Source organism: Amblyomma mixtum, chromosome 3 (assembly GCF_055824585.1).
Source record: "Amblyomma mixtum isolate Tamu chromosome 3, ASM5582458v1, whole genome shotgun sequence".
Lineage (NCBI taxonomy): Eukaryota > Metazoa > Arthropoda > Arachnida > Ixodida > Ixodidae > Amblyomma > Amblyomma mixtum.
This window is the reverse complement of record NC_143014.1, coordinates 387,026,067-387,098,155: the sequence shown is the minus strand read 5'-3', so window position 1 is coordinate 387,098,155 and position 72,089 is coordinate 387,026,067.

Below are 72,089 nucleotides of genomic sequence, written 5' to 3'. Positions count from 1 at the left end.
AATGTGGGGTGAAAGCATAAGAGACGGTGGGGGGATATAAAACAGCCTGTCTGTAATTGTCGGCATGTGGCGCTGGATGAGGGCGACAAGGTACTGTGGGGTGGTGGCAGTGTCATGCGGCTGAGTTTGTAGAATGTTGTAATTTGATGATATGTATACAGGACCGATGTAGCCTCTTTCGCAGGGTTGGGTGCCGGATCATCCGGGGTCCGGAAGGAGAGTTCTCGGGCCAGCGCATGAACGCACTCATTACCGGGGATCGAGGCATGCCCAGGGACCCACGACAGAGTAACCGTTCGGTCGAGAGAGGTTACTGTGGCAAGAATACGATGTGTTGCCGGCGTCGCCACGCCCTTTAGGTAGTGGCGGTACGCGGCCTGGGAATCTGTGCAAATTTTGGTTACGTTATTGTCAAAGGTGGAGTGGGCCAGAGCAAGTGCGATGGCGGCTCCTTCCGCTTCTGCAGGCGAATTAGTCCGGATAGTGGCGGCGGCCCCCACTGTGCCGTCTTCATAGGCTGCGACTGCCGTGAAATATCCTGGTTTCGAATTTTCTGCCGCGTCGACATAAAGTATATCGGACCGGTTGCTGTATGTTTTCGTGTAATAGCTCGCTCGGGCCTGCCGCCTACCCTGATGGAGACTAGCGCTCATATTGCGCGGTAGGGGCTTCTGATATATGTGATCCTGAGTGCGCAGAGAGATCAAGTAAGGTGTAGGACTTGTTGGGATGGGAATGGGTGGATTGAGACGTAGCTGTCGCAGTAGGCGTTGTCCTATTTCTGTGCGACTCAGGCGGACTAATTGGTTGGTGCGTTGAGCCTCTATTAATTCGGTCACTGTATTGTGGGTACCAGTGGCCAGGAGACGTTCCGTGCTAACCGTCCGTGGAAAACGTAGGGCGCAGGTGGCAGCCGTGCGTATTAGGATGTCTGCCTGTTGTGTTTGCCGATGAGTGAGTATGTGGTATGAGAGGTGGTATATAATGCGGCTAATGATTAGTTTATTTGTCATATTGAGGGTATCCCGTTCAGACAGCCCATGATTGCGTGCTACCACCCGCCTGATAAGTGCAGCGACTTGTTTGGTCTGTTTTTGCAAGAGCTGAAGGGTGGTGGTTGCATCGAGTGTGTTGCTAATGAGAAGGCCGAGAATCTTCACCTGAGGCACAATGGGCACTGGATTGCCGTACAAGTGTAGTTCTATCTGGGGGTCACTGGGGAGGGGATTCAGTTGCAGGAGTTCTAAGGTATAAATCGCATGCTGGCATGAGTCCAGGCTGATGGGAGCGTCCCAGCTTGCCAGTGGTTATTAAAGAGCTCCGTGAGTTCCTGGAGGAAGACTTCGTCCAGATTGAGTAGTGCCTTGTAGGTTATGCCATCCGGCTCCGGCGCCGTAGAGCGGCGAATACTGAAGAGTGCTCGGCGGACATCGTTTAAGGTGATATCGGCATCAAGTTCTGGGTTAGGTGGAGGTAGATTGGGTGGATCTGCCGACTGAAGAGATGTGGGTATATAAGTGTCCCGTAGTTGGCCAATTACGTCGGTGCCCTTTTGGAGCTCTAGTTGTATTAGACGTTGTGTGTTTACTTGTGTCTGAGATTTAGTGGTTCTTGGATCCAAGAGAGCACGTAGGAGGGACCACGTGCGTTTAGTGCTTAATGTACCCTTGAGGTCGTTACAAAATGTTGCCCAGTTTGCGCGGGCTAGCGTGTTCGCATATTCTTCTGCCTCGCGAGTGAGAGCGGCTATGCGGAGTCTCAATTTACGATTGTGTCACTGGTGACGCCAGCGCTTGAGAAGTCCCTGTCGGGCCTCCCATAGATGAGCAAGATGCGGATCAATCTGCGGTCCCTTAGGGGTATTTTTAATGCTTTTGCTGTTCGCCTGGATGGCCTTCACCAGACGGTCAGTACAGTCAGTAACAGTACAGCAGGGGTAACCGGGTTTGAACCCAGTCGCGGCGGCCTGCGATTCGATGAAGGCAAAACACAAAAAGCGCCCGTGTGCTGTGCGGTGTAAATGCTAGTTAAAGATCCTCGGGTGGTCGAAATTAATCCGGAGCCCTCCACAACGGCCCCTCCTACTCTCTTACGCCTTTCACTCCCACCTTCCTCCCTTCCTTCACGGTGCGGTTGGGGCTTCCACCGAGATATGTGAGACAGATACAGCGTCACTTCCTTTCCTCAAAACCACGTATTTAGAGGTGCATATAGAAGGCAAAGTAACCAAATTACAAGTTTCTATTTCACCAGAGAGAGAGAGAAACTTTATTACAACAGGAATTCGGGGCACGCCTCATGGTCCCCGCACGACCCCACTGCTATAGTGCCTAGAACATTCTAGGTACTATACCACTGCACTCAAGCGTTTATGTTCCTAAGGTCCATAACACTGGCAGCCCGGTTGGTGCCGATGGTCTGCACGGCCGGGTCCTCCGAGCGCCGCAGGGTCTCCCATTCCTCCCAGGTCTTGAAGTTCTCTAGGTCCCGCGGGGGAGGGTCCGCCGGACAGAGGGAAAGGGTGTGGAGGGAAGAAGCGAAGGGTTCTGGGCATATGGCGCGTGCTGGAGTGGGGAAGGAGGGATGATAGGGGGCTAAGGTAAGGGGTGAGGGGAGTATGTGTATCTGTAGTCTGCGCCAGAGTGTTTTGTGTGTTTGTTATCTAGGGAGGGGTGGGGCGGGGGGTAGAGCTGGCGTGAGGCTCTGTATGTCTGCGTCAGCTCGCTGAATGAGTGCATGCGCTCCTTCGCGAATCCCCGATCCGAGGCAACCTGAGCCCGGTTTAAAGAACCTCGGGCTAAAAGGTTGGTAGCCTCGTTTCCGGGATTCCCGGAGTGCGCAGGCACCCATATCAACTCCACTTGGCGGGGAGGGGGTGCATCGGGTGAGTCCAGCTTGTCACTAAAGTCACTAAAAATATACCGGTCTTCCGTGCGAGTGATAGCGAGTGCGATGGCGGCTTCCTCTGCAGCCTCTGGGGATGTGTCTGGAGGGAGAGGTAGTGTGAGGAGGGTGGATGAAGAGGAGTCCATCACAGCTGCTGTCGCTTCATCACCCGTGCAGGCAGCGTCCATCCATACGGCGTCGGGCTCGGAGCCGTACGTTCGATGGATTGCCTTCGCACGGGCTCTCCGGCGCTGCTCATGGTGGGACGGGTGCATATTCCTCCGGAGAGGCCTGATGAGGAGCTCCCGGTGAAGGGGCCGTGGGATAGTGAGGAGGGTTGGGTCGTTGGCCGGTATTCTGATTCCGAGGGAATACAGGATATACCGGCATGTGGAAGTTTGTGTGAACCTGATGTATTGGGCCTGTCGGTGGGCTTCCATCATTTCCCCGATCGTGTTGTGGAGGCCCAGGCCTAGTAATCTGTCTGTGGGTGTGTTGAGGGGAAGATGAAGGGCTACCTCGAATCTCTTGCGAATCAAGGCATCCAAAGCGTTTATGTGATCATTGGATAGCTGAAGGCTGAGGACAAAGGCATGAATGAGCCGACATAGGTCGCGCTCTTTCAAGCCTCTATGAAGTCCCGAAACCCTGCGGATGAGGTGCGATATCGCGCCTATAACCTGTTTAAGTTTCTTGAGGGTGGTGGTGTTTTTGCCATCGCTCTGGCTGTGCAGGCCCAATACACGGAGGGTGTCAACCTCAGGTGCCAGATCACCATTCAGTTCAATGGCAATGGGGGAGCGGGGAGAGCGACGGTTCTTAGGCCGGATGAGGAGCAGTTCGGACTTCTCTGGGGAGCAAGACAGTCCGATGGTTCGTGCATAATTTTATGTGAGGGCGGCTGCTTCCTGTAAGGTGTTCTCTATGCCGCCGTCACTGCCGTGGGTGTTCCACGGGGTGATATTGTCGGCATAAAGAGTGTGCTTAAGGTGGGGAATAGTTGCCAATTTTCGGGCGAGGGGGATGAGGGTAATGTTAAACAAAAAGGAGGAAAGGACGGACCCTTGAGGGGTGCCGATACTCTGAAGCGTGTAGGAGGGGAAAGACAGAGGGCTGAAGTGTATCTCAGCCGTGCGGTCAGTGAGGAATGCTTGAATGTAGGCGTACGTGCGCACACCCACATTCAATGGGGATAGAGCAGTCAAAATCGCCTGATGTTCAATGCGATCAAAAGAGTTGGAGAGATCCAAAGCTAAGACAGCCTTGGTGTGACCTGGAAGAAGCGGGTCGAAAATGTCGTGTGTGGGTTGCAGCATGGCGTTCTGTGCGGATAGATGGGGCGAAATCCCACGATGCTATGCGGGTAAAGATTGTTATCCGCCATGTGACTTGTGAGTCTCGCTAACACAACATGCTCGAGGAGCTTCCCTAGGCATGAGGTTAGCGAAATCGGGCGAAGGTTCTGTAGTGTAAGTGGTTTGTTGGGTTTTGGTATGAATATTAACTTCGCGTGGCGCCAGGACTGCGGAAGCTTACCCTCCTTCCATCACTGGTTGAAGTATTTCGTAATGTGGGTGATCGACTGGTCATCCAGATTACGGAGCATGGAGTTTGTGATTTGGTCTGCAGCAGGTGCAGAGTTGGCGCGGAGAGTCAGGAGGGCCGCTCTGACTTCCGTCTCCGTGATGTCGGAGTCGAGTGTGGGATTTGTCTGGCCTGTGTAGGAGGGCAGAGGTGTGGGGGCGCCTGGAGAGGTGTACATGGTTTGAAGTGTGTCTAGGAGGGTGTCGGGATCGTCAATGTGTTCATGTGTGAGTCGTGTCACGTGGTGCTGTGTTGCTGATTTGGTGCGTGTGGGATCAATGAAATGTCGGAGGAGTTGCCATGCGCGTTTGCTGGACAGGCTTCCGGCGATGCCGTCACATATCTGTCCCCAGTTGAACCGGCAGAGCTCCTCAGAGTGCTGTTGGATTTGTGTCTGCAGCGCGGCCAGCCGCTTTTTAAGCGTTCTGTTGTGTTTGTTGCCTTTAGAGCGCTGCAGGATGCTGTGATAAGCCTCCCAGAGGTGGGCTAGGCGTGTGTCGAGGGTAGGGGTTTCGGTTGTAGTTTCAATGTTTCGCGTGTTGTGGTGAACGTCATGCTTGAGTGACTGCACCCATGCGTCGATGTCTGCGATGGGAGTGTCTGGGAGGGCGGAGCTTGCAGCGCGAAAGGCATCCCAGTTGATGAGTTTGTGTGTTGTATTTGCGTGACGGGGTGGTTTGTACGGGACAGTGATTTGTATAATATAATGATCGCTACCCAGTGTATATTGTGTTCTGTTCCAGGTAACGCCGCGGATGCAGCAGCTCAGCGTCAGGTCCGGACCGGTGTCCATGCTGACACTGTTGCCAATCCGCGTAGGCGTCTGAAACGTGTTGTGCACAGTGGACCTCGATGTGTAGCGGTTATGTATCCCCAGTCAGTATGCTGACTGTTGAAGTCCCCAGCGATGAGTAGGGGATGTTTCCCTGCTAGATGGTGTAGCTTTCGCAGAAGTGATTCTAGCGGGGCCATCGGCAGGGACGGAGGGTGGTATATGTTTGATATAAATATAGAAGCAAGTGAATGTGTGTGATGTATAAGTTTTGTGATCACGCAGGGCGTCTCGGACGTGATGTGATGAGTTTTGTAGGTGAGGCTGCAGTGTATGAGTGTGGACGAACTGGGTGTGTTAGTGGTATCTGAGTGTGTAGATGTGTAGCTTGGGAGGGTTGCCCGGTGTGCAGTCTCCTGGAGAAGAAGTATGTGGGGCGTTGGTGTGATGGTGGGAAGGAGAAGTTGCAGAGATGCACGCTTGGCCCGGAAGCCGAGGCAGTTCCAAGTTAAAATTGGGACATGATTAGTGCTCCCCCCCGCCATATTGGATAGTGGGGGGATTGAGGAGGGTAGTAAGACGGGTGTCAATTGGTATGTGTGGCTCAGGAAAGGTGGTTTGTGCTTGCGGAGGTAGCATGGGGGGAGTGGGGGGGGGGGGGGTTGAAGTTGGGTGAAGCGATGGGTAAGGTTATGTTCCAAGAGCTCCATCATCTTGGTAGGCATAGTGTCCATAAGCTGCTCTAGTTTTTCGGTGAGGGTGGCGGCAAGGTGATTGAATCAGGCCTCGAGGCGGGCGTCTCGCTCTTTTAGTTTGTGGTCAAATTTGGACTCGAGTGCTGCTAATTTACCGTCTATTTCTGGGGGAACGGAAGGGGGTGTGGCGTCTGAGGTGCGCTGCTTCTTTGCAGGAGGGGTGCTCGAAGTGTCTGTAGATGATGTGGTCGGGTTAATGACAGGGGGTGCGGGTTGAGGGGGCATGGAGGCGGCGGGGGTAATTAGGAGGGAGGAAAGGCAGCTTACCTCGTCATGCAAGGCCTTGAGTTCCTGGTCTCTCGGATCTGCCTGGGAGGACATGGTGTGGTGGGGATTGACGGATGGCTTTGCCAGAAACGCGGTCTGCCCAGGTGACACGCGAGGAGTTGTTGCTGCCATTCTGTCTGGTTCTAGACGATGACCGGGAAGGCGTCGAGCTGCGTCCGTTGCCTGTGCTGGGTTGATCGCAGCGGGAAAGCCGTGATGCAGACTTGTGCGGAGCCGATGTGGGGTGCGTCTTTACTACACGGCCCCCTAGCGGCCTTCGATTTCACCAGAAACAACTGCAGGTATTCACCCACTCAGGAATGTTTTGCCACAACAGGAAATGAAAATGTGAAGTGCCAACGATTCACGCCACATTTTCACCATCACGGAGGGGTTGAACAAAGTCATTGTTGCTCGCAATGTGAATAGACAACCGCTGCATGACACCTATACCAAACACCTGTTAGACGATAAGACGGCGACAAACACGCACGAAACGAAAGAAAAAATGTACCTCAGGTTTTAGGCAATATATATTTCACGTTTCTATTTAAGGCTACAAGATATTCAGTCCCTATCAATGTGACTGGCATGGCCGATCAACTAACGGAAATGCTCGATTGGAAAGCGTTATAAACGTATCTCGCGGCGTCAAGAAGGTAATTCGCTCTGAAAACAAACCCGTAATTCAGAAGAGCCCTATTGGCCACTTATGCGCCGCTTATAGCGCTTTTAATATTGGTTACAGCAACAGTACATGTTCGATTTTGAACATTCATTCGCTGAGTATCATAAAATAAAAAAACAGGAGTTGCTAACACTGGGCCGCGGTCCACGGCGTCTTGTATTACTCTTCTGGCCAATCGCAATAGTAAACGAAATCAATTTTTTAATGTTTGACTATATCCAACAATCCGTGTATCAAAATTATAGAGCTCATAATTTTTTTCTTGTGATAAGCTTCTTGTTTAGGTAACAAGAATCGTTTAAGCAGCGGACTACTTTTTCATCGTGGAGGAATTCTATACGCCGAGGCTAAATGTGGGCGGAGCTTCTCTGCAGCCTTAAATTGTATCCGACTATAAGTCCACACACGCCGCGAATACCGATCACCATATCGCTGCTTCAGAAAAAAGCCGCGTGATGCCGCCACCATCGGTGGAATGACCGGCCCTTGTTTCTTATAGAAGCAGGTCTCTCTGGAGGATGTAGACAGTGCGGCTAAACGGTGTTCCAGAGCATGTCACCCACAGGGCTGTACGCATCAACGGCAAGGTCTACTCGTTCAACAGTTACCACGCGGCATGGAACTTGCTCCACGTCTTCATCTTCGACCCCGCGTCGCGCCGGTGGGATATGGTGCAGACGCAGGTTCCCGACGGCGGGGCGATTAAAATTTCCCGCCACATAGTTGTAGCGCACGGCCACTGCGCGTATCTGTGGGGCGGCCCGCCCACCTGGCCATTTCCAAGTGTTCTTTATCGCTTCTACCCAAACACAATGACATGCAGCCGTCTGGAGGTGTCTGGTGAGGTGCCCTCATCGATGTATGGCAGCAAAGCTTGTGTAGTGGGTCACCGCAAGTATATATTCTGTGACTGGGATCCATCGCCATATATGAGGGTCCTTGGCTTTGATACCCTGGAGTGGCATCGTGTCCCCACCAGCGGAGAGGCTCCGGATCGACGTGCCTGCCAACCTGCGTCTGCCATCGGGACACGCATGTTTGCGTTTGGAGGCAGCCTAGCAGACCCGTCCCTCATCCTATACTATTTTGAAACGACCACCTCTTCTTGGGTGCGCCCAGATGTTCAAGACGTTCCCCCTGTGTGTCGGCGAAGACATTCAGCCTTCGTGTTCAACGAAGAGCTGTACATTTTCGGAGGGTACAGCGATGTGCTGAAGACCTACTGAAGACCTACATAACCAGAAGAGCATAAAACGCATTCACGATAGAACCCTGGCTTTTAATTCATTTGCACTTCCACGTGCCATCGCTCTTTGGAATGATCTTCCTGACAATATTGCATCCATCGGCAACCAAAAACCATTCCAGGATCAGCTACGTAGATATCTCACATGACATCGCTTTATCTCCTATCTTTGATTTTCTTTGTCGCAGTGTACTTTTGTTCCTTCGTTGCCATTACGTTTTGTTTTGGCCGTATGTCCGGCATTCATGAAACTAATAAGTACCTTGTATCCTATGTATAATTTCGCCTTCAAATTTTGCTTTGTACATTAGTTTCTTTTTACTTAATCTCTTGTATCTCAAGTTGTATTAATTAGTTTCTTTTGCACATTTGTCGTTCTTTGTCCCCCTTACTCAATGGCCTTCTGGGCCCTGTAAGGTATTGTGAATAGATAAATAAATCGATGTGGAGAAGTCCGACCCCGTGACGTCGTGCTGGACCGAAGTGAAGACATGTGGCTCACCACCGTCTCCCAGGTCCTGCCATGGCTGCTCAGTGATGGTTGAAAGAGTGTTTATCTTCGGTGGCTTTGGGCTGGCACCCGACCAGGATGAGGAGCAGGTAGTTGAGGAGCGAAGATCGCTGACCGATCTCCACGTGTTGCACTTGGCACCGACACTGAAGAACCTGTGCTTACTTGCAGTAATTGGGGCGCGACAGGATCTAAGCCCCTTACACCCTTCATTAGAGAAATTCATTCATTCATTCATTCATTCATTCATTCATTTATTTTATTTCTACTTTTGCCATACAAATTACCAAAACACTGACTGAACCCATAGCCAGAGGCTAGTGTGGGGTTCAGAAACAAAATATATGAAGCCAATGACACAGCACTTGTGAAACATGAAAAGCACAAAATCACGGCGAAAGACCCAAATACATCATACAACAAAAAAAAAATAAAATAATGTGCATTTTACAGCAGAATGAAAAAAATCTTTCACGAACAACATGGTACAACAGACAAACCGAAGACAACTGTCACATATGTCAAATAAGGCTCATAAAGTATGTTGGCAATTCTCTATTTGTTTCATGAAACTCTTTTATTTCTGGGGGTAAAGCATTCCAAAGCTTGGCTGCTGAAAACTGCACCAATCTTTCGCTGTACACGTTATAATTCGGTGGTAGATTAAAGTTACTATGTGTAAGGTTTCTTGTGAGTCGAGAAGATGAGCGAAATCATCTACGCTATCACTTCTCACCCATCGTAGTCGATGGTAGATGCGGCATGTCAACCAAATCGAGTGCCTTCGGTGTAGCCAGCTTGGGGGTGCGACGATAATACAACTTCGGCGCCGCTACTTCACATCACAATAAACTCTTCTTTTATACGCAATGAACACCTTCCTTCAGTGCTCGATTTTCGCGCAAGCAAAAAAGTCCCTAGTGTTTTGTTTATTTCATGCCACTCTAAGGCGGCACTTTTTTTTAAATATTACCAACAACAATTTTCCGAACGAAGAACAATTCTCTGAAATCGATTCCATTCCAGCCTGGTGGTTTCATCAAGAGAATCGCATCAACGTTACTTCGGCCTGAAGCTCACGATTAAGTCTAGGTGGCCGCGTAGCCCCTGGTGGTCACTCTTTTCAAAGCAGTAGGCAGACTGCGATGCTGGATGTGGCGGTAGGCGTCGATTTTAGATCTTCTACGGAAGTAACTTGCTTCTTTTGTGATTACTTCAGAAAGCCGAACAGTTATCATTTGCTTCAGTCTGCTAGTTATGGTCCACTTTTCCCGACATACATTTTAATTTCAATCTGGAAGCACCCGACCGGTGTGTATGTCTTGAACATGAGCCGATAGAATTCGACAAAGCTTGCTTAAGCGATTGTATCAGGTGGATATAGTATTCACGGCAGTCGGCTACATGCTGGCCAGTACTTGAAGCTTCTCGACAGCTTATTTGTACGGATGTGAGAGCGCTCCGACGCACCGCGCACATCACATACACTCTCGACGAGCCATCCAGCGGCGGCTGGGGTGAAATGTTCGGGAAATATGTCTGTGGCAACAACTTGGGTAAACAAAGTCACTTTGTGCCATGACGCTCTTCTGCCGCAGATGACCTTGCGCCATAAGAATTCATCACAGACAACAGAACGAGAAGGCGAAAGAATAAAATGTGATATTTGTGAATAAAATATGAAATTTTTTACATCACCATTGATGTTCATTTTTGCTGCATTCATTTGAGAGAAGTCGAATTCTCTTAATACCAGACACCGACGAGAAGGAAAAACTGCGACAGGCACATGGCTACGAGGCTCTCATGTTTGAAGGCGAAAGCCTTTAATGCCTCATCGTTGTCGACAGAAGGTTGTCAGCAGAGGTGTCACGCTTTTCGGTTGGTCGAAATGGTTATGACGTCAGAGCGCGCAGATTCGAAGTAATGAGGTCACCCACGGATGTCTGACGCCCCCTTTTGGAGCGCGCGACAACTAATAAATTAGTTGTCGTCCGCTCTGACAGGGGGCGTGAGGTGTCCGGACTGACCACATTACATACCTCATTACTGCGAACAGAACCATGGATACAACCGAACACATCGAAGCAGAGAGAGAGTCGTGCTAGAGAAGCAATCAAAGTGTGTAATTGTAATGTGTAGTCAAAGTTTCTAGTCAAATAAAGCCCTAGTACACCGCAAATAGTCTTGCAATCAACGCCAAACAGTACACAAGGAAAGCCTTCCGCCTTCCAGCACTTTGGAGAGCCAAAGTACCTCTGAATTTTCTGACCTTATTTATAAGATTTTCGCTTGAGCTCTCTCAAATAGGCTACAGCTTTCAATGCCTACTTTGAATGAACCTCTCCAAACATGTGGCTTAATTAAATGCAGTGCGTACCGTGTTCAAGTATTGCAGTGGGGCTCACGAACAATTACACAGGCGAAAATCGACCTGGCAAAGGCATTTGATCGCGTGTGTTATCCGTTTCTTTTTTTCTCTTGTAAACTACGTCAATCTTGGTTAAATCTTCCGACTGGGATGCGCCTTTGCCACAAAAACTGTTCCTCGTGTTTTATTGAGAATCGCCCTCTTTCACAAACAGTCCGCATGCGGTGCTCTTTGAAACAAGCTTGTCCGCTGTCCCTGCTCCTGTTTGCAGAAGAACTGAGGATTGGGCGCGTTGGTGGTGATCCATCGTAAAAAACCAGCGCTTAAGAACACGGACGGAGGACAAGGTGAAACAGACTGACGGCGCTGAACTTACAAGTGAATTATATTCACACGTAGGCAGCCAACTTATACATTTACACAAACATGCGCAATGGCGTCTTGTCAAACCCAGATACACAGTTGCAAGTCACAAGCGTAAAACTAGAGAAAACAAAGAAACAGCAATCATCCATTCAAGGGACGTGTGCCATTACCTCACCCTCCCTACCAAGAATGAAATGAGCTTGCATCATTCTGGGTAGGGAGGGTGAGGTAATGGCACACATAAGAGAAGTTTATTTGGACCCTCGATCAAAACGGGACATTTGTCCCTCTACAAAAACAGATACATTGCGGACATTGATGTCGCCCTATGCACACACACTCACAAGGAACGTAAGTGTCCAAAAATAAAAAGTGTCCAAGAAAGTTCTAGTGGGTCCATACGCGGAGGAAGCTCGCCGGGTTGAAAACCGCGCAAAAAAAAACCGCGCATGAACAACGCGCACGAACAACGCGCGCCACACGCGCGCGCGCCACACACACGCACCACAATTAATATCGCAGCGGCACGCGCCTTGCACACGTGCAGCAGTAATCGGCCTGCTTTCGGGTCCGGCATGTTGACCACTGAGCCGCTTCTGCCAACATCCAATTAAATGGCGGATGTTAGAAATGTAGCGAGCATGTTATCCGCCGCTGATACTAGTCATGCGCGAAGTCTAGCATTTTACACGTATGCTTCGCGGACTTGAGGCTTTACGTCAAGGCGTTACATAAGAGGAAAAAGAGAAAACGCACACGTAAATACAGTGGTTTCAAACAAAAATAATATATAGTGTGGAAATATTGCATATTCGTAACACTATAATCAGCTGTTAGAGCACTTGTAAACGAATTAATATATGCGACTGAAACTAGCGCGTAATGGTAGTGGTTCCAGTCCTGAATTGAACGAGGGCGGAATGAGCGAAAACAAGCATTCGTGTATCATTAAAAAAGTGCAACTTTTTCACAGCGGCGCAAGTGGCGCGATGTGTTAATGGGCCGCTGAAACAAAATATCGTAAATTTTTTTCTGGCAGTATATTTTACGGAGAAAACATAGCCGCAGAATTTGATTGCGTAACTATAATAGAGGAAGGTACAAATTAGTTTTCATATTAGGGGTGCTGGTGGTACGATGACAGCAGTTGAGAATGTAACGAGCAGACCGATTCTTATTATGTTCGTAGCTAACTAGAAAATCAAGACCAGGGTGCCGTTCTGAGGCCGCATTCTCAGGTTTAGAAGGAACTAGTGACTTGTAACGTTGTAGGTAAAGGAATATAGAGACAAGAAATTTTGTTCTAAGTAACCTAGAGAACACTGAGCATTACTCGTCATACAGTTAATATGGCGATCCGAAGAAAGGTTAGAAAACACAAAGAAGCCTAAGCAGTTATACGATGCTAATATAGTGGCCGTGTAATGTGTGATGTCAGTGCACTTTAAAGAACGCCAGGTGGACGTAATTTCTGGAGCCCTTCTCTCCGGCGTCCCTCATAGCCTGAGCCGCTTTGGAGCGTTTAACTCCCCCAATCCAAATCTTTCACTCCCACCTTCCTTCCTTCCCTCACGGCGCAGTTGGGGTGTCCACCTAGAAGAAAATTTCCTTTCCTTCAAAGCAACTTATTTAGAGGTATATATGGAAGGCACAGTGACTAAAATCACATGTTTCCAGTTCATCAGCAACAGCTGTAGGAATTGCCCACTTTAGGCAATTCTTGCTAGAAGATGAAATGCAAAGGTGAAATCCCGACCATCCACCCCACATATTCATCATCGTGGCCAGGTTGGTGGTTTGTTGGTTTATTGGGGTTTAACATCCCAAAGCAACTCAGACTATGAGGGACGCCGTAGTGAAGGGCTCCAGAAATTTCGACCACCTGGGGTCTTTAACGTGCACTGACATCGCACAGTACACGGGCCTCCAGAATTTCGCTTCCATCGAAATTCGGCCCCCGCGGGCCAGGATCGAACCCACGCCTTTCGGGTCAGCAGCCCGAAAGACGCGGGTTCGATCCCGGCCGCGCCTTCCGGGCCGCTGACCCGAAAGACGCGGGTTCAACAGAGGGGTTGTTGCTCACGATGTGAATGCATGACAGCGATACTATGCACCTGCTAGACGATAAGGCGGCAACCAAACACGTGCGAAACGAAAGAAGAAAGTTCCGCAGGATTTAAGCAATATATATTTCACGCTTCTTTTCAGGGCCGCCAGATATTCGGTCCCTATCAATGCGACTAGGATGACCAATCAACTAAACGAAATTATCTATTGGAAAGCGTTAACCACATATCTCGCGGCGTCAAGAAGATAATTCGCTCTGACACAAACCCGTAATGACAGAACAGCCTCTTGACCACTTACGCGCACTTTATAACGGCTTTTTGCGCTTTTAATCTTGGTGACAGCAACAGTACATGTTTTTTTTTCGAACATTCATTCGTGTGAGTGTCATAAAATGACACAAGTATTCGAAAATCTAACGGAAATAGTTAACCCGTCGACGCACTATGTCCGCTCCCGCCGCGAATCATGGTCCCCATAACGCTGCTTCAGAAAAAAGCCGCATGACTCCGCCACCATCGCTGGAATGACCGGGCTTTGTTTCTCACAGAAGCAGGTGTGTCTGCAGGATGTGGACAGTGCGGCTAAACGGTGTTCCAGAGCATGTCACCCGCAGGGCTGTACGCATCAACGGCAAGGTCTACTCGTTCGACAATAACCACGCGGCATGGAACTTGCTCCACGTCTTCATCTTCGACCCCGCATCGCACCGGTGGGATATGATGCAGACGCAACTTCCCTACGACGGGCTGTTTTACATTTCCTTGCAGACAGTTGTAGCGTACGGCCACTGCGCGTATCTGTGGGGCGTCCCGCTCACCTGGCCAGCCCCGAGTGTCCTTTACCGCTTCGACACAAGCACCATGGAATGCAGCCGTGTGGCGGTGTCCGGTGAGGTGCCGTCATCGATTTACGGCAGCACAGCTTGTGTTGTGGGTCACCGCAAGTATATCTTAAGTGACTGGGATCCTTCGCCATATATGCGGGCCCTCGACTTGGATACCCTGGAGTGGCACCGTGTCCCCACCAGCGGAGAGGCTCCGGTTCGACGTGCCTTCCACACTGCGTCTGCCATTGGGACCCGCATGTATGTCTTCGGCAGCAGCCAAAGAGACTCTTCCCTCATCCTATACTATCTTGAAACGACCACCTCTTCATGGGTGCGCCCACAGGTACAAGGCGTTCCCCCTTTGTATCGGCGAGGATATTCAGCCTTCGTGTTCAACAAAGAGCTGTACATTTTCGGAGGGTATAGCGATTTGCTCCAGACATACTTGGCAGATATGCGCAAGTACGACCCCGCGACGTCGCGTTGGACCATAGTGAAGCCATGTGGCTCACCACCATCTCCCAGGCTCTTGCATGGCTGCTCAGTGATGGGTGAAAGAGTGTTTATCTTCGGTGGTTTTGGGCCGGCACCCAACCAAGATGAGGGGCAGGTTGCTGAGGAGCGAAGGGCGCTGACCGATCTCCACGTGTTGCACTTGGCACCGACACTGAAGAACCTGTGCTTACTTGCAGTAATTGGTGCACGGCTGGATCTAAGCCCCTTACCACCATTGATTAGAGAAATGGTCTACGCTATAACTTCTCAGCCATCGTAGTCGATGGCAGATGCCTCATCTCAAGCAAACCGAGTGCCTTCGGCGAACCCGGCTGGGTGGTACGGTGATGATGCAACTTCGGCGCAGCTGCTTTACACAGAAATAAGCACTTCTTTTATACGCGAAGAACGCCTTTCTTCAGTGCTCTATTTTCGCGCAAGCATGAAAGTCGCTAGTGTTTTGTTTATATTCATGTCGCTCTGGGCCGCCACGTTTTCGTAAATAATAAAGCGAAGAAATTTTCTGAACGAAGAGTTATTCACTCATATCGATTTACTTCCAGCCCGGTGGTTTCTTCAAGCAAGTCCCATTAACGCCACTTCGGCTTGAAGCTCGTGATAAATACTAGGATATCGCGTAGCCACTGCTGGTGATCCCTTTCAAAGCATATCTTAGATTGAGATATGTGGCGGTAGGCGTCGATTCCAGCACTTTTCCGTAAACAACTTGCTTCTTTTGCGACGACTTTAGGAAGCCAAACAGTTATCACTTATTTCCGCATGTCTGCTTTCACTTTGACGCTGCTTAACAGGTTCACTGATTTTATAGCCTGCTAGTTATGGTTCTCTTTTTTCCTATATACATACTAATTTCAATCTGGAAGCATCCGATCGGTATCTATGTCGTCAACTTGAGCCGCTAGAATTGTTCAAAGCGTATGTAACAGGTCGTATCAGGTGGTGATCATTTTGAAGGCAGTCGACAGCATGCTAGACTGTAGCTGAAGCTTCCTTACAGCTTATTTACACTGATGCGAGAGCGCTCCAGTGCACTGCGCACGCCAGATACATTCTCGACAAGCCATCCCACGATGGCTGGTGCGAAATGTTGGGAAAATGTCTGTGACACCAGCTTGAATAGACAAAGCAACTTTTTGCCACGGCGCTCTTTAGCGACAGATGACCTCATCACAATCGACAGCAAAATTCATCACAATCGACAGCAAAGGCGAAGATGAGAGAATAAAATGTGATAGGCTATGCGGATGGCCGAATGGGAAACAATAAACAAGCGGAGTGAAGGGGGCGATGGAGGACTAAAACATTATATGACATGTGAAAATGGAAGCAAGGAAGATGGGAAGGTAAGAACATAAAGCGTTTGTATGGGCGGTTTGTAGGAGAAACAGAATAAAAAAAAATAAAACACGCCAGAAAAGAAACACGCCCGCAGGCAAAGCAACAGATCCATTACAAGAAACCCGCGGAAATAGCCAAAATTTGTTACGCCACCGCACCGAGGGTAACTTTGTGTTCCAAGTTGTAAATATTGATAGGATATTACTCGCGATGAGCTAAACACCTCTCAAGACATATGGAGGCTAACAGTAATAGTTGAAAAAGTCGTTGACCTCTATGTTTTGAAAGAATGTCGTGCGCCAAAAAAAGACGAAACAGGAAGGAAACATAGAACAGGAAAGAGGCGCAACTTCCAACTTTAATAACAGGAAAAGGTAACCAGGCGCTCTTTTATAGCCGCTGAGCTGCATGAGGGTGCGTGAGCATAGCCAATAAACTAAAAACAAATGCGGTGATGGACGAGTGATAACAGCACAAGTCATACGGAGGTCGCTATTACAAAACGCAGGGTTGATAACACTTGCGAGTGTGATCGACAGCACAGATTGAAAGATTATGAATAAGGATAAGAACCAATGCTAAGATATTAACAATCATAAAACCGATGGAAGGAAGCAAGCGGACTTTCCAAAGGGCATCTAAACGAAACCGTCCACAAAAGCTAGTTCGTTTCTGGTGAGGAGAACAGAGGGCGTGCTAACGCAGTTGTCTTTTCTTCGATGAATATAAAAAGCCTCAATTATTTCTCTTTCTATTTTTTCTTTTGCCCTGGCTAGAAACCTGGTTTCGTTAAATTTCGGACAACAATCTTTACACCTGCCACAATGTATAGCTAGGTTGCTTCCCGTCTTGCTTTTTAGGATCACATTGTGCTGTCGAGCACGCTCATTGAAACACTGTCCCGTTTGCCCCACATACACTCTGCCACACGTCAAAAGGATCTCGTATACCACATTAGTGGTTCATTTTGTGAACACTGTTTGATGTTTGACAGTACAGGGCTTTTTTACCCGCTTTCCTGATACCATCGGAGATAAACTTGCTAGTTTGCAGGGGGCTGAAAAAATCAGGTGCACAGCGTGCCTGGAAGCCAATTTTCTCAAATTGTGCGAAAACCCATGCAGGTAAGGTATGACCTGCCCAGGTTTGTTTCCAATGTCACGCTTGTAGCCCGGTTTCTTCATTTTTTGAAGGAGGCTTTCAGACACGTTGTTGACCAGTTGCGATGGGTAACCTGCTGACATAACTCTTCCGATCTGAAACTGGAAGCTTTCACTTATCTTGTGTGGACAAGATTTTTCTAGGCCCGACCTAATGCAAAGAGAAACTATTCCTCGTTTTACTAATTTGGAGTGGGCGCTATCGTAGGCTAACACAGACTTCTTTGAGCGAGGCGTTCAATCTCTGTGTTGAACGCCTGGCCACCCCAAACATACATTCGTGTTCCGACTGCGGACGCCGTGTGAAAGCAGCGGCTAGCCGAGGCCTCTGCACTGGTCGGAGCGCTATGCCACGTCAGGTTCTCAAGGTCAAGATAATATACACGGTGTGAGGATTCCGGGTCCAAGAAATCAAAGATGTACATCCGTTGACACAGCACACAAGCAGAGAAGATGCTCAGTGTTGGAATTTGGCGGCACATTTCCGGGCGGCTCCATGTCATAGCGAGGGTATAGAACCGGTATAAGCCGCCAATCCGTGACCTTAGGACCGAGGAGCTCCTTCACATGTAGACGCAGTGGCCGTAGGCGGCAATGCTGCGGTCGATGCAGCTAATGGGCCCGCCTTGGGAGTGCAACTCGGTCAGCAGCACACCCCACATGCACGTTGATGGGTGAAAAATACAAACACCGAATCGGCTGCCTAAGATTCCATCGCTGTCATCGCGGCAGTTGTAGAAGGGGACGAACGAGTAGACCTTCCCTTTGGTGGACACAGCCATGTCGTTTTACGAGTTCTGGAACCCGGCAGCCGCACAGTCCACATCGTGCAGTGGTAACCAATCTTCTCAGAAATGAAAGCGGGCGTCAGTTTTTCCTCCCTGCCGTCGGGCAAGCACTGGGTAAGAGGAGGTTTGTTAAGCGGTGTTCTTTTTTTTTCCGCAAGCCTGTGTTTATTTCTGTCGTGTCCGGTCGCTGTGTTGAATGCAGCGAAAGACGCACACGGTACTTTAAGACTTCGTTTATTTAAAGCCGATGAGGGTGCGACCAGCGTCGACCGAGGCAGGAGCCGAACTGGCCGCCCGAAGAAAGGAGGGAGTGGAGAAGCGTCCACGGCAGGGAGTGGCTTCCCAGAACAGGAGGAGGGTGCGGGGGCGCACCGTGGGGGGGCATCCGGCGACAGCGTGCGACGAGGGGCAAGCGGTCGTTAGGAGGGGATGCGAGTGGTCGTTAGGAGGAGGATTGAGTGGTCGTTAGGAGGAGGATGCGAACTGTCGTTAGGAGGGGAATGCGAGTGGTCGTTAGGAGGGGGCGCACACACACAAAAGCAATAAGGGGACACAACACTTCCTTCCCCCTTAGAAAGTTGCCTGGTATCGTGCAGGGGGTCGGCGCTCACGCGTGGAGGCGCGCTGGCTTTGTGCGCTCGGGGGAGAAACACTTGTAGGCTGGCTGTTGTTCGCTGTGTCTCCTGGGTCTGTCCTGGGCGAAGTCTCTTCTTCCGGGAAGAGGTGCCAGGCTATGTGGGAAAATGGTGCACGTGTTCTCTCCGCTGGCGGACAGCTCTCAGACGGCGTCGTAAATCTACGCAGCTGGTTGAGATGTCGGCGTGCTACTGTGCCATGTATGTTGACGAGCCAAGAGCGCAGGCCTATGCGTCTGACAATTGTAGCTTCCTCCCAGCGTGGCTTTTTCAGAAACTGTCGGGCGAGGACGCGCTGCCCCTCATTAAGCGTGCCGCAGCGCGGAATTGCTTTTTCTTCCCGGAACATCTCTGCCTTTGGCTCGGGGAGGATGGCTGTGAGCTGGGTTCGCATTTCACGCTCGAACATCATTTTCGAGGGGGTCTCGCCTGTTGTGCTCTGAAACGTCGTGTGCTGCTTGAAGAGAAAGCGCGCAAGGCGGCGCTGCAGCGAGCCTGTCTGATCTCTTTCAAGGGCGCGTTTTAGCTCGGCTACGTAGCGCTCGGCTTGTCCGTTTGTCGCTGGGTGGTAGGGGGCCGATGTAACTGATGAGATCCCGTTGTCTGATGAGATCCCGTTGTCGCGATAAAACTTGAGGATCTCCGCAGACACAAACGGTGTTCCGTTGTCCGACACTACCTTGCGCGGCAGGCCGAACGTTGCAAATAGTGATCGGAGGTTGTCAATGACTGCTGCCGAAGTCGTCTGTCCCATTTGCCTTATCTCAAGCCACTTTGTGTAGGCATCTACGACCACAAGGAAAGTGCAGCCCTCAATTGGTCCTGCAAAATCAATGTGCAGTGTGTGCCATGGTGTGTCTGGCTTTTCCCATTCTGGGACAGGAGCTTTCGGCGGGGCGCTCCGGCTGCTCTGGCAAGGCTTGCATTCTCGCACCACTGTTTCGATGTCGTTGTCAATGCCAGGCCACCACATGTAGCTTCTGGCACACTTTTTCATTGCAACGATGCCCCGATGTCCGGCGTGGATGAGAGACATAGCTTGTGCGCGTAGTTCTCTCGGCATCACAACTCGGGACCCAAATATGATGCAGCCGCGATGGGTGCTCAACTCTGTAGCTCGCCTGCGGTAAGCGTCGAAGTTGTCCCCTTTGAGTTTATGCACGTTGCCTTGTTGAACAGCTGTGTAAACTAGCCGGAGAGCTGCGCACTTCTGCGTAGATGCTGCAACTGTGCCTGCTGTAAGCGGAGGTTCTGGCAGTGCTTCGAACATCAGAACGTCTCCTGGTGGAAATAGTTCGTCAACAGTTGCGTCTAGTGGCAGACGGCTTAGCGCATCGGCGTTTTGATGTTTGCCGCATATCATCACGCCTAGTGGAGAAAACCAGTTTCTCCCTAGAAGGCTTGATCCTGTGCCCTTCACAACAAGCAGAGGTAGCGTATGGGTCTGGCCGTTGTAGTTAACCTGCACGTTGGCAGAGCCCAATAGTGGCAGATTCTGTCCTGACCACGTTCGCAGGTGCGTGTCGTCTTGTTGCAGGGCGGGTGCGTCAGATGGCCATGAAGTTCGGAACGTGTCCTCACTGATCAGAGTACAGGCTGCGCCGGAGTCCACCTCGAACTTAATCAGCTGGTGATGTACGCTTACTTCTGTAAAAATCTTCGGTCGCGTGCCGAGATTCATGGTGTTCAGGTCGTACAACACAGATGGTGTTGCTGATGTTGTTCCATGGAGATCAGATAGCGGCGTATTCTCTGAGGCGTTGACGCTGTGATTAGGCTGGGAAGGTGACTTTATCTTGGCAAGTCTCCGTTTCGTAATGCATGCTCTTTCGATATGCCCTCGCTTGTGGCAAAAATTACACGTGGCTGACTGGAATCGACATCCCTGGGGGTTGTGTTGGTCGTCACACCGCCAGCAGCGTTGTGCCTTTTTGACCGATTTTACAACAACAGAAGGCTTGCGCACCTGGTTGCTTGTCTGGTGTACCGGCTCGGTGTTCCGGCGAATCCCTCTCTGCTGGTGACCGGCGCTCTCCGCTCGAACGGCGATGTCGTAAGCTTTGCTGAATGTGAGGTCCTTCTCAGCGAACAGGCGCTGCTGCAGTGACTCGTCACTCAGTCCGCACACAAATCTGTCGCGTAACATCACGTCCAAGGGAAGCATGGTGGTGTTAGCAGAAGAAGCTGCGTCTCCCTCCTGCCCGGTAGCTGTTGTCGACAGCGTTCCAAAATTGCAGTCGGCAGCGAGCTTCTTGAGCGCGGCTACGTAGGCGCTCACAGTTTCTCCTCCCAGTTGATCTCGTCGTTGGAAGCGAGCCCGGCTGTAGACCTCGGATGGCCTTGGGTCGTAGTGCTTTTGCAGCGCTTTTACGATGTCGTCGTAAGACACTGCCGCTGGTGTGCTTGGCTGAATAAGGGCGCAGACAGTATCGTAGGTCTGCTCCCCGCACAGCGTCAGCAGGTTGGCCCTCTTCAAGGCTGGGTCTGTGATGTTGTTAGCTTCAAAGTAGAACTGAAGGCGTCCAACCCACGATGACCACGATGAGCCGTTGAATTCTGGTATCTGATTGGGAAACCCTCGCGTAGCCATGGCTTGTCAATAGCGTTGCGTAGCGCGGGTCGAATCCACTTTCTCGTCGCCACTGTCGTGTCCGGTCGCTGTGTTGAATGCAGCGAAAGACGCACACGGTACTTTAAGACTTCGTTTATTTAAAGCCGATGAGGGTGCGACCAGCGTCGACCGAGGCAGGAGCCGAACTGGCCGCCCGAAGAAAGGAGGGAGTGGAGAAGCGTCCACGGCAGGGAGTGGCTTCCCAGAACAGGAGGAGGGTGCGGGGGCGCACCGTGGGGGGGCATCCGGCGACAGCGTGCGACGAGGGGCAAGCGGTCGTTAGGAGGGGATGCGAGTGGTCGTTAGGAGGAGGATTGAGTGGTCGTTAGGAGGAGGATGCGAACTGTCGTTAGGAGGGGAATGCGAGTGGTCGTTAGGAGGGGGCGCACACACACAAAAGCAATAAGGGGACACAACAATTTCAGTGAGAAAGCTTCTAACGCACCCTTTGCTGTTATGACGATATAGCATCTGTTCCTGGGCTTACGCGACGAAGAGAGAGGGAAAGCGAGTAAGAAGGGTTGCGGGGAAAGGGGGACATGAGGAGGGCAGGAAGGACAGAATGCAATCGGTGGCGCAGGCGGTTTTGATACCACGACACATTTTTCTTCGCTACAGACTAGTGCATCGTTCGATGTGATATCCTGAAGCGCTAGGAATATTTAGCCTCTTGACTCTAAACGCCTTGTGGAATTGCTTCATAAGCCACGGAACTGTAGGCCCTGCGTACACACAAGATTTACGGTGTTCGTAAGATTGCGAATGCAAGCGCAAAGTCTGCGAAGACCTATATAGACGTGCAGCTGATATCACAATAAAATGCGAACATCCCTTTTAGACAGCCGTAGATTCAGCCAGGAGGCAGGTAAGTGCTTGGGACGCTATACGTCAGGGGAGGCCAAAGCCCGCGAACATGCGGTCGTTCGAAACGGAGATAAACGCGCTAGGAAAGGCGACATCAAACGCGCTACACGACAAGATCGCTCGCGTCCCGAGGTACAAAAATGCTTGCGCCCCAGACATCTGGGCAGAATGACGTAGACGCGAGTCCACAGCTCTGCGGGCAAGCCAATTTGACGCTGCCATTCCCGTTACTGGTGGTAACTGCTTCGTTAGTTTTAATGCTGGATGGCGATTCCGACGTGATTAAAGATTCTTACTTGACAAGAAAAAAATGGGAAGGTTCAGTTCCCTGTGAGAGTACGACGTGATAGCGTTAAAGGGTCCGTACGGTCGCTAGGGTGTCCCCTGGCGCGCCGTTTTGCAGACATCGACAAACTAGTTGAAATCAAAACTGTTTTATTGCACATCATCTTCAACATTATTTAGTGACGATAAATAGTGACCCTCATTACATGTGTGGTCCTCTAATGTAATTTGCCTGCTGGGGGGTTGGCGGTACTCGTACAAGGCCTCTATATATCCCACTCAACGCACGTTCCTCAGTGGCGGTTTCAATTTCGACTTACCACAGTTTCTTTTTAATATCAGCAAAGTTGCTTTCCTACGCCACTACCTTCTCGACCAATCAGGATTTTCCATTGTGTCAACGATTCTGACGATGGGTTTACTGCCGGACAGGACATTTTAATGCGGTCGCGTAAAAGAAAATAAAATTGGCGGGGACACTTAAACTCCGCATTAAGAGTACGACGTGATAGCATAATGGGTTAATTCCCGTATATGCAGGCCATTCACTATTTTACACTGATAGATTCTTTGGGTGTCCTCACACCCCTCCTCTCGCACTGGTGCAGGGGTTAAGCGATGGGCCTTGTGGGACCCAGGTTGCTCTTCCAGAGCTACCAATCATTTATTTAACTGCCGTAGTGTGCAGTTTGCTCACTATCCGGTGGGTAGGTTGTGATGACGTAGCAAGGACACTTGACCAAGGCGGCCCATCCGCCTCCTAGGTTTCTCTCTGGGAACCACCTGCCAGAGCCATGCCCGTGATTTCTCGCTCACAACGCCGACGAGGACACCGGGGCCTTTAACAGTGTCGCGTTAAACCAGCGCCATCAAGCCGATAGAACGCAGTGAGACACTGGGTTAACGTTCTTCTTTCTGCTTCTCAATAACTACAGAAATTATTCCCGGTAGTTCAAAAAAGAGAGGCGAGCGGTGTTTGCAAATGAAGCGTCTATTCCAGTGTCAATTGACACAGTGCCGGAAGGGTAAAACCAACGTAATTTATCGGACACCGTTCCCACGCATCAGTTCAATAGATTAATATTGCCACGACGACGTTTCAAACCTGCGGCGGAGCAAACAGGTCAGCTTCGCTGGCGACTGCACGAGGGTGTGATGCTATCAACGCAACCGATGACGTTTCGATTTAAACTGCAACAAACTTTCGCGCTGTGCGTTGCAAATCGCCTCTTCTACAACTTCCACCCGCCGCGCTCCGCTCGTAACACGTTTCACACAACCGGTAGTTACCGCCGCGGTGGCTCAGAGGAGAGCGTGCTCGGCTACTCAGCAGCAGTAACCGGGTTCGAACCCAGCCGCGGCAGCCTGCGCTTCGATAAAGGGAAAACACAAAATTAACCCGTGTACTGTGCGATGTAAATACACGTTAAGGATCCCCGGGTTGTAAAAATTAATCGGGAGCCCTCCACTACAGCCCCTCTTTCTCTCTTTCACCTTTCACTCCCACCTTCCTTCTTTCCCTGACGGTGCGGTTGGGGCTTCCACCGAGATATGTGAGACAGATACGGCGCCACTTCCTTTCCTCAAAACCACGTATTTAGAAGTGTATATACAAGGCACAGTGTCCAAATCACAAGTTAATATTTCACCAGAAATATTCAGGCCCCTTATATTAAGGCAGGTAGTCAGGCCCCTTAGGCATTTCTTACCAGAACAGGGAATGAAAATGCGAAATGCCAACGATTTACACATTTCCACCATATCGGCAAGGTTGAACAAAGTGGTTGTTGCTCGCGATATGAATAGACCAGAGCTGCATGACACCTATACCAAGCACCTGCTAGACGATAACGCGGCAACAAAACATGCGCGAAACGAAAGAAAAAAGTGCCGCAGGATTTAAGCAATATATTTTTCACGTTTTCTTTAAGGCCGCCAGATATTCAATCCCTAGCAATGCGACTGGCATCACCGATCAACCAAACAAAATTTTCGATTGGAAAGCGTTAACCACATATCTCGTCGCGTCAAAAAAGTAACTCGCTCTCAAACAAACCCGTAATGGCACAAGAGCCCTCCTGACCACTTATGCGCACTTTGTAACGGCTTTTGGTAACAGTAAGAGTACGTCTTTTTTCGAACAGTCATTCGTGTGAGTGTCATAAAATGACAAACATATTCCAAAATCTAACGGAAATAGTCACCCTTCGACGCACTATGTCCGCTCACTCCGCGAATACTGCTCAAAATATCGCTGCTTCAGAAAAAAGCCGCATGATGCCGCCACCATCGCTGGAATGACCGGCCCTTGTTTCTTATTGAAGCAGGTGTCCCTGCACGATGTGGACGGTGCGACTAAATGGCGTTCCAGAGCATGTCACCGACATGGCTGTACGCATCAACGGCAAGGTTTACTCGTTCGACAGTTGCCACACGGCATCGAACTTGGTCCACGTGTTCATCTTCGACCCCGCGTCGCACCGGCGGGATGTGGTGCAGACGCAAGTTCCCGACGCCGGGGCGATTACCATTTCCCTCCCCACAGTTGTAGCGTACGGCCACTGCGCCTATATGTGGGGCAGCCCGCACAGCTGGCCATTTCGAAGTGTTCTTTATCGCTTCGACCCAAACACGATGACATGCAGCCGTCTGGCGGTGTCCGGTGAGGTGCCGTCATCGATTCACGGCAGCACAGCTGGTATTGTGGGTAACCTCAAGTATATCTTAAGTTACTGGGATCCTTCGCCATATATGCGGGTCCTTGACTTGGATACCGTAAGGTGGCATCGTGTCCCCACCAGCGTAGAGGCTCCGGTTCTTAATGCCGGCCATACTGCGTCTGCCATTGGGACCCGCATGTATGTGTTCGGCAGCAGCCCAACAGCCCGTTCCCTCATCCTATACTATTTTGAAACTACCACCTCTTCTTGGGTGCGCCCAGAGGTTCAAGGCGTTCCCCCTGTGAATCGTCGAGGACATTCAGCCCTCGTGCTCAACGAACAGCTGTACATTTTCGGAGGGTACAGGGATCTGCTGATGACCTTCTTAGTAGATATGCACAAGTACGACCCCGTGACATCGCGTTGGACCGAAGTGAAGCCATGTGGCTCTCCACCATCTCCCAGGTACTGGCATGGCTGCACAGTGATGGGTGAAAGAGTGTTTATCTTCGGCGGCTTTGGGCCGGCACCCAACCAGGATGAGGGGCAGGTTGCTGAGGAGCGAAGGGCGCTGACGGATCTGCACGTGTTGCACTTGGCACCGACACTGCAGAACCTGTGCTTACTTGCAGTAATTGATGCACGGCTGGATCTACGCCCCTTACCACCCTTCATTAGAGAAATGGTCTACGCTATCACTTCTCACCCATCGTAGTCGGTGGTAGATGCCCCATCTCAAGCAGATTGAGTGCCTTCGGCGAAGCCAGCTTGCTGGTACGGTGATGATGCAACTTCGGCGCAGCTGCTTGACACAGAAATGAGCACTTCTTTTATACGCAAAGAACGCCTTCCTTCAGTGCTCTATTTTCGCACAAGCAAGAAAGTCGCTGGTGTTTTGTTTATATTCATTTCGCTCTGGGCCGCCACGTTTTCGTAAAAAATAAAGCGAACAAATTTTCTGAACGAAGAGTTATTCACTGAAATCGATTCACCTCCCGACCCGTGGTTTCTTAAGCAAGTCGAATTAACACTACTTCGGTATGAAGCCCGTGATAAATTCTAGGTTATCGCGTAGCCACTGCTGGTGATCCTTTTCAAAGCAGATCTTAGATTGAGATATGTGGAGGTAGGCGTCGATTCCAGCACTTTTCCGTAAACAACTTACATCTTTTGCGATGACTTCAGAAACCAAACAGTTATCACTTATTTCCGCATGTCTGCTTTCACTTTGACGCTGCTTTAAAGGTTCACTGATTTTATAGCCTGCTAGTTATGGTTCTCTTTTTCCTATATGCATTCTGTGCCATTGATCACTCCATCTTGTTTCACAAATTGGAATCTTATGGTATCACTGGACCTCCCCTAATGCTCTTGAAGAGCTTTCTCTGTGACCGAGAGCACATAGTCTCTATTAATGACCATACATCTAACATAGCTTTAATTAACAAGGGTGTTCCACAGGGCTCAATTCTTGGCCCTGTATTGTTCTTACTCTACATTAATGATTTACCATCCTGTTTAAAGAATTGCAATACTATACTATACGCAGATGACCTTACCATGCTATCATCGCACCAGGACATTAATCAGCTGATTCTTAACCTACATAATGATCTTAATTCTCTTGAGCGTTGGTGCCACATTAACCGCCTGTCCGTGAACGTCACTAAAACTTGTTTTCAGATTTTCCATCCCCCTCAGAAATCATTGCCCGTCACACCACTTCTATACCTCAATTCTACTGCTATTTCACCGCAAGATCGCGTTTCTTTTCTTGGTGTTATCATTGACCCTCACTTAAAATTCCATCATCATGTAGCTGAAACGTGCAAGAAAATTTCTTATGGGTTACGCGCACTAATTAAAGCCCGAAGCTAATTTCCAGTCCAAACTTTATTATCTCTTTACTACGCATTCATCCACAGCCACTTAAACTACGGTATCTCATCTTGGGGTAACGCCTATCATATTCATCTCTGGCCTTTAATAAAACTGCAAAGCAAGCCATGCGCATCATAACCAATACCCCTCGAATGTCACCCTCCCGCATTTTGTTCATAGATTTAAACGTTCTACCTATCTCGGCCCTTTATTTTTACAACCTTGGTATCCTATTCTTTAAGATTCTTCTTCATTATCTCCCGCTAAGCATATTTTCTCTCGGCACGATCATGAGCAACATCGTCACTCGTTTTGCGATGCGTAATAACTTTTTACTACCTAAGGTCAGAACTAACTACGGCAAACAATGCCTTCATTTTTCATCCGTATCATTTTGGAATTCTTTGAACATAGACGTCAAACAAACTAATACGCTTTCTTTATTCAAGGTCAAACTAAAGCTTTTCCTTCTTAATTTGTGATTTTTTTGTTATGTTATTGATTCTATGTATCGCGGCATCTGTGTTTTATTTTACATTATCGTGCATTACATTTCTTTTACAGGAATTTCGAATTTCAATTTTTCGAATTTCTTTTACAGGAAATACAAACACTTTTTGGACCCATAGCCAGCGGCTAGTTCGGGTCCAAGTACACGAAACACGTAAAAGCAAATTCAAAAACGGCGGACATATACAGAAAAGCGTAAGCGTTGTACAAGATTAAAAGCAAAGCAGTCTAAATAACACTGGTAGATAACATTCGGCGCGGCAAAAGAAAGAAAATAGCTTTGAAAACATGACATGCAAAAAGAACTTTCGGACATCAAGTGTTAGTAAAAACTATCGTGTTACATACAAAGTACATAATAACAGAAAACTGTGGCGAAAAAAGAATTTCAGGTTAAATCAATTATTTCAATTAAGTGTTTTTTAAACATACCAGCAAAATTGTGTGAGTTTTTAAGAGAAATGGGTATCGCGTTCCAAATTTTTACCCCAGCAGACTCCACTAAACGCTCACCATATACATTGCGGATGGTAGGGAGGTTGAAATTGCCGAAAGAGAGGTTTCTAGTGGACCGAAGCGGGAGATGAAGTATTGATGCATGAAAAGGGTGGTTGTGTCTTACTATGTTGTGAATACATACAGAGATTTTTAATCGGTACAATGAATCAAATGGAAGGATCATTGACTTGCGGAATAACGGTTTGCTGTGCTCATAACGGTTGGACTTGTTTATTATTCTTAATGCACGTTTTTGAAGACGGATAATAGGATTTAAATACGTATGGTAAGTTCCACCCCATGCTTCGACACAGTATGATAGATGGCTTTCGATGAAGGCAAAATAAAGCATTCGTAATGTAGAGATGTCAAATAATTCCTTAACCTGATGAAGAGCATGACATCCAGATGCCAACTTCCCGCAGACTGCCTCAATTTGGTGTTGCCAGTGTAAGTGGCTGTCAAATGTGACACCAAGATATTTAAATGAAAATGTGTGTTCTATTAGTGCATTATTTACAAGGATTCTGACATCAGTTGGGGCGATTAGTTTTCTTCTTGAATGGAATATCAGGTATTTAGTTTTTTTCGTGTTTATTGTCAGCTTGTTAGCTGAGAACCATTTCGCTATATTATGGACTTCTTGATTCGCTTTTTCCTCTAGCTCTTTCATTGTATCTGCCGTTATAATTAAACATGTATCATCAGCATACATCAGAAGTTTTGAACAGCCGATAAATGAAGGTAAGTCATTAACGTATAAGGAAAACAATAATGGACCAAGTACGGATCCTTGCGGTACTCCAGTGTAAAGCTTGTGCGGTGAGGATGTAAAGGAATTCATTACCACAACTTGTTCACGGTCAGTGATATAACTAGTGAGTAGGTCGGAAATATTATGACGAAAGCCGTAGTGTTTTAGTTTTGTTATCAGTATAGAATGATCAACTGTGTCGAATGCCTTTTTTAAATCCAAAAATATTACTCCAACTAACATGCCATTGTGCAAAGCCGTGTTAATTTTCTGGGTAAGTGACAGAACTGCTGTGGAAGTTGAATGGTGTGACCTGAAACCATGTTGTTGTGTAGTGAGGATACCGTATTTATCTAAAAACTTGTTGAATCTGTTTGCAAGAATTTTTTCAAAGATGTTATTAATTGTGCTAAGAAGAGATATTGGCCTGTAGCAATTTGCGTCGTTCCGGTCACCGTCCTTATATACTGGTACTACCTTCGCTGTTTTCAATACAGACGGATACTTGCAAGCATTAACAGAATGGTTAAAAAGCGAGCACAAGACGGGACCAAGGATGTCAAAATTTTCTATCACAGCCCTATTGCTTATGCCGTCTAAACCTGTCGCTTTATTCGTCGGCATCGTTAAAACAACAGACTGTATTTCTTCTAGTTCAATTCGGAACAAAACAAAACTATTTGGAATCTTAGACTCAAGGTCTATTACATTTAAGTCCTGTAGGTTCTGCGCTAGGAGTGGGCCCATAGAGGCGAAAGTTGAGTTGAAGTGTTCCGCTGTCCTCCTGTCTACTGTTTCAGGGAGTATATGCGGAGCCTGTTTGCTACCCACAATGTCTTTGAAAATGTGCCAGAGTATTTTTGAGTTTCCATTTGTCCTCTCTATGCGTTCTCTGTAAAATTCTCTTTTACGAGCTCTCATCATCGTTACCGACTTGTTACGCATCTCCTTAAATTGACGCAGGTAAAAGTCGTTCTCTTTTTTATGCTTCCATTTCTTGTACCAGTAGTCCTTTTTCTTTAAAACTTCAAGAATGGGCTTATTCATCCAGGGACAAATTGGTATGCTGCGAGAGCGACCTTTGATCTTTTCAGTACTGTTTGATATCGCACCTGTAAGAATATTAATAAAGTTTGAAAATTCGGTGTCAACATTCTCGTGATAAATCTCATCAAAATTTACTGATAAAAGATTGTCACGCAATAGTTGGTAGTTTATCTTGTTAAGGCGGTGAGAAAAATAGGTTTCTGCTTTTGGCAAATTATCTATGTCGACAAATATGGGAAGGTGGTCAGACAAGGGGTCATCGAAAACATCAGCAGTAATACCTGTGGTGAAATTAACAATTAACGTTGCTGATGTGCTCGTAACACGAGTAGGTGTCTTGATAATATTTTGAAAGGAAAAAGACTTGAGTAAATATGCGTAATCGCTGTGATTTGCATTGTTCATATCAATGTTTATATCTCCCACAATAAGAATGCGTTTGTTTGGCTTTCGTGTCAGGAAGGATAAAATTGCTTCAAATTTATCAAGAAAAGAAGCTTGGCAAGAATTAGGAGGCCGATAAACGACACCAACTATGAGCGAGGGTTCTAAATGAATAAAGAGGGCTTCAATAAAAGAAGTGCTACATGTGACATCATGCAAGACAGAGAAATGTTGACCTGCTTTTACAAAAAACGCAACGCCACCGCCGCGAGTGGAAGACAGACGAGGATGAGATGTCATCGTGTAACCTGGAACAACTACACTCTCTCCTTTTTTCAGCCACGTTTCTGTTGTTGCGATTAGGTGAAATGTTTTTTTTTGTAATTGTTTGTATTTAAATATTTCAGTAACTAATATTACATTATGTGCCCATATTTATTCTGTTTCGTCGCTAATTAATGTGTTGTGTATTTTATATTATGTTGCATATTGAAATTTATTTTCATGGGAGGTCTCGCCCGCGGTCTTGTACCATGGGACCTCTCGCTGTATACAATTGTAACATTTATTGTATTACTCAATAAACTTTCAACTTTCAACTTTCAATCTGGAAGCATCCAATCGGTATCCATGTTTTCAACCTGAGCTGATAGAATGCGTGAAAGCTTGTGTAACTGATCGTATTTGGTGCTGATCATATTGAAGGCAGTCGACAGCATGCTGGACTGTATCTGAAGCTTCCTTGCAGCTTATTTATACTGATGCGAGAGCGCTTCAGTGCACTGCGCACGCCAGGTACATTCTCGACAAGCCATCCCACGATGGCTGGTGTGAAATGTTCGGAAGATGTGTCTGTGACACCAACTTGAATAGACAAAGGAACTTTGTGCCATGGCCCTATTTAGCCACAGATAACCTAGAGCCATAAAAATTCATCGCAATCAACAGTAAAGGCGAAGGTGCGAGAATAAATCGTGGTGGCCTACATGGATGGCCGAATTAGAAACGACGATCAACCGGAGTAAAGGAGGCGATTCGGGACTAAAACACTATATGACATGTGAAAATGGAAACAAGCATGATGGGAATGTAACAACATAAAGCTGGTGTATGGGCGAAAGGAAAAAACAGAATAAAAAAAACATGGCCAGAAACGCCTTGGAAAAATTCTTGTGATCACACTAAAGAAAAAAAATACAATCAGCAACTGTAGCCCTTCTGTTCCGCTACCGAGCAGAAAGAGACCGTCAAGAAAGAAGCGGTGGAGCTTGTGCCCTACATTTGTCGCGTTTCACGTACCATCACAAAAGTGGCACCCTTCAAACGGTCGAGATTGTTTTCTCTTGCTGTGTAAACTTCGTAGTAGGTGCCCGTTTGTGATTAATGTAAAGAAGAATATCCCGATGTGTACCAAGAAGCACGATAAGAAGTTCGCAAGTGTGTTTCAAGAGTTTCGCAGAAAGTTCCCCTCACTTCTGACAGATTCTACATTGGACTGACTGATGCACGTTTCAATGAAGGGGCATGTGAACACAGGCGGCAAAGAGGAAATAATCCAAGAGGCCACTTAGCACACCTTTGTAAGCGACTAAAATGTAAGGAAGAAAATGTTCCTTGTAAAGATGCATTTGGAAACATGACCTTTTGTTCAGAACTAAACAAAATACAAAAGAGGGTGGAAGTGTTTCACGATATTAATACTAGTGACAAGTATGTCAATACGCCGTCTATTTCGCTTTGCCGAAAAAATTCTTTTTCCTTGCAATCAGATTGCAGACCTTTTCGCTGCTTTGTACGGGTTTTTTTTTTTCGCCGTGCCTGTCTGTAACTATTTCAGTCTATGTTTTTACTCCTTTGCCATGTTTCTTCTTTTCGCCCATCCAAGTGTTCTTTGTTATTACCCACCCATGTTACTTGTTTCCATTTTCATATCTCATATATCGCGTTTTATGGCTGAATATGCTGGTGTGGCTTGGACACCCAGGCCACTCAGGCACCTTGGCGTCTCTTTGAGTGATCGTAATAAGAGGGCTCATTACTAGAAAAGACTGCGTGCAAACTCTTCAGCCCTATTCTCAGACACGTGTACCTTACGGTATCTCCATTTCTGGCACGGCGACCGCCTGAAAACTGTCTCTCGCCCTAAAATTCCTTATGTACTCCAAGATATTAATTGCGCAGTACTTTTTATCCAGGTTTTCAAAAATTTTCGCTATTTTTATGTGAGATTCATATTTTGAACCTTTGTCATCTGATTACCAGTTCTGGTCTGTAAACGCTGGCGGCCTTCGTTTATTCTCCTGTATATGGGATAGGCAGTTTCACGTTTTATGATTTTCCTAGACATTACACGTGCAATAGTGCATGCGTTATTCCAAGTCGAGGTAGTTTGTTTTACCGAACATTACTGCGTCATCAGATATTTCTGATAACCCCTTTTTCTCAGGCTTAATGCATGAGGTGTATTTTACTGTTCGTTTCCGACTTGTTCGTACTTCCCCTGATTTGCGGTTTTCAGTATCTAGAAAATGGTTGTAGAAGGATTTAGTCTGTAGGCTATTTTCTCCGCCCATGTAATGCGCTACGTATTTAATTAACGGGACATGGGATACAAAAAAAGACTACGTGAAATCCCTCTCTCGCCGTGTAAACACTTACACATTACCCGCTAAAACGTGATTAGGGGAAAGGAAAACTTTTGTGTCAAGGGTGAATTCCCGTCACTGTAAAGCAACCCCCCCCCCCTCCTTCTCCATTATCCATTAAAGTCTCTTTCCTTCCTTCCACCCCCCTCCATTTGCGACGCTCCAGAAAAAATTGAGCATTGCTTCATCAATCGAAAAGACTCAGTACTCTTCTGGGATATCATGCAACCGACATTGCAAAAGAACTTTAGACACCGCATTCTGTACGATATCACACTACACTTTGATTTGCTAATGACCCTTCATTCTTTTTAATTGTACTACCCGGCTTCTGCGAAGCGCTCATTATAAACTGACATTGTGAATCTTGTTTCTGCACAAGTGGCTTTGGAATGACCATTGTTCACTTTAATGGTGTCTAAGCCCACAATGTGTTCAGACCCGAATGGCACTCACTCTTACTGATGGGCTGTTCATTGCGTTTTTTTGCTGTTGCTTCGTTGTTTAGCTGTGTCGTATTATGATGCATTAGTCATGTGCTCTCCATAGTTTCTCTGCCAATCTTTGGTGACTTGAACCCGTCGTGCTAATCCAACATTTTTTTCTAAAGGGTGGCACACAGTTCATATACGTAGAACATTGCATGAATGTAATAAGTACCATGTTGAAGAAAAGGGACATGTCTTGCCTATGTTTTTTTTCCTTGAAAAGTCTGCCTAGCCCTTTTAGTTGTGTTGTCTTCTTTCATGGTAGTGTTGGGCAGCCGCTAGCTGAGTTCTTTGTAAATAATTTATACATAGATTATTTATTTCCAGATTGGTGGCAGGTATCTTGTTAGAGAAAAAAAAGCCTGCCTGGCCTAAGGTCGGCATGCCAAAACTCGCAACTGACAGGTGATGCGTTCGATTCACGACTAATTGCTCCAAAATTTGCTTCTGCACAACTGAATTGGCGGCACTGCTAGGATGATGACTAGTAACCCTCTCGTTTTCTTCGTCCAGGCTCTTCGTCTTGTGCTGTACGTCGACGACTATGTCTACGGCGTCCGGATCCCTGAGATAGCACTGACACCATCCATTCTGCGGGCCGATGAGTGTTTCAGCGAACCGTGGGACCAAGTTGCCTGCAACGGGATGCTCGACCAGCCTGAATTTCTCGGCTACACTCTTTCCGAAAGCGCACCGGGAACCACAACGGCATCGATATCACCTGCCTATAGATACGGCGACACGCCCTACACCGGCATTGGGCATGGCGGCACTGCTAGGATGATGACCAGTAACCCTCTCGTTTTCTTCGTCCAGGCTCTTCGTCTTGTGCTGTACGTCGACGACTATGTCTACGGCGTCCGGATCCCTGAGATAGCACTGACACCATCCATTCTGCGGGCCGATGAGTGTTTCAGCGAACCGCGGGACCAAGTTGCCTGCAACGGGATGCTCGACCAGCCTGAATTTCTCGGCTACGCTCTTTCCGGAAGCGCACCGGGAACCACAACGGCATCGATATCACCTGCCTATAGATACAGCGACACGCCCTACACCGGCATTGGGCATGGCGGCACTGCTAGGATGATGACCAGTAACCCTCTCGTTTTCTTCGTCCAGGCTCTTCGTCTTGTGCTGTACGTCGACGACTATGTCTACGGCGTCCGGATCCCTGAGATAGCACTGACACCATCCATTCTGCGGGCCGATGAGTGTTTCAGCGAACCGTGGGACCACGTTGCTTGCAAGGGGATGCTCGACCAGCCTGAATTTCTCGGCTACGCTCTTTCCGGAAGCGCACCGGGAACCACAACGGCATCGATATCACCTGCCTATAGATACGGCGACACGCCCTACACCGGCATTGGGCATGGCGGCACTGCTAGGATGATGACCAGTAACCATCTCGTTTTCTTCGTCCAGGTGAGAAAGCGTTTCGGTAAATGTTTTCGAAGTAATGACATCTTCCTGTTGGTGCTGTCATGCCCACGGCAAATGTGTTCTGCCATTTTTGAATATTTCACCTCTTTAAAGTGCCTGCTGTTGTTAGCCGGCGACGTGGAATCTAATCCAGGCCCTAGTTTGCAAGAAGTGTTGAGTGAAGTGCGAAAGATTGCTGCTGATGTCAGCGAGATCAAAAACAAAAACAAGGCCACTAACGAATCATTAGAAGCGATCCACACTAAACTCGACACGTTATCCCTTCTAGAATCGAGAATGACTGGCGTCGAAGACAGAGTTGCGTGTCTAGAAAGCACTATGAACAAATTACTACTTCAAGTTGATGAATTAGACAACAGGAGCAGAAGGTCCAACGTAATTGTCTATGGGATAAAAGAATCAAAAGAAGAAACTAAAGAGGACCTAGAGGTAGAAGTTGTCGACGGCGTCATAGCTACCACTCTTGGTGTCACAATATCGGGAGTTGAAAGAATTCATCGCCTAGGCGTAGCTAAGGCCAACAAAACCAGACCTGTCATTCTCAAGTTATGTGATTTTCGAGACAAATCGAAAATCTTCCAAAACTGTCACAAATTGAAGGATTCCGAGATATCAGTAAGCGAAGATTTTTCGCCGCGGCTTCGTAGCATCCGAAAAAAGCTTTGGGACAGCTGCAAGCCAAACAAGGATAAAGGTGACAAAGTTTCGTTGGTCTATGACAAGATTAAAGTTAACGATGTGCTCTATACCTGGAACTGTGATACGGAAACGAAAGTAACCGTAGGAAAAAAACAACCACGAAGGAAAAAAAACTAAGCAAACACGTTACGCCCTACTTTCTAACAATAGCCAACATAAATGCCAGAAGCGTCGTGAATAAAGCATCTGAGCTTGAAGCCTTTTTAATCGAACATAACCCTGACGTTATCACCATAGCAGAAACCTGGCTCTCTCCCAGTATATCAGATGCGGATATTTTCCCGCCTGGCTATGCTGTCATGCGTAAAGACCGATGTACACGTGGCGGTGGAGTGGCAATCTTGGTCAAAGATAGCATACACGCAGCGACCATGCCAGTTATCGATGGCGTTGAAGCGCTTTGGTGCAAAGTCACTGTGGGTCAGTACTTGGTTTATCTAGGCACGATGTACCGCCCGCCTGATGATACCGACGAAACGTTATGCCTGATGGCAGACTACATGGAACACCACTTAAACGAGTCAAAAAAAGTCATCCTTACAGGCGATTTTAACCTTCCCGGTATCAATTGGGAAACACTCCATCACGGTAATGCACACATACCTAGCTCAAAAGCACTGCTTGACATCTCTTTTAACTTCGGTCTCATGCAAGTAATCCGCGACCCAACGCGCGTTACAAAAGAAAGTACTAGCACTCTTGATCTTATGTTTATTAGCGATATAGTTCAATTTGCAAACTATTCAAGCGAGGTAGTAGATGGTCTATCAGATCACAAGGCTACATTATGTGTCCTCCCGTTAAGCATATCGACTTCTTTTGAAAGGCAAAAAACATGGATTCTTGACTGGTCAGCCGCGGATGATGTCAGCATTCTTGATCAATTGGAACTGTCATACTCAAACTTCTGCGTTAGTTCCCAAGATCCCTCAATGTCTGTCAACCAGTTATGGCTGACTTTCGTAACTATTGTACAAGATTGCGTATCTAAGTATATCCCACAGAAAGCCAAGCCAGTGCACCGAACAAACCCATGAATAACCAGAGGGATCATACATCTGAAGCGCAAAATTGCACGCCTAAGAAAGCTGAAACGCAGACTGTACTTGTCAAGTTACGCTACGAAAATCGGCATCCATTCACGAGCACTCAAACAACCTGTGAAAGCGGCCAAGCAGAAGTATATGAACGTCACTCTTTCTAACTTTATTAAGACGGCTCCTCATAAATTCTGGCGGTACTTGAACTCAAGGACTAGAAAGAGTATACCTGATCCGAATGTTGCACCAATCACAGCCACTTCCTTTAACAATTACTTTAAATCTGTGTTTACGCTGGATGATGGCACCACCCATACGATAGAATCCCATATTAACGACCGCAGCAATACACTAGAGGAAATAACACTAACTGTAGAAGGAATATTTGCCCTACTTCTCAGTCTTGACACGAAAAAATCGGCAGGCCCAGACAATATACCGAACGCATTTCTGAAACGTTACGCTGAATGGATTTCCAAGTATTTGCTTATTTTATACAAGAAATCAATAGAAAATGCAGAACTCCCAGAAATGTGGAAAATAGCCAAGGTAATTCCGGTGTATAAATCAGGAGACCCAGCAAATGCTTCCAACTATCGCCCTATTTCCCTTACATGTGCGGCTTGTAAAATCTTAGAACATTTAATTTTGAAGCACATTACAACGTTTGTAGAAAACCACAATTTACTTATTCCCAATCAACATGGCTTCCGAAAAGGTTTGTCCACGACAACGCAATTAGTAGAAACTGTCCACGACCTAGCTATGACAATAGACAAAGGGGGGCAAATAGATATGGTATTCCTTGATTTCTCAAAAGCATTCGACCGGGTATCTCATTCTAAACTTCACTACAAGCTAGTTCACTTTCTTGGAAACGGCTCAATAACTAATTGGATAAAAGCCTACTTAACTGATCGACATCAGTTTGTCTGTTTTGAAAACAGCCAGTTGGATTTAGCAGCAGTATTATCTGGCGTACCACAAGGGTCAGTGCTCGCCCCAATTCTTTTCCTTCTCTTTATTAATGATCTGTGCAAGAATATTGATGCAACAGTACGTATGTTTGGGGATGATTGTGTGATGTACAAAGAAATCAATAGCTCTGCCGACCAAATACTGCTTAACAAATCCCTGCTGTACATATCGGAATGGTGCGACAACTGGCAGATGGCCCTCAACCTGGAGAAAACCGTCTGCATGACCGTCACAAGAAAGAAACAACCATTAAACTTCACTTATGGAATTGAACAGAAGTCCCTTACAAAAGTAGAGCAATTCAAGTATCTTGGTGTGATTATTAGCTCCGATCTCCGTTGGAACAAGCACGTGACACATATTGCCACAAAGGCACATTCCGCGCTTTATACCGTAAGACGTTCCCTTCGACTTGCTTCACCTGAAACAAAACTGTTAGCCTACATTTCACTTGTCCGCTCAGTTATAGAATACAGTATTATTGCCTGGTTGCCCTACACTAAACAATATATTGATAGATTAGAAAGTGTTCAGCGAAAAGCTGTCCGCTTCATTTAGAACAAATACAGTCGCCATGACTCTCCCTCACTGCTTTTACAAAAAGCCGGCCTATCTACAATTCACACACGAGCTAGACTGTTGCGGCTTAAGTTCTTGTTCCTCCTCTTGAATAACGACACAAAACTTGATAAAACTAGATACCTGCTTACGCCTAATACACGTGTCACAAGAACAAAACATGAAAAACATCTATCTGAATATAGATACCACAGTGATGCATTCAAATTTTCATACTTCCCGCATGTAATCCGTGAATGGAATATGTTGCCATCTGAAATTGTAAGCCAGCTCACTCCTGAAGCATTCGTGTCGAAGGTAGCAAACCACTTTCAAAACGGTTAACATTGTCACCATGTGTCATTTACCATGTTTCTTTCTATGAGAGTGAAAAGTTCCTTCTCTGCAGTCTTTTATTGTGTACTTTTTCATGCATATGTGCACCCAATCCTGTTACGGACTCAAAGAGAGGCCAACAGTATGTAATAAATAAAAATAAATAAATAAATAAATTGCTTTATATACTTAGACGTCCAATGACATTCCAATCATGTTTCCACCTTCGATTCATTAGTTTTGCAGTTATTATCACTTTTCATTCCACGGCTCCACGTGTGACGTCAGCACCCTCTCGACCAATCCGGTTTTCCGAGCACACCAGTGAAGACGCCAACTACGCGGAGTTCTCCGTTGAACGGTACCCTTACCACTACAACGTTAAAAGCAGTTCGCTTTACTTCCAAGGTGTCAACATGCACCCAGCTAAAGAACTGTTCTTTCACACAGAACAAAAATATCGAACGTCTTTACAAATACCTTCTGCTCTACCGGCTAATATAGAGGAAAGGCAACTACGAAACATTTTCAATAACCTGTCAGGCCTGGCAGAAAGAAATAATACGCGTCTGACTCCAATTTATGTGAAGTTGGTAATGCAACGTCATCGCACGACTTGATTTAGACAGTCGGTGGCGCATAACGCAGCAGATATATTAAATAAATTAGATAGTTGCCGCCTGTACTGCAGTACGTAATCTCCTAGAGCGCTACATGACATGTTCAACTGTAACATCACTAATGGTTAACAAATTGATCATATTGCCTGCAGAACGTCAGTCTGCTCGACTCCGCACCGCGACACGGATGCAACTTCATTGCTGTTTCTTTTCCCTCCAAGTCATTTTTTTAACTACCTTATGCCGAAATGCTCACTTTAAAGACGTTGGAGGCAGTATTTTGCACGAATGCAGACAATGGAATATTATGTATTCATATAGAGTTGCTGCTATATATTGTGCAGTATTTATTTCACATTAGTTTATTTTTTGACATTCACTTCTGAGGCGCACCTCTTTATAAAAGTGTTTATAAAACAGGTTTAATGCATTTATAAACAGGTTCTGCTTTTCCTTTTCTTTCGGGTGCCAATCCGCATGATATTCATAATGTTAATTTGTATGCTATTCAGTCTCATCTATGCACTCTTGTTCTGCCATTCGCTAGTGTCCTTGCCTTGTCAAGCTTTTCTTGCAGCCGTCTGCCAGGGCATTCATCAGCATTGCGCAATTTGAAAAAAAAACTTTAAATTAGCAAAAGCAATTGTTAAATGCATTTCTGGATTCAAACCTGTTGAAACGATAAAATAATAACGTATGGGCAAAGAGTTACTTCCAGAAGCTACGCAGGAATAAAATATATATTTTTTTCATTGGAGAGTGTCAAGAAATAACTTTTCTACCATGCCCACAATTCCAGGCGAAGCCCAAAATCGGCACCCATTACCACCTTTACTTTCAACTGGGGTTTTTGTTTTGACGCGAAACCCTCTACCTGCAATCCAAATTACTATGTAATGATGTTGGAGTCAAGTCTGTTGAGTTTCTTCTGTTCTGTATGAGTGAATTCGAAATAAAGATAGGATAGGATAAACTTTATTTGCTCTATTTTGGAAGTTATTACGGTCGACAAAGGTCGGCGCCCCTATTCCAGGGCACCGCTGAGCTTGGCTGCTCGCTGGGCATGGATGACCAGTTCTCTCTGGAGAACCGGGTTGGCGCTGGAGAGCAAACTCTCCCACTGTTCCGCACTCGGATTTTGTAATCTATGGAAAGCCTCGTTTCTTTTGCATTCCCACGTGATATGATATACGGTGAATTTGGCCCCACACCATGGCCATATGTCCCTGTACTGATCCGGGTACATTTTGCTTAATATATGTAAGTTCGCAAAGGTTCCCGTTTGCAGTTGCCGCCAGTATACTGCTTCTTGTTGATTTAAAAGGCTTTGTGGGGGAGGATACTTCGCCCTCATTCCTCTGTAATAATTCAATATCTCCGAATACTCGGACTACCCGGGGAACTCCTCATGGGCCGCGTGTTGAAGTGCTCGGTTCGTGTGCTCGCGAGCTACTTCGTCGGCCCTCTGGTTGCCCTCGATTCTAGTGTGTCCCGGTATCCAGAAAATAGTGTGTCTGACTGGTTCTTTGGGAAAGTCTGCGCGAAGGAGAATGCGAAGTGCTTTCCGACTGATTCTGCCATTCATATAGTTACGGCATGCCTCTTTGGAGTCTATGAGTATTACCAGGGGTCTGTTTGCGCGATATCCCTCCACGACCGCTAGAGCAACCGCCAGTTCTTCTCCTTCGGTTATCGTGCAATCCCTTGCCGATGCGCAAGTTATTTCCTTATAGTCCAAATTTGTCACTATAGCTACGGCTTTCTGCTTTATCTTCCCCCTTTTCTAGGGGTATTGCGCGGCGTCGGTGTATACCGTATTCGCCTTACCTTACAGATACTTTTCTATATATTTTGCTCGCGCGTTTCGCCTGGCTTCGTGCAGGTTCGGATCTATGTTTTTTGGCAGCGAGCTTACCGTAAGCGTGCAGCGGATATCGTCTGGTATGTTCGCAGTTTTTCGTTCTAGTCTTTTAATTTCTGGATACCCTAATTTTAATAGGACCGCTCTGCCAGCGAGAGTCTGCTGGAGTCTCTATCGCTGCGTTGCCAGTTGTGCTTCCCTGAGCTCTTCGAAGGTGTTGTGAACCCCGAGGCTGAGCAGCTTCTTCGTTGCTGTATTGGATGGGAGATGGAGAGCTTTCTTGTACGCTTTTCTTATGAGGGTGTCTGCTTGATTCCTTTCACCCTTGTTGGCGTTCTGGTATGGAAGGGAGTACGTGACTCGGCTGATCACGAGGCTCCTGACAAGCTTGATCGTGTCTCCCTCCTTCATGCCGCTTCTCTTTTGCCAGACTCGGGTTATCATACTTTCGACTTGCGCTGTTGCTTGTTTGAGGCGGCTGAGTGTGTGAGAGCACCTCTGGTTGCTCTGCACCCACATTCCTAAGATCCTGATCTGGTCTTTCTCCGGTATCCTCTGTCCCTCGAGGATGACATTGAGGCTTTCCTCCGTCTTCTTTCCTCTCCTTACTGTCAGAAGTTCGGACTTCTTCGTTGAGCAGGTGAGGCCTCTTTCTCTGACGTATTTTTCCACGCATGTGGCAGCCACCTGCAAGCATTCTTCCTTATGGCTGAGCGAGCCCTGGTTGGTCCAGACTGTGATGTCGTCGGCGTAGATGGCGTGTTGGATGCCTTCGATTTTTTCAAGCCTGCGGGCCAGCCCGATAATAGCTATGTTAAAAAGTATGGGTGAGATGACCGATCCCTGCGGCGTTCCTTTGTTGGGGGTATGGAACTTGACGCTGCGTAGGTCGCCCAGTCCCACCGTAGCCGTGCGGTTGGATAGAAAGGCCTTAACACAGCTGTGCATTCTGTCACCGCTGTTGAGGTCGTTCAGCTCCTTCATGATGGCTTCGTGGCTTACGTTGTCGAAGGCCCCTTTCACGTCCAGCGCCAGGATTATTAAGGGGGAAGCCTTTAATGCCTCATCGTTGTAAGCAGGAGCTGTCGACAGAAATGTCACGCTTTTCAATTGGTCGAAACGGTCGTGACGTCAGAGTGCGCGAATTTCAAACGGGGCCAATTGTACTTTGGCTACCATGCAACCAATTAAAGGGACCGTATAGTGATTCTCCAACTAAGTTTGACTGAGTTTAGTTAATTGCTTACTTAACCAATTAGTCTAACCTTTCTAGTCAGGCCAGATAAATAAATAAAATCCAGTAAGAAACTGGCCGAGCTTGGGAATCGAACCCTGGTCTCCAGAGGCGAGTCGAGCACGTTACCACTCCGCCATGCCAGCTCGATGCTTTGGAAAGAACAAAGATGCGTCTAATGAATACGATGTCTTCGTTCACTCCCACCTTCCTCCCTTCCCGTTACGGCGAGGTTTAGGTGTCCACCGAGATATTAGAGAGAGATACATTTCCTTTCCTCGAAAACCAATTTACCGACGACCAAGGCGTAATTGTCCGCGTTTCACATTGGTCCAAGTTGTCGTGACGTCACCGCGCGCGAATTTTGACGGGTGTCCACCGAAATATGTGAGACAGTTACTGCGCAACTTCCTTTCCTCAAATACAATTTTCGACTAGTGCCTACTGAGATTTGTGAGACAGTTAATGCGTAATTTCCTTTCCTCAAATACAATTTTCATTTTCTTCATTACGGCCCCTCTTTCTTCTTTCACTCACACTTCCTCCCTTCCTTTATGGTGCGGCTCAGGCGTCCACCGAGATGACAGAGAATTACAACCCGATTTCCTTTCCTCAAAAAGCGTTGCGTTCAAAGGGCAACGCGTCGGGCCGAACGGGTGGTGGCGTTCCTTGGACTCCGTGGCAGCGCTACAACACGCTGTCGCGTTTCACTCCTAAAGGCGAAGCTTAATCGTCAATAATTGGCAGTTAATTAATGCACCCACAAAATGTGAAGTGAACAATCGCGTAGCAGAATGCAGCACTCAGGCTTTTGCCTTTCACCACTTTAGCCGCTAAAGTTCCTCGTAATTTTGTTTTCTCCGTTGTACGGGATGTTACTGAGGACCTCTTCCATGATCTGTAGGAGAACGTCTTGCGTGGATAGCTTCGCTCGAAAGCCGAACATGCTATGTGGGTACAGGTCTTCTTATTCCATGTATCCAGTGGGTGGCCCCGAAAGAAAGAAAAAAATTCCATACGCGACGAAATCCAAATTGTAATCTTTATTACCATAAAAACAAAAAAGGAAAGCGTTGGGCATGTTAAACTCTCCTGAATGTGTTCCATCACCATGTTAGGCGTATGCCGGATGATTATCCCGCAATTTTTAAAAGCGGCCTTTTTCAGTAGGAGTGGTATTTACGGCTTAGCATTCTCAGCGCGGTAGCCTGTCCGAAAACAGCTAAAATGCTCTAACCAAAATAGCTGAAATTGACTAGGAGCATAGCTGAATTTGACTAATTAATTTTATTGCGTTAGCAATACTACTGTAGGTTTCGCCTTGAACCTTGACCGTGAACAGCGTTGCTTCAGCCGCGCTCCACCAGATGGCAACACCGTCGGCACTCCGCACGGCAGCGGCGCCGAGTAGTTTGCTCTGTCTACGACAGATGGCGCCACTATAGAGGTCCGCCACTTCTGGCCTTCGAAGCCGGCGTTAGCAGCACTGGCGCGGAGTGCATCGATGGCATTCGAATTATATCGGTGAAGCAATTAGCTTAATTTCTAATCAGACCACATAAATAACTTACATCGGAAATTGGTCGAACTGGGGAATAGAACCAGGGTCTCCGGAGTGCGATACGAGCACGCTAACCACTCCGCTATGCCAGCTGGATAGTTTCGAATGAACAAAGGCGCGTCTAGTGAATACGTTGTCTTCGTTCACTCTCATCTTCCTGCCTTCTCGTTACGGGGAGATTAAGGTGGCCACCGAGATATGCGAAAGAGATACATTTCTTTTCCTCAAAAACGAATTAACTGACGAGCAAGGCCTACAGCCGAACGGGCGATGGCGTTCTGTGGACTCCCTGGCAGCGTGGCGGAATGGTCACTTGACCAAATATGGCAGCGCCCATGCTCCCGCGCTGCAAACCGTCTATAAATGCACGCTTGCCTTGGCGTGAATGCTTTGCTATGCAGTTCTGTAAGGAGAAGTGGCAGCGACAGGAAGAAGCGAGAAAGCGCAACGTGCACAAGAGACGCCAGAACGGCTTGAAGAACGTCTTGCAAAGCGTGGTGCTAAGGATGCAGCTCGGCGACAACGTTCTACCTCGCAGAGTTTTTCCACGTCATCGGTCACCGATGAATCTCAACACCTGACTGCTCAGGAAAGCCGCAATGCTACCAGCCGAAGGCAACGCGCCGAAGAATCACCAGAATAACGCGCGCACCATTCCTAACGCAATTTACCTGGTTTAACCAGAGCTAAACCACTGCCAATTTTTATTTCGAAAGCAATACTACTCCCAAGAACGGCCTTTCCCGTAGCGGCGGCCACTTGTAACGTTTGACCTTTAGAATAACCTCTGACGTCATACCATGCCTAGTACGTCACGGCGTGACGTCATGCCAGGAGCGAGAGACGGGCTACAACTCGGCTCGTCGAGCAACGGCGGCCGCTTGGCACGGCGCGCCGCGCTCCTCCCGCTTAAGGCGCTGCATATGCAGTATAAAACACCTGCTTGCGCAACCTACCCGGCTTAACCAAAGAGAAGCGCTCGCCAAATTTTTTTTTTATCTCTTAGTGCTAGTCTCTCTTAATTGAAAGGCACGTGTTCACTTTAGGTATTGTCCATATCCGTTTTTAGCATTTCCAAAACGCAGTTACCTACGGCCCAACAAATTTTGCTCACACCGCGCCAAAATACGTGCATTTTCGAAAAGCCCGCAGGCAAAGCAACAGATCCAGTACAAGTAACCCGTCGAAATAGCCAAAATTTGTCATGTCACTGCGCCGAGGGTAACCTTGTATTCGAAGTTCTAAATATTGATAGGATATTACTTGTGGTGTGCTACACACCTCTCAACACAGAGGGAGGCTAGCAGTAAGAGTTGAAAAGTCGTTGACCTCTGTGTCCAACGCCTGGCCACCCCAAACATGCATTCGGGTTCCGACTGCGGACGCCGTGTGGAAGCAGCGGTTAGCCGGGGCCTCTGCATTGGTCGGAGCGCTATGCCACGTCAGGCTCTCAAGGTCAAGATAATATACACGGTGTGAGGATTCCAGGTCCAAGAAATCAAAGATGTACATCCGTTGACACAGCACACAAGCAGAGAAGAAGATGCTCAGTGTCGGCATTTGGCCGCACATTTCTGAGCGGCTCCATGTCATAGCGACGGTATACAACCGGTATAAAGCCCGACCCACATGGAGCGGTTTTCTCGCGGAAAACCTGCGTACGGCCGCCCGGCGGCGGCCGCTTGGCCGCCGGCGGCCGTTCGCCGCCGACCAAGCAGTGCTAGATACGTTCGCCCGGCGGTCCGCCGCTCACCGGAAGCGGCGAATGCGGGCTGTCAGCGCGGACCAATGAGGGCGCTCTCTTCCCGCATCTAGCTTCCGCCCGCGCGCGGCGACAAACATGGCGGCGCCTTTCGAAGCCGGACCCCTCGCTTTGGACTGAATTCTCGTTGTTGCTGCATTTTTCACTGCGTTCACTGGTCGTAAATGGAGCACCGGTCTTTCGCTTCGTCTCGCCTTGCCTATAATAAAACTTATAAGTGATAAATTTGCCTTATTTTTTATTTAGAGTGACGATTCTCCCTCTTCTAGGCTTAAGAGGAGAACCGGCTTGTTTACAGTAATGGTTCCTGTCCCGAGAACCAGATGGCGCTACTATAGGCTGAATCTATTTTTGCGTCTCTGCTAGCAGCAGCTGCCGGTGGCTCGGCGCGCCGGTGAAACCGAGTGGGGGTGGAGTGGAGAGGGGAGATAGCATACGCTCAACTAAAAAGTGAGAATGCGCCCTCCAATAAACAATGGCTTTAGAGTAAGCTTCCAAATCTTTTTTTTTTGTTGTTGTCGGCAGCGGTTTGGCGGCAGCCGCCCGTTTTCCGCCTCTTGTGGTGCGGCACAGCGGCGGTGCGTCCGCGTTCCGCCGCGCCGCTCAAAATCCGCAGCGCAAGTTCGCTCCATGTGGGTCGCCCTTAAGCCGCCAATCCGTGACCTTATGTCCGAGGAGCTCCCCCACATGTAGGCACAGCCACCGTAGGCGACAACGCTGTGGTCGCTAAAGCTAATAGGCTCGCCTTCTGGGTGCAGCACAGAAAGCGGCACACCCCACCTGCACATTGCAGGGTGGAAGACGTATAGGCCTAAGGAGATGCCTAAGATTTCATCGCTGTCATCGTGGTAGTTGTAGAACGGGTGGAACGAGTAGACCTTTCCTTTGATGGCGACAGCATGTTTCTTGGTGGGAACAGCCGAAATAAGCCGCAGCGGTGGCTCAGTGGCTATGGTGCTCGGCTGCTGGCCCGAAAGACGCGGGTTCGATCCCGGCCGCGGCGGCTGATTTTCTTTGGAGGAGAAATTCGCGGCCCGTCTACTGTGCGATGTCAGTGCACGTTAAAGAACCCCAGGTGGTCGAAATTTCCGGAGCCCTCCACTACGGCGTCTCTCATAGCCTTAGTCGCTTTGGGACGTTAAACCCCATAAACAAACCAACAAACAGCAGAAATAACAAAACGCAGACACAGAAAGGAACACACAGAACGTAGACGAAACTGACTGTCAACTGCCTCTGGCCTGTGGCAAACAATATATATGGCAGAGGGGAAGGTGCCTTAATGATAGGATAAGAGAACATGCATCATCGCTATCAGGTGCTCCAAACAGCAATCTAGCCCTGCATTCCAGAGATTGCAAAGAAAACAGAAAAGGCAAAAAAGTGCGCAAGTGTGAACCCAAGTTGCATAAAGTTCAAATCATGAAAAGGTATGCATACCAAGTGATACGTGGGATCCTTGAGACATTGGCGATACGGGAAACAGGACAGCGGCGCGTTAGTACACCATCAATCTCTCTATCAAGAAAGGAAATTTCCTTCTTGAACGAACCCCACGGGAGATAAAAGCAAGATCTTTTTGACAAGGAAACAAAAAGCGCGGGTTTTCCAATAAAATTTTAGTTGACAGTCAGCTTCGTCTACGTTCTGTGTGTTCCTTTCTGTGTGTGCATTTTGTTATTTCGGCTGTTCCCACCAAGAAGTACGAACCAACCAGCTCAGTTTTCTACTCTTTTGATAGCATGTCGTTGACAAGTTCTGGAACGCCGTTCAGCAGCATGTTCCACATCGTGCAGTGGTAACGAATCTTCTCAGAAATGAAACAGGGCGTTAGTTTTTCCTTCCTGCTCTCGGGCAAGCACTGGGTAAGAACAGGTATAGTAGGCGTTTTTATTTTTTTGTCTGCAAGCCTGTGTAGATTTTACTGACAAAGCTTCTAACGCACCCTTTGCTGTTATGACGATATAACAACTGTTCCTGGGCTTACGCGAAGAAGAAGAGGAAAAGCGTGTCAGAAGGGTTGTGCAAGGAAAGGGGGGCACGAGGAGAGCAGGTAGGGTGCTACGCATTCGGTGGCGCATGCGTGTGTGACACCGAGACGCATTTTTCTTCGCTGAAGCCTAGTGCATCGTTCGATATGATGGCGTGAAGCGATAGTAATATTGAACCTCTTGAGTAGCAAAGGCATTGTGTCTTTGTTTCAGAGGCCACGGAACTGCAGGCCCTGCGAACACGCAAGATTTGCTGTGGTCGTAAGATTGTGAACACAAGCGCGGAGTCTAAGAAGACCTATATAGACGGGCACTGAGGTAACAAATAAATGCTAACATCAGCATTGGGCAGCCGTGGATGGAGTCAGGAGGCAGGCTCGGGCTTGGACCACTTGACATCAGGGGGAGGCCAAAGCCAGGTAACATACGGCCGATGAAAAAGGGGTCAATGCAATAGGAAAGCCGACCTCAAACGCGCTACGCGACAGGACCCCTCAAATCCGGACGTCCAAATGCTTGCGCCCCCATGGTGGATTGAAAACTTTATTGTGCAAGCGAGTTTGGACCGTTCAAGGCCTCAGGGCCACCGCGCAGCCCTCATATTACGCGCATGTGCCCAGGGCGCGTATAACCATGGCACTGGTCCCAGTATCTGGACGGAGTGACGTAGACGCGAGTCCTCAGATCTGTGTGGCTCCTCGCAATGCCTCGCTGCAATTCACATTACTGGCGGTAACTGCTCCTTTAGTTTTAATCTAGCATTGCATATTCGGCATGATTAAGGATTGTTACTTGACAGGAAAAGAACTGGCAAACTTCAGTTCACCTTAATAGTACGACGTAATAGCGTTAAAGTGTACATACGGTCGCTAGGGTGTTCCCTGGCGCACCGTTTTGCAGACATCGACACACTTGTTGAAATCATTAACTCTTTTATTGCACATCATCGTCCACATTACTTAGTGACGATAATTATTGACCCTCATTATAGCTATGTGGTCCTCTCATGTAATTTGCCTGCTGTGCTGTGGGAGGTACTCGTACAAGGCCTCTATTTATCGCACTTAACGCACGTTCCTCACTGGCTGTTTCGATTCCGACTGACCCCATTTGCTTTTTAATATAAGCAAAATAACTTTCCTACTCCACTACCTTCTCGACCAATCAGGATTTTCCAGTGTCAACGATGCTGACGCTGCGTATCCGGCCGAACAACTACCTTTAATGCTGTTGAGTAAACAAAATAAAATTGGAGGGGACACTTAAGCTCCCCCGTAAGAGTACGACGAGATAGCATGATGGGTTAATTCCCATATATGCAGAAGGCCATTCACTATTTTACGTTGGTAGATCCCTGGGAGTCCTCATACCCCTCCTGTCCCACTGGTGCAGGGGTTATGCGATGGGCCTTGTGGGACACAGGTTGCTCTTCCAGAGCTACCAATCATTTATTTAACTACCACAGTGTGCAGTTTCCTCACTATCCGGTGGGAAGGTTTTGATGACGCAAGAAAGGACACGTGACCAAGGCGGCCCATCCGCCTCCTAGGTTGCTCTCTGAGAACCACCTGCCAGAGCCATGCCCGTGATTTCTCGCTCACAACGCCGACGAGGACACAGGGGCCTTTGACGCTGTCGCGTTAAAACAGCGCCATCCAGTCGATAGAAGGGAGTCAGATGCAGTGTTAACGTTCTTCTTTCTGCTGCTCAATAACTAAAGAAATTATGCCCGGTAGTTCAAAAAAGAGAGGCGAGCGGTGTTTGCAAATGAAGCGTCTATTCCATTGTCCATTCCCGGAGTACTGGAAGGGTAAAACCAACGTAATTTATCGAACACCGCCGCCGCGGTGGCTCAGTGGTTATGGTGCTCGGCTGCTGACCCGAAAGACGCGGGTTCGATCCCGGCCGCTGCGGTTGAATTTCTTCGGAGGAGAAATTCTAGAGGCCCGTGTACTGTGCGATGTCAGTGCACGTTAAAGAACCCCAGGTGGTCGAAATTTCCGGAGCCCTCCACTACGGCGTCTCTCATAGCCTTAGTCGCTTTGGGACGTTGAACCCCATAAACCAAACCAATTTATCGAACACCGTTACTGCGCATGGGTTCAATAGATTAATCGCCACGACGGCGTTTCAAACCGGCGGCGGAGCAAGCAGGTCAGCTTCGCTGGCCACTGCACGAGGGCGCGATGCTATCGCCGCAACCGATCACGTCTCGTGTTAAACTGCAACACACTTTCGCGCTGATGAACTTCCACCTGCGGCGTAGCGCTCGTAACACGTTTCCCACAACCGGTAGATACCGACCGTGGTGGCTCAGACGTTGGCGTGCTCGGCTACTCAGCAGGAGTAACCGGGTTCGAACCCAGCCGCAGCGGCATGCGCTTCGATGAAGGGAAAACACAAAAGGAGCCCGTGTGCTGTGCGATGTAAATGCACGTTAAAGGTCCTCGGGCGGTAAAAATTAATCGGGAGCCCTCCACTATGGCCCCTCGTTCTCTCTTTCTTCTTTTACTGCCGCCTTCGTCCTTTCCCTCACGGTGCGGTTGGGGCTTCCACCGAGATATGTGAGACAGATATAACACCACTTCCTTTCCCAAACCCACGTATTTAGAGGTATATAAAGAAGGCAAAGTGACCAAATCACCATTTTCTATTTCACCAGAAACAGCTGCAGGTATTCAGGCCCCTTAGGCATTTCTTGCCCGAGCAGGAAATCAAAATGTGAAATGCGAACGATTCACACCACATTTTCACCATCGCGGCAAGGTTGAACAAAGTGGGTGTTGGTCGCGATGTGAATAGACCAGAGCTGCATGACACCGATACCAAGCACCTGCTAGATTATGATACGGCAACAAAACGTGCGCGAAACGAAAGAAAAAAGTACCGCGGGATTTAAGCACTATATATCTCACGTTTCTTTTTAAGGCCGCCAGATATTCAATCCCTATCAAAGCGACTGGCATGACTAATCAACTAAACAAAATTCTCGATTGGAAAGCGTTAACCACATATCTCGTGGCATCCAAAAAGTAATTCGCTCTGAAACAAACCCCTAATGGGAGAGCCCTCCTGACCACTTATGTGCACTTTATAACGGGTTTTAGCGCTTTTAATCTTGGTAATCCGATCACCATATCCGGTAATCCGATCACCATATCGCTGCTTGAGAAAAAAGCCGCATGATGCCGCCACCATCACTGGAATGACCGGCCCTTGTTTCTTACAGAAGCAGGTGTCTCTGCAGGATGTGGACGGTGCGGCTAAACGGCGTTCCAGAGCATGTCACCCACAGGGCTGCACTCATCAACGGCAAGGTTTACTTGTTCGACAGTTGCCACACGGCATGGAACTTGGTCCACGTGTTCATCTTCGACCCCGCATCGCAGCGGTGGGATGTGGTGCAGACGCTACTTCCCGACGCCGGGCCAATTCCCATTTCCCTCCCTACAGTTGTAGCGTACGGCTACTGCGCGTATCTGTGGGGCGGTCCGCCCTACTGGCCATTTCCAAGTGTTCTTTATCGCTTCGACCCAAACACGATCGCATGCAGCCGTATGGCGGTGTTCGGTGAGGTGCCGCCATCGATGTACGGCAGCACAGCTTGTGTTGTGGGTCACCTCAAATATATCTTCAGTGACTGGGATCCTTCGCCATATATGCAGGTCCTTGACTAGGATACCCTGGAGTGGCATCGTCTCCCCACCAGCGGCGAGGCTCCGGTTCTACGTCCCTGCCACTCTGTGTCTGCCATCGGAACCCGCATGTATGTGTTCGGCGGCAGCCCAGCAGACCGTTCCCTCATCCTATACTATTTTGAAACCACCATCATTTCCTGGGTGCGCCCACAGGTACAAGGCGTTCCCCCTGTGTACCGGCGAGGACATTCAGCTTGCGAGCTCAACGAAGAGCTGTACATTTTCGGAGGGTACAGCGATGTGCTGAAGACCTACTTAGCAGATGTGCACATGTGCGACGCCGCGACATCGCGTTGGACCAAAGTGAAGCCCTATGGCTCACCACCATCTTCCAGGTACTGGCATGGCTGCTCAGTGATGGGTGAAAGAGTGTTTATCTTCGGGGGCTTTGGGCCGGCACCAGACCAGGATGAGGGGCAGATTGTTGAGGTGCGAAGACCGCTGACGGATCTCAATGTGTTGCACTTGGCACCGACACTGAAGAACCTGTGCTTAGTTGCAGTGATTGATGCGCGGCTGGATTTAAGCCCCTTACCACCCTACATTAGAGAAATGGTCTACGCCATCACTTCTCACCCATCGTAGTCGATGGTAGATGATGCACTCCAACCAAATGGAGTGCCTTCGGCGTAGCCAGCATAGGGGTGCGGCGATAATGCAACTTCGGCGCCGCTAATTCACACAGCAATAAACTTTTCTTTTATACGCAATGAATGCCTTCCTTCAGTGCTTGATTTTAGCGCAAGCAAGAAAGTCGCTAGTGTTTTGTTTATTTCACGCCACTCTCAGGCGGAACTTTTTTTGAAAGATTACCAACAAGAAATTTTCCAAAAGAACTATTCTCTAAAATTGATTCCACTTCAGCCTGGTGGTTTCTTCAAGGGAATCGCAATGAAAGTTGCTTAGGCCTGAAGCTCGCGATGAAGTCTAGGTTGCCCCGTAGCCCCTGGTGGTCGTCCTTTTCAAAGCAGAAGGCGGATGAGATGCTGAATGTGGAGGTAGGCGTCGATTTTGAATCTTCTCCGGAAACAACTTGCGTCTTTTGTGATTACTTTAGTTGGTTGGTTGGTTAATGGGGTTTAATGTCCCAAAGCGACTAAGGCTATGAGAGGCGCCGTAGTGGAGGGCTCCGGAAATCTGGGCCACCTGGGGTTCTTTAACGTGCACTGACATCGCACAGTACACGGGCCTCTATAATTTCTCCTCCAAAGAAATTCTAGCCGCCGCGGCCGGGATCGAACCCGCGTCTTTCGGGTCAGCAGCCAAGCACCATAGCCACTGAGCCACCGCGGCGGCATTGTGATCACTTTAGAAAGCCGGGCAGTTATCATTTATTTCCGCATGTCTGCCTTCAGTTTGAGGCTGCTTTAAATGTTAACTGATTTTAAAGCCTCCTAGTTTGGTTTGGTTTATTGGGGTTTAATGTCCCAAAGCGACTAAGGCTATGAAAGACGCCGTGGTGGAGGGCTCCGGAAATTTCGACCATCTGGGGTTCTTTAACGTGCACTGTCATCGCACAGTACACGGGCCTCTAGAATTTCTCCTCCAAAAAATTCAACCGCCGCGGCCGGGATCGAACCCGCGTCTTTCTGGTCAGCAGCCCGAAAGACGCGGGTTCGATCCCGGACGCGCCTTCCGGGCTGCTGACCCGAAAGACGCGGGTTCAACAGAACGGTTGTTCATCAAGATGTGAGTTCATGACACCGATACTAAACACCGCTACACGATAAGGCGGAAACCAAACACGTGCGAAACTAAAGAAAAAAGCTCCACAGGATTTAAGCAATATATATTTCGCGTTTCTATTTAGGGCCGCCAGATATTCAGTCCCTATCAATCCCACTGGCATGACCAGTCAACTAAACGAAAATCTCGATTGGAAATCGTTAACCACGTATCTCGCGGCGTCAAGAAGGTAATTCGCTCTGAAACAAACCCGTAATGGCAGACGAGCCTCTTGACCACTTACGAGCACGTTATAACGGCTTTTTGCGCTTTTAATCTTGGTGACAGCAACAGTACATGTTTTTTTTTCGAACATTCATTCGTGTGAGTGTCATAAAATGACAAAAGTATTTTAAAATCTAACGAAAATAGTCACCCGTCGACGCACTATGTCCGCTCACGCAGCGAATACAGATCACCACATAAAAAAGCCGCTTGATGCCGCCACCGTCGCTGGAATAACCGAGCCTTGTTTCTTACCGAAGCAGGTGTCTGCAGGATGTGGACGGTGCGGCTAAACGGCGTTCCAGAGCATGTCACCCACAGTGCTGTACTCATCAACGGCAAAGTCTACTCGTTCGACAGTTACCACGCGGCATGGAACTTGCTCCACGTCTTCATCTTCGACCCCGCTTCGAGCCGGTGGGATATGGTGCAGACGCAGCTTCCCGACGGCGGGCCGATTAACATTTCCAGCCACAGAGTTGTAGCGTACGGCCGCTGCGCGTATCTGTGGGGCGGCCCGCACAGCTGGACAGCCCCGAGTGTCCTCTACCGCTTCGACACAAGCACCATGACATGCAGCCGTTTGGCGGTGTCCGGTGAGGTGCCCTCATCGATTTACGGCAACACAGCTTGTGTTGTCGGTCACCGCAAGTATATCTTGAGTGACTGGGATCCTTCGCCATATATGAGGGTACTTGACTTTGATACCCTGGAGTGGCATCGTGTCCCCACCAGCGGAGAGGCTCCGGTTCGACGTGCCTGCCATCCTGCGTCTGCCATCGGGACCCGCATGTATGTGTTCGGCGGCAGCCCAGCAGACCCTTCCCTCATCCTATACTATTTTGAAACGACCACCTTTTCCTGGGTGCGCCCACAGGTACAAGGAGTTCCCCCTGTGTGCCGGCGAGGTCATTCAGCCTTCGTGTATAACGAAGAAATGTACATTTTCGGAGGGTACAGCGATTTGCTGCGGACCTACTTGGCAGATATGCACAAGTACGACCCCGTGACGTCGTGTTGGACCAAAGTGAAGCCATGTGGCTCTCCACCGTCTCCCAGGTACTGGCATAGCTGCTCAGTGATGGGTGAAAGAGTGTTTATCTTCGGCGGCTTTGGGCCGGCACCCAACCAGGATGAGAGGCAGGTTGCTGAGGAGCGAAGGGCGCTGACGGATCTCCACGTGTTGCACTTGGCACCGACACTGCAGAACCTGTGCTTACTTGCAGTAATTGATGCACGGCTGGATCTACGCCCCTTACCACCCTTCATTAGAGAAATGGTCTACGCTATAACTTCTCACTAGACGTAGTCGATGGAAGATGCCTCATCGCAAGCTAATTGAGTACCTTCGGCGAAGCCAGCTTGGTGGTACGGTGATGATGCAATTTCGGCGCAGCTACTTGACGCAGAAATAAGCACTTCTTTTGTACGCAAAGAACGCCTTCCTTCAGTACTACTTGACGCAGTAATAAACTCTTCTTATATACGCACAGGACGCCTTCCTTGTGTGCCTGCTAGTGTTTTGTCGGTGGTGTTTTTTTATATTCATGTCGCTCGGGGCCGCCACGTTTGCGTAATAATAAAGGGAACAAATTTTCTGAACGAAGAGTTATTCACTGAAATCGATTCACCTCCAGCCCGGTGGTTTCTTCAAGCAAGTCGCATTAACACCACTTCTGTATGAACCCCTGTTAAATTGTAGTTAGCCGCGTAGCCACTGCTGGTCATCCTTTTCAAAGGAGATGGTGCATAGAGATATGTGTCGGTAGGCGTCGATTCCTGCTCTTGTCCGGAAACAACTTGCATCTTTTGCGATGACTGCACAAACCAAACAGTTATCACTTATTTCCGCATGTCTGCTTTCACTTTGATGCTGCTTTAAAGGTTCACTGATTTTATAGCCTGCTAGTTATGGTTCTCTTTTTCCTATATAAATTCTAATTTCAATCTGGGAGCATCCTATCCGCATCTGTCTTCAAGCTGAGGTGATAGTATGCGTCAAATCTTGTGTAACTGATCGTATTTGGTGCAAATCAAATTAAATCAGTCGACAGCATGCTGGACTGTATCTGAAGCTTCCTTACAGCTTGTTTATACTGATGCGAGAGCGCTCCAGAGCAATGCGCACGCCAGATACATTCTCAACAAGCCATCCCACGATGGCTGGTGTGAAATGTTCGGAAGATGTGTCTGTGACACCAACTTGAATAGACAAAGCAACTTTGTGCCATGGGGCTATTTAGCCACAGATGACCTAGCGCCATTAAAATTCATCACAATCAACAGTAAAGGCGAAGGTGCGAGAATAAATCGTGATCGGCTACGTGAATGGCCGAATTAGAAACGACGATCAACCGGAGAAAAGGAGGCGATGCAGGACTATTATACTATATGACATGTGAAAATGGAAACAAGCATGATGGGAATGTAACATAAGCGGGTGTATAAGCGAAAGGAAAAAACATAATAAAAAAAATGGCCAGAAACGCCTTGGAAAAATTCTTCTGATCATACAAGAGAAAAAAAAATTAGAATCAGGAACTGTGGCCCTTCCGTTCCGCTACCGAGCAGAAAGAGACCGTCAAGAAAGAAGCGGTGGAGCTTATGCCCTACATTTGTCGCGTTTCACGTAACATCAAAAAAGTGGCAAGCCTTCAAGCGCTCAAGATTGTTTTTTCTCCGCTGTGTAATTTTCGTAGTATGTGCCCGTTTGTGATTAACGTAAATTAGAATAGACCGCAGTGCACCAAGAAGCACGATAAGAAGTTCGCAAGTGTGTTTCAAGAGTTGCGCAGAAAGTTACCCTCAATTCCGACAGCTCTAAATTGGACAGAGTGGTATATGTTTTAGTGAAGGGGCATGTGAACACAGGCTGCAAATACAGAATAATCCAGGAAGTCATTTATGACACCGTTGTAAGCGATTTAAAGGCAAGGATGAGGGTAAGCAAGGTTCCTTGCAAACCTGTATTTGAAAACATGAGCTTTTGTTAACTAAACACAATACAAAAATGGTGGTCGCAGAAGCGTTTGAGAGGACTAAACCCAGTGACAAGTGTATCGGCACGCCGTCTATTTCGCTCCTGCCGAAAGAAATCGCTTTTCTGGCAAGCCGATCGTAAACGTTTTCGCTACTTTTCACGGGCTGTTTTCGCCTTGCTTGTCTGTAACCATTTCTGGCCATGCTTTTATTCCTTAACCGTGTTGCTTCTTTTCGCCCATCCACGTGCTTTTTGCTGTTACCCTCTCGTCATGCTTGTTTCCATTTTCACATCTCGTATATCATGTTTTATTCTTTCTCAATCGCCTGCACTCCGGTTGCTTGTTGTTTTCATTTCCTCTATCTACTTTCGCATATTATGTTTTATTCCCACACCTTTGTGTGTACTCTTATTAGCTGTTGTTTTCCATTCTGGCAACTTTGTTGTCATAGCATGTCTTGTTCGCTCGCCGTTCATCTTTACGCGTAATAGTATCGGATTACCCTGATGGTACCGTGACCTGATTCTCAAATGGCGCGCTTTGTGTCTATGATAATGGTGCTTCCTGCAAATGTGTGCACGATAATAAGTGGTTCTTTAACCTTGGGTGAAGTATAGGGTGAATTTGGTCGGTTGCCGCTTTCTAATACCCCAGTGCCCGCCAGTCTCCCAGGAAAATTTTACAAGACATTTGAATCTGTTTTATCACTTCTCCTATTCGAAATTTTAAGGCCAGTATTGATGTTTGATTTTTGCTGCATTCATTTGATAGAAGTCGTAATCTCTTAATACCAAACGCTCATGAAAAGGAAAAACTGCGATTGGCAGATGGCTGCGAAGCTCTCACGTTTTCTCACCTTGTTTGTAAGATTTTCGCTTCAGCTCTCTCAAATTGGCTACAGCTTGCAATGCCTGAATTGATTGGACCTCTTCAATCATGTTGCTTAGTTTAAAACGAATGCGTAAGGTGTTGAAGTATTGTAGTGGCGCTCACGAACAACTACACTGGCACAAATCGGCCTGGCAAGTGCATTTGATCGCGTGAGTTATCCTTCCCTTTATTCTCTTGTAAACTTTGCTCACACCTCGCCAAAATAAGTGCTCTTTCGAAAAGCCCCAGGCAAAGCAACAGATCCATTACAAGTAACCCGCCGAAATAGCCAAAATTTGTTACGCCACTGCACCGAGGGTAACTTTTTGTTCGAAGTTCTAAATATTGATCGGATATTTCTCGCGGTGAGCTAAACACCTCTAAACACAGATGGAGGCTAACAGTAATAGTTGAAAAAGTCGTTGACCTCTGTGTTTTGAAAGAATGTCGCACGCCAAAAAAAGACGAAACAGGAAGGAAACATAGAACAGGAAAGAGGCGCAACTTCGAACTTTAATAACAGGAAAACGTAACCAGGCGCTCTTTTATAGCCGCTGAGCTGCATGACGGTGCGTGAACATAGCCAAAAAACTAAAAACAAATGCGGTGATGGACGAGTGATAACAGGACAGGTCATACGGAGGTCGCTATTACAAAAAGCAGGGTTGATAAACTTGCGAGTGTGAATGACAGCGCAGGTTGAAAGATTATGAATAAGGATAAGAACCAACGCTAAGATCTTAACAATCATAAAACCGATTGAAGGAAGCAAGCGGACTTTCCAAAGGGCATCTAAACGACACCGTCCAAAAAAGAGAGAGAGAAAACTTTATTGTCGGAAAAGGAGGGTTCTTGGACGCTTAGCAGAAGGGCCAGGTGGCCGTTAGCTGATAGCTGGCGGCGACCTCTTCGGCGCGCTCGATGGCTCCTGCCTGGACGGCGGTGTCCGAGCTGCGCAGCACTTCTTCCCAGGCGTCTGGTGAGGGAGCTTCTATAAGAGCTTCCGGAGGAGGATCCTCCGGGCAGTCACATAGCATATGATCGAGGGTGGCAGTGCTACCGCAGTGTTTGCAGGTGGGGTCTATGAGATCGGGGTAGATTTGGGCGTAAATGTACGGGTTCGGGTAAGAATGGGTTTGAAGTCTTCTCCAAGCCACCTCTTGGTGCTTGGAGAGTCCAAAGCTATTTCTTTTGAGGTGAGGAGAAGAGAAGGCGTGCTAACGCAGTTGTCTTTTCTTTGATGAATATAAAAAGCCTCAATAATTCCTTTTTCTTTCTTTTGCCTGGCTAGAAACCAGGTATCGTGAAATTGCGGACAGCAATCTTTACACCTTCTACAATGTATAGCTAGGTTGCTTCCCGTCTTGCTTTTTAAGGTCATATTGTGCTGTCGGGCACGCTCATTGAAACACTGTCCCGTTTGCCCCACATACACTCTGCCATACGTCAAAAGGATCTCGTATACCTCATTAGTGGTGCACTTTGTGAACACTCTTTGATGTTTGACAGTACAGGCCTTTTTCACCCGGTTTCCTGATACCATCGGACGTAAACTTGCCAGTTTGCAGGGGGCTGAAAAAATCAGCTGCACTCCGTGCCTGGAAGCCACTTTTTTCAAATTGTGTGAAAACCCATGCAGGAAACCCATGCAAACCTGCACAGGTTTGTTTCCAATGTCACGCTTGCAGCCCGGTTTCTTCATTTTTTGAAGGGGGCTTTCAGACACGCTGGTGACCAGTTGCGATGGGTAACCTGCTTACATAACTCTTCCGATCTGATACTGGAAGCTTTCACTTATCTTGAGTGGAGAAGGTTTTTCTAGAGCCGACCTAATGCAAAGAGAAACTATTCCTCGTTTTACTAATTTGGAGTGGGCGCTATCTTAGGCTAACAGAGACTTCTTTGAGCGAGGCGTTCAACCTCTGTGTCCAACGCCTGGCCACCCCAAACATACATTCGTGTTCCGACTGCGGACGCCGTGTGGAAGCAGCGGCTAGCTGGTGCCTCTGCACTGGTCGGAGCGCTATGCCACGTCAGGTTCTCAAGGTCAAGATAATATACACGGTGTGAGGATTCCAGGTCCAAGAAATCAAAGATGATCATCCGTTGACACAGCACACAAGCAGAGGAGATGCTCAGTGTCGGCATTTGGCCGCACATTTCCGGGCGGCTCCATGTCATAGCGAGGGTATACAACCGGTATGAGCAGCCAATCCGTGACCTTATGTCCGAGGAACTCCCCCACATGTAGGCGCAGCCACCGTAGGCGACAACGCTGTGGTCGCTAAAGCTAATGGGCTCGCCTTCGGGGTGCAGCACAGACAGCGGCACACCCCACCTGCAAGTTGCAGGGTGGAAGATGTATACGCTTGAGCGGATGCCTAAGATTTCATCGCTGTCATCGTGGTAGTTGTAGAACGGGTCGAACGAGTAGACCTTTCCTTTGATGGCGACACCATGTTGTTGACGAGTTCTGGAACGCCGTTCAGCAGCACGTTCCACATCGTGCTGTGGTAACGAATCTTCTCAGAAATGAAACCGGGCGTTAGTTTTTAATCACTGCTGAAGGGCAAGCACTGGGTACGAACAGGTATGGTAGGCGTTTTTACTTTTTTTTCTGGAAGCCTGTGTTGATTTTAGTGAGATAGCTTCCAACGCGCCCTTTGCTGTTATGACGATATAGGAACTGTACCTGGGCTTACGCCAAGAACAGAGAGGGAAAGCGTGTGAGAAGGGTTGCGCAAAGAAAGAGGGGCACGAGGAGAGCAGCGAGGACTCTAAGCATTGGGTGGCGCATGCGTGTGTGACACCGAGACACATTTTTCTTCGCTACAGCCTGATGCATCGTTCGGTGTGATGGCGTGAAGCTATAGTAATATTGAACCTCTTGAGTAGAAAAGGCATTGTGTGGTTGTTTCAGAAGCCATGGAACTGTAGGCCCTGCGCATACAGAAGATTTGCTGCGCTCGTAACATTATACAAGCGACTTTGGACCGTTCAAGGATTCAGGGCCACCGCGCAGCCCTCATATTACGCGCATGTGCCCAGGGCGCGTAAGACCATGGCACTGGCCCCAATATCTGGGCAGAGTGAAGTAGACGCGTGTACTCAGATCTGCGTGCTAGCGAATCCCTCGCTGCAATTCACGTTACTGGTGGTAACTGCTCCTTTAGATTTAATCTAGCATTGCATATTCGGCATGATTAAGGATTATTACTCGACAAGAAAAAAGGGGGAAACTTCAGTTCACCTTAATAGTACGACGTAATAGCGTTAAAGTGTCCGCACGGTCGCTAGGGTGTCCCCTGGCGCACCGTTTTGCAGACGTCGACACACTTGATGAAATCATAAACTGCTTTATTGCACATCGTCGTCCACATTATTTAGTGCCTATAATTATGACCCTCATTAGCGATGTGGTCCTCTCGTGTAATTTTCCTGCTGTGCGGTGGGAGATACTCGTACAAGACATCTATTTATCGAACTTATCGCAGGTTGCTCAGTGGCGGTTTCGATTCCGACTGACTCCATTTGCTTTTAATATAAGCAAAATAACTTTCCTACTCCACTACCTTCTCGACCAATCAGGATTTTCCAGTGTCAACGATGGAGACGCTGGGTTGCTGGACGAACGGGACCTTTAATGCTGTCGCGTCAAAAAAAAATTGGAAGGGACACTTAAGCTTACTATTAAGAGTACGACGAGACAGCATGATGGTTTAATTCCCGTATATGCAGGCCATTGACTATTATACACTGACAGATCCTTGGAAGTCCTCATGCCGCTCCTCTCACACTGGTGCAGTGGTTAAGCGATGGGCCTTGTGGGACCCAGGTTGCTCTTCCAGAGCTACCAATAATTAATTTAACTAACACAGTGTGCAGTTTGCTCACTGTACGGCGGGTAGATTGGGATGACGCAACAAGGACACGTGACCTAGGTGGCCCATACGCCTCCTAGGTTGCTCTCTGGGAACCACATGCCAGAGCCATGCCCGTGATTTCTCTCTCACAACGCCGACGAGGACACCGGTGCCTTTAACGCTTTCGCGTTAGCACAGCACTATCAAGTCGATAGAAGGCAGTCAGATGCAGTGTTAACGTTCTTCTTTATGCTGCTCAATAACTAAAGAAATTATGCTCGGCAGTTGTAAAAAGAGAGGCGAGCGGTGTTTGCAAATGAAGCGTCTATTCCATTGTCAATTGACACAGTACCGGAAGGGTAAAACCAACGTAATTTATCGGACACCGTTACCGCGCATGAGTTCAATAGATTAATATTGCCACGAGGGCGTTTCAAACCCGCGGCGGAGCAAACAGGTCGGCTCTGCTGGCGACTGCACGAGGGTGTGATGCTATCAACGCAACCGATGACGTTTCGATTAAAACTGCAACAAACTTTCGCGCTGTGCGTTGCAAATCGCCTCTTCAACAACTTCGCTTCAACAACACGTTTCCCACAACCCGTAGATACCCGCCGTGATTGCTCAGAGGTTAGCGTGCTCGGCTACTCAGCAGCAGTAACCGGGTGCGAACCCAGCCGCGGCGGCCTGCGCTTCGATGAAGGGAAAACACAAATGGAGCCCGTGTGCTGTGCGATGTAAATGCACGTTAAAGATCCTCGGGTGGTCGAAATTAATCCAGAGCCCTCCAACAAGCTTGATGGCAATTTGAGTCTGCCTCAGACCTGGAACCTCTTGAAGAAATTGAAGTTGGTTTGTATCGACAGAATACCAGCTCCTGATTACAAAACCGCCACTCATACTGACAACAAAGCTCTTGTAACGCAGAAAAGAGCAAGAACCAAAATACAGCTATCGCCGCCACAGGCCAAACTCGCAAGTACAAGCGTGATGACGTCATATTACTAAACAGTGTTGCTAGAAAAAACGGTTCTAGAAACACTAGAACACGAGAAACCACAAATCACTGAGGCGCAGCCAATGCATACGCAAATCTCCTTGACGTCGCCAGATGGCGCCACGTACCCGCCAGCTACGCGCGCGCCAGCAGCATTGGGACCAATCAACGCCTGCTCACCGGAGGTAGGTACAAGGTACACGGTATGCTAAAGGTGTCAATTTGCTTGAAGTTCGTTGACGACTTCGAGAACGGGATCGATCGTAGCGCTGGCAAAACGCCGGTGCAAACGTAAACGAAGCGACGGTAGCGACGGCCGCAATAGCCGATAGATGCCTTCAACGTGCGACCGGCCGGTAGCTTTCTTTTCGGCTGCTGCCAGGCCGCAGTGCTGGCCGCCAGAAATCACGGAGTCTGGGTTACGTCTTGTTCACGTCATGTTTCACGTCACCTAGTCCTGTGTCGTCATAAGAGAATCCCAAGTTTGAATCAGAGCGGCGGGAAAAACTTTTTCAGCTTCGAATCCAAATTTCTTAAAAATAAATGCATCTTTCGCTGCCAGCCAAGTGGCAACAGAGCCATGAAGTGCCGAACTATCGGATTTAGCTGTAAAAAAAATATATTAATAGAGCTCTCCTCACTGTCTCTTTAATAGACTCCACTCACTCTAAGACTGCCCAGAGACACGCACTCACCAAACTCATACATACTTCTTATATACCTCCACCACACCTCCTCCAAGAACTTCGAAATCAATACTTCCCCACATACCCTCCTGCACACCACCCTGATTATGCGGGCTCCCCTAACGACCAGCTTGACCAACCCATTACGGAAGCAGAGGTCCAGCCTGAACTCCAGACACTTAACACGTTCTCAGCCCCCGGCCCAGACGGGGTACATAACAAGGCTCTCGGGAATCTCGACGCGCAATCCATTGCTGCACTTACAGAATACTATAATGAGTGCTGGCGACTGGGCACCCTCCCACCACAATGGAAAGAGGCGAGAGTCACCTTCATACCTAACACGTTTTGGCGGGCTAGCTGGTTAAGCATCTTGAATAAACAGCGCGAACGAAGACGAGCACAAAAGAAAAGAAAACGGACGACACAGCGCTGTGTCGTCCGTTTTCTTTTCTTTTGTGCTCGTCTTCGTTCGCGCTGTTCATACCTAAACCTGGCAAACCTCTGCTCACTTCTAACCTCAGACCCATCACCCTCACATCTTCTTTTGGCGTACTCATGGAGCATGTACTCCAGCGCAGGCTTTGTCAATACCTTGAAAGCAACAATCTCATGCCCACTAGCATGTTTGGATTTCGACCAGGGCTTTCTACACAGGACGACTTCTTGCAGCTAAAACATCACATTATCGACTCACAGACCTCCGACACTAAACCTATCTTAGGGGTGGATCACACTAAGGCATTTGATAACCTTACACACTCAGCTATCCTAGAAAGCCTTACGACCCTGGGAGTCGGCGCCAGGATTTCAACTACATCCCAGACTTCGTCAGCCACCGCACAGCCACGCTTACCTTCGGCGACCACAGCCTACCAGGGATCACGCAGGGAGCACGAGGTACGCCCCAGGGAGCCGTCCTCTCCCCTATTTTATTCAACATAGCACTTCTTGACCTACCACAACAGCTAGCTCAAATTCCTGACATCCATTTCAGCCTCTACGCCGACGACATCACTGTCTGGGCAAACAATGGCAGCGATGCCGAAATAGAAGCACACCTACAATTGGCACTAACCACCATCGACGCATATGTATGGGAGCGTGGCATGACCGGCTCCCCTTCCTTTTCCTCTACCGGCCCAAGCAACACGATTCAGTCAATGCACCCATCTCCCTCAGCCTAGGTACCCATCCCATCCCACTAGTACACAAAATACGCGTCCTAGGACTGGTTCTCCACTCCCACGGTGCGCACGGAGAAGTCATAAAGACAATTCAAACACACGCTGAACACACCACTAGACTGATTCGCCGCATAGCGAACCGCAGGGCTGGCATATGCGAGCGAAACACGACTCGCCTCACCCAGGCTTACATCATAAGCCGCACCACATATGCCCTTCCATACCTACCCCTCAAACAAAAGGAGAGAGACCGGGTTAATGCGCTTCTACGCAGTTGCACGACAACGGCTCTACGTCGTCCCCCCAGCAACCCAACGGCCGACTCCTCAAACTCGGTGTACAAAACACCTTTGAGGAGCTCAAAGAAGCTACCTTTATGGCACAACTAACCCGTCTATCCAGCTCAGAGGCTGGTCGTACTTTATTGTCCCAGTTGAGCCTGACCCCAATTACAGAGCCTACCGAGGGGGTCCCTCTTTCTGCTATCCTCCGCTCTAACCTCAACGTAACCCCCATTCCCAGAGCCTACCGAGGGGGTCCCTCTTTCTGCTACCCTCCGGTCTAACCTCAAGGTAACCCCTATCCCCAACAACAAGCACCCTGAGCTAGACAGAGAACGCAGAGTAGCAAGGACTCGGGCCCTCCATAAACAGTACAGCGAGGACCATGAGGTGGTCTACGTGGACGCAGCGGAATATACGACAGGCTCCCGTATGGCCCTGGCGGTAGCCGACAATAATGCAAAGCTTCTAACCTCCAGCTCAATAATTACCAATTCGACCACAGAGGCAGAACAGGCAGCCATCGCGCTTGCTCTCATTTCTATAGAATTGGCAGATGTATACATCTGCCACAAAAATTATCTCCGATTCCAAATCTTCAATTTTAAATTATTCGAAAGGCTACATATCCAGCACCGCTGCTCGTTTACTACAATTCTGGCAGCCCCGGCGCCTCATCACCCTCATCTGGACGCCAGCACATGATGGCCGCCCTGGCAACGAGGAGGCTCATTCCCTAGCCCGAGGTCTGACATTCCGGGCAAGAGTCGAGCCTCCTCTACGAGCCTCGGAGCGCCTGCTCTCCTTCCGTGATATTCTCTCGTACTACCGAGACAAACGAAGGGAATATGCACCCCCAGCTCCATCCCTCACCATAGCGCCGGCTGCACATTGGGGACAACTACAAACCCGAACTGCTCCAACCCAATACTGTTGCATGCCCGATACCCAGACCAATTCCCGTCATCATGCAAACTTTGCGGCAAACCAGGAGACTTCTTACACACCCTGCTCACATGCCCCATATTCCCTCAATCCCCATCACCAACCGCGGCGGAGTCTTACTGGGAGTCTCTTCTCACCAGCTCGTCCGCTCAAGACCAGCGCCGGATCACCTCCAGCGCTCACACAAGCATTGCTCTCCAGGGGCTATCCTTCGCGTTGTAAGGGTGCCTCCTCCTCACATTGATGAGGTATCCAAGTGCCGTGTAGGGGGCTTCGCCCCCCCCCCCCCCGATTTACATCATTGGCAATAAAATTTTCCACCACCACCCTCTACTACGGCCCCTCCTTCTCTCTTTCTTCTTTCACTCCCGCCTTCGCCCCTTCACTCACGGTGCGGTTGGGGCTTCCACCGTGATATGTGAGACAGATACGGCGCCACTTCCTTTCCTCAAAACCACGTATTAAGAGGTGCATATACAGCGCACAGTGACCAAGTCACAAGTTTCTATTTCACCAAAAACAGCTGCAGATATTCAGGTCCCTCACGAATTTCTTACCAGAAGCGGAAATGAAAATGTGAAATGCCAACGATCCACACCTCATTTTCACCATCGTGGAAAGAGAAGTTTATTTTTTTCAAAAGCAACAAAAATAGAAAACAAAACGGTTTAACTCAAAGGTCTCATCATTGAAGCACATGCGCAGTGCCTCTGCACTGAGCACGTGAGTAGGGGAGTAATGAGGCCGACACTCGACCGCCACGCAGAACGATGAAGAACGTCGACCACTTGCGCAGAAACTCAGCCTCGCTCATTGACAGTGCGTCCACGCATGCTTACTCAAAGAGGCGCGTGAGGAGTCGCTGCAACATCGGAAACATCGCTCTTTGCGGACGGCCATTTAAGGAAGCCACTCCGCGCTGCCGCCACACAAGAGCATATTTGCAAACAGTTCGCGTGAACTAATGCGCGCTTCCAGGCGGGTTACAAATATCCGTGACAATAGTATCCAAAAGGTGCGCGCCACTACACAGTCGAACATTGCGTGCCGCAATGTTTCCAAGAGACCGCATTGCGGTCATCGCGCGGAGGGCGCCACGCCCCACGCCGCAAGGCGGTCTCTTGTGGGCAGGACCCGCCAGCCTCGCAACCAGCCGAAGTCCCTGATATCTGCAGGAAGTGCAGGTGAGGTCAGTTGGCGCCAGGCCGCCCGTCTCGTTTTATGGAGTTGCTCGCGGGTGAGCTCTGCTACCGTTAGTGCCTCACACATCCTGGAGGGATGGATTTTCACCATCGTGGCAAGGTTGAACAAAGTGGTTGTTGCTCGCGATGTGAATAGACGAGAGCTGCATGACACCTATACCAAGCACCTGCTAGACGATAAGGCGGCAACAAAACATGCGCGAAAGGAAAGAAAAAAGTACCGCAGGATTTAAGCAATATATATTTCCCGTTTTTTTTTAAGGCCGCCAGATATCCAATCTCTATCAATGCGACTGGCATGACCGATCAACTAAACAAGATTTTCGATTGGAAAGCGTTAACCACATATCTCTTGGCGTCAAAAAAGCAATTCGCTCTGAAACAAACCCGTTATGCCAGAAGAGCCCTCCTGACCACTTATGCTCACTTTATAACGGCTTTTAGCGCTTTTAATCTCGGTAACAGCAAGAGTACATGTCCTTTTTCGAACATTCACTCGTGTGAGTGTCACAAAATGACAAACATATTCCAAAATCTAACGGATATAGTCAATTTTCGACGCACTAAGCCCGCTCACGCCGCGAAGACCGATCACCATATCGCTGCTTAAGAAAAAAGCCGCATGATGCCGCCAATATCGCTGGAATGACCGGCCCTTGTTTCTTACAGAAGCAGCTGTCTCTGCATGATGTAGACGGTGCGGCTAAACGGCGTTCCAGAGCATGTCACCCGCATGTCACCTTCCTGCAGATGTCAGGGACTTCGGCTGGCTGTGAGGCTGGCGGGTCCTGCCCACAAGAGACCGCCTTGCGGCGTGGGGCGTGGCGCCCTCCGCCCGATGCTCGCAATGCGATCTTTTAGAAACGTTGTGGCACGCTATGTTCGACTGTGTAGTGGCGCGCACCTTTTGGGTACTAGTGTCACGGATGTTTTTAACCCGCCTCGAAGCGCGCACTAGTTCACGCGAACTGTTTACAAATATGCTGTTGTGTGTCGGCATGTTTTGTGGCGGCAGCGTGGAGCGGCTTCCTTAAATGGGCGTCTGCAAAGAGCAATGTTTCCAATGTTGCAGCGCCTCCACACGCGCCTCTTTGAGCAAGCATGCGTGGACGCGCTGTCAATGAGTGAGGCTGAGTTCTTGCGCAAATGGTCGACATATTTCATTGTCCTGCGCGGCGGTCGAGTGTCGGCTTTCTTACTGCCTTACTGACATGCTCAGTGCTGCGTCACTGCGCATGTGCTTGACTAATCAGAGCATTGAGTTCAGAAGTTTTGCTTTGTATTTTTTGTTGACATTAGAAAAAAATAAACTTCTCTTTCTACACCCGCAGGGCTGTACACATCAACGGCAAGGTCTACTCTTTCGACAGTTGCCTCACGGCATGGAATTTGATCAACGTTTTCATCTTCGACCCCGCATCGCACCGGTGGGATATGGTGCAGGTGCAACTTCCCGACACCGGGCCGATTAACATTTCCCGCCACACAGTTGTAGCGTACGGCCACTGCGCGCATCTGTTTTGCGGCCCGCACAGCTGGCCAAGTGTTCTTTATTGCTTCGACTCAAACACGATGACATGCAGCGGTCCGGAGGTGTCAGGTGAGGTGCCCTCATCGATTTACGGCAGCGGAGCTTGTGTTGTGGGTCACCGCGAGTATATCTTAAGTGACTGGGATCCTTCGCCGTATATGAGGGTCCTTGACTTGGATACCCTAGAGTGGCATCGTGTCCCCACCAGCGGAGAGGCTCCAGTTCTACGTGCCAGCCACACTTCGTCTGCCATCGGGACCATATGTATGTATTCGGCGGCAGCCCAACAGACCCTTCCCTCATCCTATACTATTTTGAAACGACCACCTCTTCTTGGGTGCGCCCAGAAGTTCAAGGCGTTCCCCCTGTGTATCGGCGAGGACATTCAGCCTTCGTGTTCAACGAAGAGGTGTACATTTTCGGAGGGTACAGCGATGTGCTGAAGACATTCTTAGCAGATATGCACAAGTACGACCCCGTGACATCGCGTTGGACCGAAGTGAAGCCCTGTGGCTCACCACCCTCTCCCAGGTACTGGCATGGCTGCTCAGTGATGGGTGAAAGAGTGTTTATCTTCGGCGGCTTTGGGCCTGCACCCAACCAGAATGAGAGGCAGGTTGCTGAGGAGCGAAGGGCGCTGACGGATCTGCACGTGTTGCACTTGGCACCGACACTGCAGAACCTGTGCTTACTTGCAGTAATTGATGCACGGCTGGATCTACGTCCCTTACCACCTTTCATTAGAGAAATGGCTTACGCTATAACTTCTCACCCATCGTAGTCGATGGCAGATGCTGTATCTCAAGCAAATTGAGTGCCTTCGGCGGAGCGAGCTTGGTGGTACGGTGATGATGCAACTTCGGCGCAGCTGCTTGACACAGAAATAAGCCCTTCTTTTACACGCAAAAAACGCCTTCCTTCAGTGCTCTGTTTTCGCGCAAGCAAGAAAGTCGCTAGTGTTTTGTTCATATTCATGTCGCTCCGGGTCGCCACGTTTTCGTCAATAATAAAAGGAACAAATTTTCTGAACGAAGAGTTATTCACTGAAATCGATTCACCTGCAGCCCAGTGGTTTCTTCAAGCAAGTCCCATTAACGCCACTTCTGCTTGAAGCTCCTGATAAATTCTAGGTTATCACGTAGCCACTGCTGGTCATCCTTTTCAAAGCAGATGGTAGATAGAGATATGTGGCGGTAGGCGTCGATTCCAGCTCTTGTCCGGAAACAACTTGCTTCTTTTGCGACGACTTTTGAAAGCCAAACAGTTATCACTTATTTCCGCATGTCTGCATTCACTTTGACGCTGCTTTAAAGGTTCACTGATTTTATATCCTGCTAGTTATGGTTCTCTTTTTTGCTATATACATTCTAAATTCAATCTGGAAGCATCCGATCGGTATCTATGTCGTCAACCTGAGCCGCTAGAATTCGTCAAAGCTTGTGTAACTGACCGTATCAGGTGGAGATCGTATTGAAGGCAATCGACGGCCTGCTGGCCAGTATTTGAAGTTTCCCGACAGCTTATTTAAACTGATGCGAGAGCGCTCCAGTGCACTGCGCACGCCAGATAGATTGTCGACAAGCCATGCCACGATGGCTGGTGTGATATGTTCGGAAAATGTGTATGTGACACCAACTTGATTAGACAAAGCAGCATTGCGCCATGGAGCTGTTTAGCCACACATGATGTAGCGCCATAAAAATTTAGCAGAAACGACAGTAAAGGCGAAGGTAAGAGAATAAATTGTGATAGCCTACGTGGATGTCCGAATTAGAAACGACGATCAACAGGAGTAAAGGAGGCGATGCGGGACTAAAACATTATATGATATGTCAAAATGGAAGCAAGCATGATGGGAAGGTAACAGCATAAAGGATTTGCTTGGGCGAGAGGGAAAAACAGAATAAAAAAAGAAAACATGGCCAGAAAGGCCCTGGAAAACTTCTTCTGATCATACAAAAAAAGAAAAATATACAATCAGCAAGTGCAGCGCTTCCGTTTGTGAGGGGAAAAGACCCCCAGCAGGTTCGAGCGTCCTCCGAGGTGGCGCCCCGGAGGATACAGAAAATCGTCCCAGACCGAGCACGTCCGAAGGGAGAACAAAAATGGTTTTACACAGGAGAGCAGTCACTGGTGGGTATGGAGCTGTGCGGCCAAGGGTCGAGGAGTGGCTCCGGTGTGAGATTGCGCTTCCCGTCGCCAGAAAGGCGCCGGGGCCAAGTACCTCTGCAGGGCTGTTCTCCCTGAGGCCGAAGTCGGGCGCGGAGCACCAGCACCAGTGGCACTGACGACGCACCAGAGAGGAGACGGCCGCCCAGGTTTGGACACCCGGGCACGGCCAGGAAGGCACCCTTTCACTGCAGGGGGTCCCAGCCACGGGACGGCAGGCGCGATCCGACAGCAAGGCCGGCAGGATCTCCGGGAAGGCAGCACCTGCCTGTGCCCGGCACGGCGCCCGCTCTCGGAGGCAGCGAGAGGCAGGCAGGAGACAGGAGACAGCAGGCTCCTGGTTGGCCTGAACTGGGCAAGGACAGCTTCCCCAGGCCTTGTCAACCGGATCCAAGAAGCCGTTCAGCCGTGACCTCGCCTGCTCCGTTGCTCAAGCTCGTCTCCTCGCGCCGCTTGCGCCACGCCCCGCGTCTCTCTTCTTTTTCTTCACCTTGCTTCTGCCGCGTGAGCGAGCGTCAGGCCGCCGCTAGTGCTGAGGGGCGCTGGTGGCGCATCACAAATATGCCTCCCCCCTTTGAGAAGTTTTTTTTTTCAGGAAAAAAAAAGTTTTGCACCAAGCACTGGACGGAGGACTGCACCACACCACGCTGAACACTTTCACACGCACGCCACCGCTCACTGGTTGTCGACAGTGTTTCACACACACAAAACACACAGCAAAATGTAACTGCACAGGCACCACCAAAGGATGTTCACACACAAAGATTGGTTACCCGACCATTCAAAAGAACGTCACAGCGAGAGTTCTCACAGGGTCATGTTTCTTAAGTAAGACAAGCGTTAATTACAAGTGGCACTCAATCAAATGAGTACGACCTGGTACCTCTAAAAAAAATGGCGCTGTGAGCCTCCAACAATCTATCTAGTGCGGCTAACTGCGTCTCATTCCAAGCTCGTTACAAGTACAAGCTCGTTTGATAGCTCCAATACCAGGACCACGATTTCTGCTGAGGGTCGGCAGTGGGGTTTCTGCCTCCACTTCCTCAACGACCATGAACGATGACGCTTGGAGGGCATTCCCTGGCTGGCGCTCTTCATAGCGTTTAAGCATGTTTATCTGAAACAACTTCTTGCTGGAGCCCACGTCAAGCCAGTAGTCGACTTCGTTCTTTTGGCCTGTGACCACAAAAGGTCCTTTCCAATGCATGATGAGCTTGTTATGGGAAACGCGTAGAAGGATCAGCGCTCGATCACCAACCTTCTGTTTCCTATTAGAGGCGCGCCTATCGTAGTTCATCTTCTGGGACCTCTGCGCCCTTATTAGCTTTTGGTGTGCGAGCTGCAGCGTGCATTCTAGACGCTCCCTCAGGTCTAGCACATAACCATACGTTGTTCTGACGGTGTCAGACAGTTTTCCGGCCGTCCAGAGCTCTTTTAGTATGGTGACTGGCCCTCGAACTTGGCGACCGTAGATGAGCTCAAATGGGGAAAACCCCAGGCTAGCTTGTGGTGCCTCTCTGTAGGCGAAGAGCAGTGGAGCAAGATAACGGTCCCATGCCTTGGGGTGTTCTTGACACAACTTCTGTAGCATGTTCTTCAAGGTCCCATTAAACCGCTCCACAAGCCCGTTGCACATGGGATGGTATGGTGTCGAACTTAAATGTTTTATAGCTAACAAATCGTTCACTTCTCGCATAAGTGCAGATGTGAAGCACGAAGCCCGATCACAAAGAACCTCCAGTGGGAACCCAATACGGGAGAACATTTCCAGAAGGTCTTCCGCCACAGTGGATGAATCGATGGCAGGAAGGGCTACTGCATCGGGAAACCTGGTGGCAAAATCCACCAACGTGAGGATGTATCCGTTCCCTCTAGATGAGGTGGGAGTTAAAGGTCCAATGATGTATACCGCCACCCGCTCAAAAGGTGTGGAAATAATAGGCATACGTCCTAATCGAGCGTTGCCCAGTTTTCCTTTCGGCACAGTCCGCTGACAGGCGTCGCATGACTTGACAAATCTTTTGATGTCGGCTTGTACCCCTGGCCAGTAGAAGTCACCTAGTACTCTCGCCGTAGTTTTCTTCACACCCTGATGGCCGGCGAGAGCACTCTCATGCGCCTGCACAAGAACCTGAGGGCGCAAGCTCTTCGGAACCACAGTTTGTTCAATTGTTTTGCCAGGGCACACTTGATACGTTCGGAACAATACGTCGTCAACCAGATGGAAGGTCTGGGTGGTCTCT